Here is a 60948-nt window from a genome sequence, read left to right on the forward strand (position 1 = left end):
GCAAAGGCAGTTCTGAGAGGAAAGTTTATAGCCATGAGTGCATACATTTAAAAGACTGAAAGATTCCAAATCAATGACCTAATGATACATCTCAAACTCCTAGAAAAACAAGACAAGCAAATCCCAAAACAAATAGAAGGAGAGAAATAATAAAAATAAGAGCTGAAATCAATGAAATAGAAACCAAAAAAACCATACAAAGAATTAATGAAACAAAAAGTTGGTTCTTTGAAGAAATAAACAAGATCGATAGACCTCTGGCAAACCTGACTAAAATGAGGAGAGAAAAAACTCAAATTAGTAGAATCAGGAATGCAAAAGGAGAGATAACAACAAACACCATGGAAGTCCAGGAAATCATCAGAGACTACTTTGAGAACCTATATTCAAATAAATTTGAAAATCTTAAAGAAATGGAGAGATTTCTAGATACATATGAGCATCCAAAACTGAACCAAGAGGAAATTAATCACCTGAATAGATCTATAACACAAAATGAAATTGAAGCAGCAATCAAGAGTCTCAGCAAACAGAAAAGTCAAGGACCTGATGGATTCTCTGCTGAATTCTATCATATCTTTAAAGAAGAACTGACACCAACCCTCCTTAAACTGTTCCACGAAATAGAAAGTGAAGAAAAACTGCCTAATACATTTTATGAAGCCAGTATTACACTTATCCCAAAACCAGGCAAAGACACCTCCAAAAAAGAGTACTATAGGCCAATTCCCCTAATGAACATGGACACAAAAATCCTCAACAAAATAATGGCAAACCGAATTCAACAACACATCAAAAAGATCATTCACCACAACCAAGTAGGCTTCATCCCAGGAATGCAGGGGTGGTTCAACATATGAAAATCAATAAACATAATAAACCACATTAACAGAAGCAAAGACAAAAACCATTTGATCATCTCAATAGATGCAGAAAAAGCCTTTGATAAGATCCAACATCATTTCATGATAAAAGCTCTAAGAAAACTAGGAATAGAAGGAAAGTACCTCAACATTACAAAAGCTATATATGACAAACCTCCAGCCAGCATTATACTTAACGGAGAAAAACTGAAAACATTCCCTCTAAAATCAGGAACCAGACAAGGATGCCCACTATCTCCACTCCTATTCAACATAGTGCTGGAATTCCTAGCCAGAGCAATTAGGCAAGAAGAAGGAATAAAAGGAATACAAATAGGTAAAGAAACGGTCAAAATATCCCTATTTGCAGACGACATGATCCTATACCTTAAAGACCCAAAAAACTCTACTCAGAAGCTTCTAGACATCATCAATAGCTATAGCAAGGTAGCAGGATATAAAATCAACATAGAAAAATCATTAGTATTTCTATACACTAATAATGAGCAAACTGAAAAAGAATGTATGAAAACAATTCCATTTACAATAGCCTCAAAAAAAATCAAATACCTAGGTGTAAACCTAACAAAAGATGTGAAAGACCTCTACAAGGAAAACTATAAACTTCTGAAGGACTATAGAAAGTGGAGAGATCTCCCATGCTCATGGATTGGTAGAATCAACATAGTAAAAATGTCGATACTCCCAAAAGTAATCTACATGTTTAATGCAATTCCCATCAAAATTCCAATGACATTCATTGAAGAGACTGAAAAATATACCGTTAAATTTATGTGGAAACACAGGAAGCCACGAATAGCCAAGGCAATACTCAGTGAAAAGAACAATGCAGGAGGTATCACAATACCTGACTTCAAACTGTATTACAAAGCAATAACAATAAAAACAGCATGGTACTGGCACAAAAACAGACATGAAGACCAGTGGAACAGAATAGAGGACCCATATATGAAGCCACAAAAGTATAACCAACTTGTCTTTGACAAAGGAGCTAAAAATATACGATGGAGAAATAGCAGCCTCTTCAACAAAAACTGGTGGGAAAACTGGCTAGCAGTCTGCAAAAAACTGAAACTAGATCCATGTATATCACCCTATACCAAGACTAACTCAAAATGGATCAAGGATCTTAATATCAGACCACAAATTCTAAAGTTGAAACAGGAAAGAGTAGGAAATACTCTGGAGGTAGTAGGAATAGGCAACAACTTTCTCAATGAAACTCCAGCAGCACCTCAACTAAGAGATAGCATAGATAAATGGGACCCCAAAAAACTAAAAAGCTTCTTTTCATCAAAAGAAATGGTCTCTAAACTGAAGAGAACACCCACAGAGTGGGAGAAAATATTTGCCAGCTACACATCAGACAAAGGACTGATAACCAGAATATATAGGGAACTTAACTAAATTCTCCCAAAACTAATGAACCAATAAAGAAATGGGCAAGTGAACTAAACAGAACTTTCTCAAAAGAAGAAATTCAAATGGCCAAAGAGCACATGAAAAAATGCTCACCATCTCTAACAATAAAGGAAATGCAAATTAAAACCACACTAAGATTCCACCTCACCCCTGTTAGAATAGCCATCATTAGCAACACCACCAACAACAGGTGTTGGTGAGGATGTGGGGAAAAAATAACCCTCATACACTGTTGGTGGGAATGTAAACTAGTACAACCACTCTGGAAAAAAATTTGGAGGCTACTTAAAAAGCTAGACATTGATCTACCATTTGATCCAGCAATACCACTCTTGGGGATATACCCAAAAGACTGTGACACAGGTTACTCCAGAGGCACCTGCACACCCATCTTTATTGCAGCACTATTCACAACAGCCAAGTTATGGAAACAGCCAAGATGCCCCACCACTGACGAATGGATCAAGAAAATGTGGTATCTATACACAATGGAATTTTATGCACCCACGAAGAAGAACGAAATGTTATCATTCGCTGGTAAATGGATGGAATTGGAGAACATCATTCTGAGTGAGCTTAGGCTGGCCCAAAAGACCAAAAATCGTATGTTCTCCCTCATATGTGGACATTAGATCAAGGCAAACACAACAAGGGGATTGGACTTTGAGCACATGATAAAAGTGAGAGCACACAAGGGAGGTGTGAGGATAGTTAAGACACCTAAAAAATTAGCTAGCATTTGTTGCCCTTAACGCAGAGAATCTAAAGCAGATACCTTAAAAGCAACTGAGGCCAATAGGAGAAGGGGATCAGGAACTAGAGAAAAGGTGAGATCAAAACGAATTAACCTAGAAGGTAACACACACGCACAGGAAATTAATGTGAGTCAACTCCCTGTATAACTATTCTTATCTCAACCAGCAAAAACCTTTGTTCCTTCCTATTATTCCTTATACTCTCTCTTCAACAAAATTAGAGATAAGGGCAAAATAGTTTCTGCTGGGTATTGAGTGGGTAGGGGGGAGAGGGAGGGGACAGAGTGGGTGGAAAGGGAGGGGGTGGGGGCAGGGGGAGGAATGACCCAAGCCTTGTATGCACATATGAATAAAAAAAAAAGAAAAGAAAAAAATTCCCCCCCAAAAAAAAAAAAATCCTTGATCCATTTTGAGTTAATATTGGTATAGGGTGATATACATGGATCTAATTTCAGTTTTTTGCAGACTGCTAACCAGTTTTCCCAGCAGTTTTTGTTGAAGAGGCTGTCTTTCCTCCATGCTGTATTTTTAGCACCTTTGTCAAAGACAAGTTGGTTATAGTTGTGTGGCTTCATATTTGGGTCCTCTATTCTGTTCCACTGGTCTTCATGTCTGTTTTTGTGCCAGTACCATGCTGTTTTTATTGCTATTGCTTTGTAATATAATTTGAAGTCAGGTATCGTGATACCTCCAGCATTGTACATTTGACTGAGTATTGCCTTGGCTATTCGTGGCCTCTTGTGTTTCCACATAAATTTAACAGAAGATTTTTCAGTCTTTTTAATGAATGTCATTGGAATTTTTATGGGAATTGCATTAAACATGTAGATTGCTTTTGGGAGTATTGACATTTTTACTATGTTGATTCTACCGATCCATAAGCATGGGAGATCTCTCCACTTTCTATAGTCTTCCTCAATCTCTTTCTTCAGAAGTTTATAGTTTTCCTTGTAGAGGTTGTTCACATCTTTTGTTAAGAATACACCTAGGTATTTGATTTTTTTTTGAGGCTATTGTAAATGGAATTGTTTCATATATTCTTTCTGAGTTTGTTCATTATTAGTGTATAGAAATGCTAATGATTTTTCTATGTTGATTTTATATCCTGCTACCTTGCTATAGCTGTTGATGGTGTCTAGGAGCTTTTGAGTAGAGTTTTTTGGGTCTGTAAGGTATAGGATCATGTCGTCTGCAAATAGGGATATTTTGACAGTTTCTTTACCTATTTGTATTCCTTTTATTCCTTCTTCTTGCCTAATTGCTCTGGCTAGGAATTCCAGTACTATGTTGAATAGGAGTGGAGATAGTGGGCATCCTTGTCTAGTTCCTGATTTTAGAGGGTATGGTTTCAGTTTTTCTCTGTTAAGTATAATGCTGACTATAGGTTTGTCATATATAGCTTTTGTAATGTTGAGGTACTTTCCTTCTATTCCTAGTTTTCTTAGAGCTTTTATCATGAAATGATGTTGGATCTTATCAAAGGCTTTTTCTGCATCTATTGAGATGATCAAGTGGTTTTGTCTTTGCTTCTGTTAATTTGGTTTATTACATTTATTGAATTTCGTATGTTGAGCCACCCCTGCATTCCTGGGATGAAGCCTACTTGGTATGGTGAATGATCTTTTTGATGTGTTGTTGAATTCGGTTTGTCATTATTTTGTTGAGGATTTTTGCGTCAATGTTCATTAAGGAGATTGGCCTATAGTTCTCCTTTTTGGAGGTGTCTTTGCCTGGTTTTGGGATAAGTGTAATACTGGCTTCATAAAATGTGTTAGGCAGTTTTCCTTCTCTTTCTATTTCATGGAACAGTTTAAGGATGGTTGGTATCAGTTCTTTAAAGGTCTGATTGAATTCAGCAGAGAATCCATCAGGTCCTGGACTTTTCTGTTTGCTGAGACTCTTGATTGCTGCTTCAATTTCATTTTGTGTTATAGATATTCAGGTGATTAGTTTCCTCTTGGTTCAGTTTTGGATGCTCATATGTATCTAGAAATCTCTCCATTTCTTTAAGATTTTCAAATTTATTTGAATATAGGTTCTCAAAGTAGTCTCTGATGATTTCCTGGACTTCCATGGTGTTTGCTGTTATCTCTCCTTTTGCATTCCTGATTCTACTAATTTGAGTTTTTTCTCTCCTCATTTTAGTCAGGTTTGCCAGGGGTCTATCGATCTTGTTTATTTTTTCAAAGAACCAACTTTTTGTTTCATTAATTCTTTGTATTTTGTTTGTTTGTTTGTTTGTATTTCTTTGATTTCAATAGAAGAAATATTTTTATTATTTCTCTCCTTCTATTTGTCTTGGGATTTGCTTGTTCTTGTTTTTTTAGGAGTCTGAGATGTATCATTATGTCATTTTTTGAGATCTTTCAGTCTTTTTAATATATGCACTCATGGCTATAAACTTTCCTCTCAGGACTGCCTTTGCTGTGTCCCTTAGGTTCCGGTAGGTTGTGTTTTCATTTTCATTGACTTCCAGGAACTTTTTAATTTCTTCTTTTATTTCATCAATGATCCATTGTTCATTACGCAATGAGCTATTCAGTTTCCAGTGGTGTGCATGGTTTTTGTCTTTATTTTTGTTGTTGATTTCTAGTTTTATTGCATTGTGATCAGATAGAATGCATGGTATAATTTCTATTTTCTTATTTTGCTGAGGCTTGCTTTGTGCCCTAGGATATGATCTATTTTGAAGAAGGTTTCATGGGCTGCTGAGAAGAATGTATATTGTGTAGAAGTTGGATGAAATATTCTCTAGATATCACTAGGTCCAATTGCTTTATGGTATATTTTAGATCTAGGATTTCTTTACTGATTTTTTGTTTGGATGACCTATCTATTGATGATAATGAGGTGTTAAAGTCTCCCACAACCGCTGTGTTGGTATTTATATATGCTTTTAGATCTTTCAGGGTATGTTTGATGAAATTGGGTGCATTGACATTGGGTACATATAGGTTGATAATTGTTATTTCCTTTTGGTCTATTTCCCCTTTTATTAGTATGGAATGTCCTTCTTTATCTCGTTTGATCAATGTAGGTTTGAAGTCTACTTTGTCAGAGATAAGTATTGCTACTCCTGCCTGTTTTCGGGGGCCATTGGCTTGGTAAATCTTCTTCCAGCCTTTCATCCTTAGCCTATGCTTATTTCTGTCAGTGAGATGAGTGTCCTGTAAGCAACAAATTGTTGGATCTTCCTTTTTAATCCATTTCGTCAAGCGGTGCCTTTTGATGGGTGAATTAAGTCCATTATCATTAAGTGTTAGTACTGATAGGTATGTGGTGATTCCTGTCATTTATTTGTCTTAGTTGTTTGAAGGTTTGATTGTGTGTACTAAGTTGAGGTTACTCTCTACTTTCTTGCTTTTTCTTTTCCTGTAGTTTGGTGCTGCCTGCCCTTTCATGGTTATGTTGGGTTTCACTTTCTGTGTGCAGAATCCCTTGAAGAATCTTTTGTAGTGGTGGCTTTGTGGTCACATATTGTTTTAGTTTCTGCTTATCATGGAAGACTTTTATTGCTCCATCTATTTTGAATGATAGTTTTGCTGGGTAGAGTATCCTGGGGTTGAAGTTATTTCATTCAGTGTCCAGAAGATCTCACCCCAATTTCTTCTTGCTTTTAATGTTTCTGTTGAGAAGTCTGCTGTGATTTTGATGGGTTTACCTTTGTATGTTATTTGTTTTTTCTCTCTTACAGCCTTTTGTGATTGTGATGGGTTTACCTTTGTATGTTTTTTGTTTTTTCTCTCTTACAGCCTTCAGTATTCTTTCTCGGGTCTCTGTACTTACTGTTTTAATGATAATATGCCGTGGGATAGTTCTATTTTGGTCTGGTCTATTTGGTATCCTGGAGGCCTCTTGCATCTGTATGGGAATAGATTTCTCTAGATTTGGGAAATTTTCTCTTATTATTTTGTTGAATATATTATGCATTCCCTTTGGCAAGTATTTCTTTAAGTCAGCTGGTTTCTCCTGTCTTCTTCCTCCTCCCTACATTCTAGATAAGACAACCAATTACCAGTCACACCAGACCCTTCTATCCAGAGAGGGATCAGATTGTTGTTTTTCTTCAAAAAACCAAGTCCTCAACCTTCAAGTGACCCTCAAATGATTTCTTCAGGGTCTTTGCTTTGGCTCCATCAGAACCCTCACTCCTGAGGTCAGGGCAGTTAAGATTCTTCTCCCTTCAGAGGGGAATTACAAAGAAATTGAAATATTACAAAGAAATTGAAATTACAAAGAGGTTGAAATATTTTTATTCAATCTCTACCTGCCCTTCACTTCTACAGGAAAAACACAAAAAAACCAAAACAAAACAAAACAAAAAAAAACCAAGGAGCCTGGTTTGGAATAAAAACACACAAAACCCAAGATTTTTATGAGGATTAAATAACTTGGGCCAAAGTATTTTGAAAGCCAGCAGCTTCTATAACTGGGATGTACAGAAACATGGACTGAAAGCCAGTCTGGATTGACAAGTGCAAAGCAGGTATAAGAATCAGGCAAAATCAGTTCTCAGATTTATGCCCTAGGCTGAAGAGAGCCTCAAAATGTGAATAGCTAGAACTTTCAGCTTTCTGAAAAGACAAAGTATCTCCAGCAAGCAAGAAAAGGTGGTGTTAAGGTATTATGCCACTGACTTTAAGGCAGGATAGACACATGAGGGGACAAATTATATTATTTTTAATACCTATTAGACATTGGAATGAAGAAGTAAAAACTAAAAAGCATCCTGTCTCAATTTGAGTATCTACTTACTGTTATTTTTTTTTTTTTCCTTTCTGAAGGGACAGATACACAAAAGATAGATCAAGGTCACAATTTAATGGAAATTTCTGAACCAAAACAAAGAAATCCACAGCCAGCTCCAGATGTCTTTCTGACCTGAGGCTGGGCTTCAGATCAACACAGCTGGAAACATCCGTTCCTGATGCACACTTCCCTGGAGAGACTCCACCCTGCCCAGCATCCCTATGGTGTTATCTGTGCTGTCAGTCCAGCATCCCCAATTCTGGTCCTGCTCTGATGCTCACTCCCACCCTTCCTCTTAGAAAGAATCTATTTCTGTTTCTCTGTTTCTTATTCTTCAATCTCATTTCCTCCTGCTCACCCTGAAAAGAGATTTCCCAACATGGGAAAGACTTGAATTGGGTCATTTCTTTCTTAATAGAATTTTTTTTGGAAAATACTAGAAATGAATTCCACATGGTATTTCTTGCACCAGCATGACAGAAATGTGCCTGTTAGGGTTAATGTCGTCAACTGACAGGGACCTGAAATGTGACTTAAACAAGACTGGGCTGTATTTTTCTCTCATATAAAAGTCCTGATGCTACAGAATGTGGGAGTTCCCTCAGATTCTCAGTGTCCATGCAAAGTCACAGGTCCTTGAGATCCACAAACATGAAAAGAATTTCAAGGTGTCTTACAACGAGGAGTCTCACAAGGCAGAAGTTTTAGCAAGGATGTACTTTAGTATGGCAGGATAAAGTAGGGAGAAACGGTGTGTTGGGGGCGGGGGAATAGGAACAAAGACTCCAAACGGTGGTTCTTAGCTGCGGTCTTCATACTTTCTGAGCTGGAGGAATACACGTGGTCATGTCATCTAGCAACCCCTAGTCATTAGGCAATGGTCCTGGGTACCCAAGATATTTTAAGACACGGGGATACCATGTAGGCCAACCCAAAACACAGGGACATAGGTAAGTGTTAGGATTTCCCTTTATCAGATATGCCTTTCATTTTCTTGTCCCTGTACCCATTCAAGGAGTCCTGCAAGCTTGTTAACATCTCAAAGAGAAAGGCAGCTGCAGACAGTCCCTCTAGGTCTCCCTGTTCTTGTAACTCAACATATAAAAGGAGATGAGAGGGGAGCTAGTTGCTCTGGCTTTTCAGTTTTTACTTCACCGGTCCAATGTCTGAGTGGCCCTTTTATTCATAATATTATATTTTAACAATATACTTTCCCTCTCTCCTCACTGTTTATCTTGCCTCACTGACATGAGCAGCTCAGGGTTGAGTAGAGGGCTCCACGGTTGTTGACCCCAGGCTGCTTTGACTTTTTGCTTTGCTACTATATCACAAGTCCACAGAGACCCTTCCGCCACCACCTCTGCCTTCCAAACAGCAGGATAGCCAAGGACAAGAGGACAAGCCAAGCAGCATAGGACACCTGTCATTTTAGGAAGTCACCTGGGAACTGCCACACAGCACTGTGGCTTACATTCTGTTGGTTGGAGCTTAGTCACATGGCTACAAGTCTCCAAGGGGCAACTGGGGAATGACATTGTGTTACTCAATGTTCTCCAGAGAAACAGCTAATGGATTACATGGACACAGAAATTGGCTGGCATGATTACAGAGGCTGGCAAGTTCAAAACTGCAGGGTGGACAGGCAGACTGGAAATACAAGAGAGCCGATGTGCCAGGTCTAGTCCAGGGGCAGGAAGAGTCCATGTTGCAGATAAATTCTCAGTCTCCAGAAGAGTTCTCTCCTGCTCAAGATCAGTCTTTTTGGTCCATTCAAGCTTTTGACTGATTGGACAAGGCCTACCCATGTTACAGAAGGAATTTGCTTTGCCTTAAGTCCACTGATTTAAGTACTAACCTCATTGAAAAATACCCTACTGAGACACCCAGAATAATGTTTGACCAAATATTTTGTCCCACTGTTGGCCAGCCAAGTTGATGCATAAAGTTAATCATGATACCATCTTTATTCAGCCAAGAATCACAAAGTACAGCCCACAGGTCAAATCTGGCTAGTCCCCTATAAATGAAGGTTTTGTGGGGGGGAGGGGGGCACAGCTGCACCATATTCCTATGTGTTGTAGGTGGCTGCTATTGTGCTAACCAGCAGAGCTGAGCAATTGTAATGAGAGCATATGCAAAACCTAGACTATGTCCTGTGTTTGGCCATCACAGGAAAAGCCAGCTGGCCTCTTTTAGGTTTTAGGTGGCCATGTGCCCAGTTAAATACTGGTGGTCTGGAGAGGCGGGCAAAAGGAAATTGTGGTGGGCTGTCTCCTCATACAGCAACATAAAGAACTCGCTGTGAAGGTCTAAGAAATCTCCTGGCATTTCAACAAGCTTGATTTGAGCACTGTCTGAAGCACTGAAGGAAAATAAGGATGTGCAAACCATTTCCTTTGCTCTCAGGAGCTCACTGGAGCTAGTTGGTAGCAAGCAATGGCCTTCAGACTCAGAGAGAGTTGAGTTTAGGCTGAATTATCAACCACGTGACCAAACTTCTCAGATCATTAATGTTCTCATCTCCAAAATGATTACAATCTTGTCACCTCATTGAGTTGTTATATAAATTAAACAAGATTGCTTATATGGTGTCCATCATATGATAACCCCCCCTGCTTGTTTGATAATGAAAAATATTAATTGAACTTTATCTATGTGCCAGACCCTGGGTAAGGGCTCTCTCATGTCCTAATCCACTTAATCCTCACAATAGCCCACAAGTAGGCTATTATCCCCATTTTCAGAAGAGGACATTGAGAGATCTGGTATTTCAGCTAAGAGTGCCTATTAGTGACTATGATTCAAATCCAGCCTGTCTGATTTCTGAACCAGAAGTCTATCCACCAGGCTGTTCCACCACCTCCAGCCATCTTTTTGCTCCTCTGAAGACATTCCCAGTGTAACTGGGAAATTACAGCACACAAACAAAAGATAATTGTAATACAAGGCCATGGGGTAAGTGCCCAGAGAGTGGTATCACTCAGATAAGGACAGGAAGGGGAGATGTCACAGCAAGGTACTGAGAAATGCACAGGAGTTAGAAGCCTGGAGGATGGTGTCCCAGTCATGAGGATGGAGTGGGTAAAATTTGGAGACAGGGTTGCAAATTGTGTATTTAAGAAATAACTGAGGGAGGAGAAAAGGAGGAGTATGGGAATATAATGGAGGGGTGAATTTGTTCAAAGTAAATGGGACTCATCTACAATTATCACCCTTGTGTTATTAAAGTATGATAATTCAAAACTAAACTAATCCTGGCTAAATCACAGGATTCTTATAGGAAAGTCCTGAGAGAACAGTTGGGAAATGAAGACTGGAGTTAAATAAAGAAGGATCTTGAGTTCTGGCCTAAAAAAACTGAACTGTGTTTAGTTCACAGTAGGTAGTCATAGGAGGGCTTTGAACAGTGAAATCATGTGACACAGGTGTTTGCCCCCATCCTCCGGAACGTGTCTGTATCCCCCAAGCATCCCTCTCACTCAGCATTCACTGCAAGTACCTGGCCATCTGTCTGCTTGGAGCTGCCTCCACCGGAGGAGACTCTGTGGTGGGGGGAAAGGCTGGCTTCGGGTCAAAGACAGCAATTGAAATTCTCTCTGCCCGTTGCTAGCACTGTAACCGGGGCACATTTCCTCATGTCTCTGAGATTCGGTCTCTTTAAATAATGACAACACCTGACAGACACATGGCGGCTGCACCCTCAGCTCCAGTTTCGGTGGCAAAGGTCAGCGCCGACGGCAGCCGGCACCTGATGGCATGACCGACCCGAGCCGCGAAAATTTTCAAACACTTTGAATGGTGCTACTTAACACATGGAAACTGCTGATCAAACATTTAAATTCAAACTGTTTTGCCCCGGGCCGCCAGTTGCCCGCGTCCAGACGGCTTGGGAAGACGCAGACAAGGTGAGCTTAGTGGTACGCGGTGCTCCCACAGACAACCCTGGGCCAGATCAGCACAGCCCCCTGGACAGACTGACCCCCACCTAGGGAAAAAAGAGAAACTGAGTAATAAGCAAAAAAAGCAATAAAGACATGTTGCAAAGACGGTGGGGCGCACTGAGTGCCGAAGAGGGGGGGAGGGGCAATTCTTCCCGAAACTGTAAATAAACAAGCCGGGCCTGGCTGGAGAGGCTCCAGCAGGAGCGGGGGCGCGTGCCCAGCAACCAGGAGCAGGAAAGCTTGTAAAAGTGGCCATGGGAGGAAAACTCCACAGGAGAGGGGGGAAGACCCACTTCCCACGTGAGCTGTAAATAAACACGCAGGTCAGAGAAAGCAGGTGCAGTGTCACCTCCCCCAGTGTGCTTGGAAAGGGGAAAACTTGTAGCAGTGGCTCTCGCACAAGAGAACTCTGAGTAAACAAAGCCTGTGGGACCAGGTGAGTGTTAAGCTCACCCATGAGATCTGCATAAATAACACCGCCAGCAACAGCAGGCTGACAGCAGTGGGCAGGCAAGCCACAGCTGCAGATACCATTCTCAGAACTGTCTCCAGACTCTTTTTTTTTTTCTCTCTCCCTACCTCTGATGAGAAAACAACCGAACTACACCTGGATGCTGAAAAACTTACTGAAACTGTATTGCATTTGAACTTGGGGCACTTTGTGGGTTTTTGTGTGTGTGTGTGCAGTTTTGTCCTACTTTATGCGTCCCCTTTGATGAGACAACTACAGAACAACATCTGAGGCATCATCTCCAAGATTGGAGACTGAGAGGGACATCAAAATTATTAAGACTGAAACTTCATTGCATTTGAACTTGGAGGGTTTTTTTTCTATTTTTCATTTTGTTTTATTTTATTTATATATATATTTCTTTTGTTTACTTATTTTTTATTTTTATTCTTATCTTTATTCTTTTTATTGTTTATTTTCAATCCTCTCTCTGTCTCTCTAATGCCTGTTCAGCTTACTGTCAATTAGTACACTAACACTCCCTGTTTATATCTTTGAAACTTTTTTGTTTGATTCTTTGTTTTGTTTTTTCCTACTTGTCTGTTTGTTTTTCCCTTTTTCTTTAACTTCTTTGCTTTCCATCTCCTCTCACCCTTCCATTCTAAATATTACCATTGTTATTGTTACAAGCTAGAAAATGCTTAATTGCACACAGGACAGGGACAGTAACAACACCAAGGGCAATAATGGGAAAACAGAAAACACAGGGAAACAAGTTTCCCCACAGCAAAATATTAGTACAGGAACCAGAGGGAAATGAAGAAAACAGGTACTCACATCCAGACTCCAACAAAATGAAGATAAACTATGCCAAAGAACCCAATGAAGCCCACAAGAATAATTTAAAAGGAGACATACTACAGGTACTCAATGAGAATTTTATAGAGATGATACTGGATAGGGTCAGCCAAAATGTACAGGAGACACTCAAGAAATTCCAAGACAACAAAAATAGAGAATTTGAAAAAGGAAAAGAAGAAATAAAGGAAACCATAGAAGGACTGTATAAACACCAAAGTGAAACAGAGACCACAATGAATAAACAGATAAGTGAACTCAGGACAAAAATGGACAACATTAAAGAGGAAACCACCCAGGATATGGAAAACCTCAGAAAAAAGAATGAAACAGAACTGCAAAAGAAAACGGAAGGCCAATCCAGCAGAATAGAACAAACAGAAGACAGAATCTCAGAACTTGAAGATGAAATGGTAATTAGAGGAAAAACCGAAGAACTATTAATTAAACAACTCAAGACCTGTGAAAAGAAAATGCAAGAACTCACCGACTACATCAAAAGACCAAACTTCAGAATCATGGGCATCAAAGAAGGAGAAGAGGTGCAAGCGAAGGGAATGCGTAATATATTCAACAAAATAATAATGGAAAATTCCCCAAATCTAGAGAAATCTATTCCCATACAGATGCAAGAGGCCTCCAGGACACCAAACAGACCAGATCAAAATAGAACTACCACAGGACATATCATCATTAAAACAACAAGTTCAGAAACTAGGGAAAGAATATTGAAGGCTTTAAGAGAGAAAAAACAAATAACATACAAAGGTAAACCCATCAAAATCACAGCAGACTTCTCAACAGAAACATTAAAAGCAAGAAGAAATTGGGGTGAGATCTTCTGGACACTGAATGAAATAACTTCAACCCCAGAATACTCTACCCAGCAAAACTATCATTCAAAATAGATGGAGCAATAAAAGTCTTCCATGATAAGCAGAAACTAAAATAATATGTGACCACAAAGCCACCACTACACAAGATTCTCCAAGGGATTCTGCACACAGAAAGTGAAACCCAACATAACAATGAAAGGGCAGGCAGCACCAAACTACAGGAAAAGAAAAAGCAAGAAAGTAGAGAGCAACCTCAACTTAGTACACACAATCAAACCTTCAACAACTAAGACAAATAAATGACAGGAATCACCACATACCTATCCATAACACTTAATGCACATATGAATAATGACAACACCTTTTTGGGGGAGCAGTTGGGGAATTATACAACACAGAGCATTTAGTACCATGTCTGGCATACAGTAGATGATCAATAATGGCTATCATACTGTGCTTGCTACATGCACTGCTCTAAATTCTTTGCAAGTAGTGTCAGTCCTTGATCTCCACAGGGGATTGGCTCCAGGACTCTCATAGGTACCAAAATCTTTGGATGCTCAAGTCCCTTATATAAAATGGCACAGCATTCACATATAACCTGGATACATCCTCTTATACACTTTGAAGTCCTCTCTAGATGGCTTATAATACCTAATATAAGTGCTATGTAAATACTTGTTACATTTTTGTTTAGAGAAGAATGACAAGAAAAAAGTCTGTACCTATCCAGTACAGACACAATTTTTAAAATTTTAATATTTTTCACTGGGTACCAGTGGCTCATGCCTGTAATCCTAGCTACTCAGGAGGCAGAGATCAGGAAAATTGTGATTCAAAGCCAGCCTGGCAACCCTATCTCAAAAAACCCTTCACACACACACAGGAAAAGGGCTGGTGTAATGGCTCAAGGTGAAGGCCTTGAGTTCAAGCCCCTGTACCGCAATATATATATATATATGTATATTCAGTCTGTAGTTAGTTGAGTTTGCAGGCGCAGGGTCTATAGGTAAGGAGTGCACTTGAGATTTATTTGTTTGCTTCTCACAGCAATCCCATGAGGTCGATGCCACTGTTACCCCAGTCTTGCAGATGAGGAAATGAGACACATGGCAGGTACAGAACTTGGAGGTCACAGGGACTAGACCAGGCTGAACTAGGGCTGGAACCCAGACACTAAGAGGCTAACAGGAGAGACAGACAGCTAAAAAGTTCTTTCTAAGGAGGATTTAAAAAAAAAAAACTGTGACAACCAAACAGTTGAGTTGTACGCTCCTGGCAGAAGGACTTCAAGTTCAAGACCAGCCTGGGCCACACAGTGGAACCCTGTCTCAAAAAAGAAAAGAAAATCCTCAAAATCCTCAACAATCTGAATGGAGAAAACATATGTCTGTGAGAATGGCTACTGACCACAGCCCAGTTCACCCTTTCAATCCCTTGTTGTTTGGGGAGATCACCTGAGAGCTGGTCCCAGGGGAAGAGAGGAGTTGGCGACTGTGGAGGTCCTCAGGGGCTCGGGAAGGCTGCATACTTAACTTCTAGTGTGTCCCAACTAAGTAATTGACTTGTTGTCACTTACCAGTATTCTCTAATCAACCTATGGACAAAGCAAACTATAATTTTTAAGGCTATTCTTAAGGTTGAATATTATATTGATATTCTATGTATATTCTGTTATAACTACCATGCTTACATTGTTAAAAAGATTTGCGAGAGTTTATGTAGCAAAAAAAACCTTTAAAAATAAAATCTAAGATATGGATAAATAATAAAAGTTGTGTATATAGTGTGAGGGGAAGGTAAATGGAGAGGGTGTAGGAGGGCAAATATGGTTGATGAACTTTGTATACTTTGTAAACTTTGTAAAATAGAACAATGAAACCAGATGAAATTGTTCTAAGAAGGGGAAAAAGGAATGAAGGAGAATGATGGACGGGGTGAATCTAATTAAGATACATTGTAAGCACATACAGAAACGTCCCTCTGCACATCTGTTATGAGCTGAGAAAGAATTATGTATGTAACAGTTGTTCTGTATTGAGTGCTTGTGTCCATGCACACAGGAATGTGCCATGTGAAGATGAAGGAAGAAATTATGTGAAGCATCCACAACCAAGGACCACAGAAGTGGTCCACCAGAAAGCCGGGGAGACATACAGAACACATGCTCCCTCATGACCCTCTGAAAGTACCACCACTCCCAACACCTTGATCCAGACTTCCAGCCTCCAGAACTGTGAAACCATGCACTTCGGTTGCTTAAGCCACCCAGTGTGTGGTACTTGGGTATGGTTGCCCTAGCAAACTAACAAAAAATACCACACTCAGTTGTCCTATGCTAAAGAATAAGCAGTAACATGGAGAAGAAGGGATTGAGACAGTTGACACAACTCTTCAATACTTCTACTCGTTTAGGTATTTATTAGGGTTAACATATTACTTTCATAAAATACAATATTTTCCTAAAAGGTTATGATCATCACTTATTTACTCCTGAGGGTGTGAAGGGAGCAAATGTGAGGGGGAATAAATGGCAGAAATGGCTCTGGGAATGTAAAGAAAACAGATGGTAGAAGTAACTTTGTCTTAGATAAAGAAGAAGGGAAGGCATCCTTTAAAATAAACATCTAAGGAGGCAGGGGAGCAGGCATCTTACCCAGATAATAAAGTACAGTGGTCTTTTCTCCTAGAGAAGGGAGAGAAAGAAGCAATCTTAAAGACAACTATCTAAAGAGATGAAGTATAGACCACTGAAGGAAGACAACACAGAAAACTTTCCCAAGATAGCAAAAAGGGGGTCTCGCCAAAATAATGAGCAGTAGTCACAGAGTGTATATGGCAGTTCTCAAAGACAAAATGGACTAACAAGGCCCTTCTGGAATGACTAGTCTGATTAGGAAGCAAGGGCAACCAGATGTCCAGGGTCAACAAAAAGTTAGACAGCCGAGTATAGATGCAGCTTCAAAGTAGAGTAAGGGTGCCTAAGTCAGGCAGAGCCCTGTATCATCCCCTAGGCTTCAGCCTTTCTTTGGCTTAGCTCTTTCACTAAGTCTCACCTGTTGGGGTGTTTTGCTATACTTTCAATAAACTTTGTGCTTGCTTTACTCTCATCCAGAATTTCCAATCATCCACTACACCAGGATGCAAACATTCCAGTATCAAGGGCAAATGAAAATTTCCAGAGACAGCCACAATAGCCCTCAGCCTAATTGTCCTTCTAGAACCTGGCCATTTCTCTATGGACAGGCAATGTCTGATTCCTCTCTCTGTGAATCTAGGTGGGCTGTGACTTACTTGTAACCTACAAAATGCTGCAGAAGTGATGCTACATGGTTGCTAATGTCGGGTCAGGAAAGTTGCAGCTGCTGCCCTGAGCGTGTACTATTTTCCTGGAGCTTTTAATTGCCTTGAGGTCACCGTACAATGAGGAAGCTCAACTAGCTCAAGTGGAAAAGCCACATGGGAAGACCTGAGGCTATGTGAAGAGAGAGATGCCCAGTAAGGTTGCTGCTGCTCCAGCTCTCTGCTATGTGGCTCCAGCCACTGTCTTCTGACAACCATGTGAGGGACCCCATTCCAAAGTCATCCCACTGAGCCCTCTCTGAGTGCCTTAAGCTGCAGAGACCAGGGGAGGTTAACAAAATGACTGTTGTTTATTTAAGTCACAAAGTTTTGGGGAGATTTATTGAGCACCAATGAATAATAGACATACCTAAATGTATTACTCTGATAATAGAATTTCTTAACTTTTAAATGAATCATTTCAGAATTTAATTTTCTTTACGAGAGGGTGGGAAAAGGTACAGGAGATAAGGGGATTTGATAATCTAGAAACATCAACTCTGTAGATTTCTCCAGAGTCTGGTAGGCAATTTTGGGAGTTCCTAAAGCAGTCAGTGTTGCACCCCCTTGGCGTTTTGCCCATCGTTCATTCAGAGTGTAAATGTCAAGGGTACTCAGGAGTAAAACACCTAATCACATTACTATTTATGTAAATCAGCAAATTTGCATAGACTGGCAAGTCTCTTTTTTTCTCCCTATGTCCAAAGGTGTTCTAATTGTGCACAGTTGTGTCATCAACTGCTGTGGACACAAACAGGTTCATTATCACTGGTGCCAGAGTCCTGCATGCTGAATTTTCCAACTTTCCAAGGCTTCTGTTTTTAATGAGATTCTGGCATTGATTCTAACGATTCTTCTTCATTTGTGATGGGGTGGGAGGGTCAGGATGGTTAAGGTGTTTGCACTTTGAATAATCCCATCTCTTGGCCTATAGCTGTGACCTGGCTCTTCTCAATTATGAAAGATCAGGACGCCAGTATTTCCTTCCGTGCAGAAAAAAGGCTGGATCCCTTTGACACACTCGTGTTCCAAATACTCCCTGTTTGCCTGCAGCTTGTTTTCTATGGTGTCTTTGATTAGGCCTCCTTCTATCAGGGCATTTGAATAAACTAATCCCCTCGCCTCTCTTTTGTGACTGGAGTTCTTGCCTGCTGCTTCTGGTCTCCAAGACAGCCCTCAGCATTTACTGCCAGGAATTAAGACGCCTGTGAAATCCGCCCTTGCCTACAAATGCCTTGCAAGGGAGTCCTTAGAAAACATTGACTTCTTTTCCTTTTTCAGCCATGAAACAGCAGTTCCTGGCAAACAGTAATTTAGAGGACAGCTATTAGTTAAGAATCTGTGCAGACAATAGCTGAGGGGCAACAAGAAGCTGAAAGGCAGAGCCTTGTACTCCCTGACTTTGTGACTCCCAAGTGGTAGAGGCTAAAAGTGACTTCTGCAAGCAGGCTGTTGCTTCTGCCATTTACACAAAATCAGATAATCATTGGACTGAGAGAGCCTTTAATCCAAACTTCTGCATTCGCCAGGGCCTGCTAGGCTTTCTGAAGAGTGTTCCAGAATCCTCAAGTGCTGTCCTCACACCTACACTTGGAAAAGTCACAACACACTGGGAAGAGGAGACATCTACTCCTTTGAAGAGACACAAAGACCTGACTTTTGTGATCCAATCCTCTATTTTTTTCCTGAACAATCTTTGGAGGCCTGTCCACCCTAGTCTTCACACACTAAGGTTGTTGTCAGTTTCCTCATTTCACATTTGATCAAACTATGGTTCAAGAAGATTAAGTTACTGACTGGGGAGGGAAAGAGCTAGAAGAGAGTGACAAACCATCCTGGTTAGAACACAACTTAGGGGTTTTCTAGGATGTAGGGATGTGAAGCCAGGAAAGTGGTCGCCCTAGGGTTGAACCAAGTTCAGACTGTCTCCAAAGCTTTTCTTAACCCTGACACCATCCTAAATTGTTCTCAACCTGAGATTTGGCTCAGGGACATATGAGACATCTACTGGCAGTGCTGTGAAGAATGCAGAGTCCATTCCATCTGAGTCAGAGTTCAAAACCAGGCATGTCAGCTTTGCAAAACAAACCCAGGACACTAAGTCCTCCTGCAGGTTAGCTGGAGCTCACTGGAAAGACTAGTCTGGGAGCTGACTCTCCAGAGAGGTGACAGCTCACTTTATGTAATATGCTACATCAGAAGATATTCTAGAAAACACCATAAATCTTCACCCAATACATTGCCAGTGCCTGAGAGATGGCATGAAGGAGGCTGTTTTTACTGCAATGCACAAAGCAGAATGGCACTGAATTGGTTAAGTAAATCCAACTAACAGCACATGTTTGCCAAAACCAAAAATCAGAACCTTTGGACGTTTTCCAAGGATAATCCTTTCCTTCCATCCTTCTTCCCTCCCTCCCTCCATGCCTCTTTCCCCTTCCCTCTCTTCTTCCTCTCTCCCTCCCTCCCTTCCTTCCTCTTGCCAGTCCCCAGGGTTTTCTTTTTCAGGAAGTGTCTCCCTGGACACAGTGGAAAGCCAGGCAAGGACCAAACCCAGGGTTGATGGATGTAGCTGAAACTGTCCTTGTTGGCCACTACTGGAGTCTCTCTCTCTCTCTCTCTCTCTCTTTCTCTTTCTCTCTTCCTCCGTCTCTCCTTCTTTCCCACTCTCTCTGTGACAGTCCCACTATTGCTGGATCCTGGGAGGCATGGGGAGTCCCAAGAGAGGGTCAGGTTGTTGGAGAGAATGCTGGGAGGCTGGGAAGTGGCTCCTTCCCAGTGGTCTGGAAGGGGAGGTGGACCGCACCTGTGTGTTGAGGCTTCTCTCCCTCTACCATTTCCTGCTATGGCAGCACTGGGGCCTCCTCCCCATTTACCTGCCCTGACACTCTCTCCATGGAGGAGGAGATTCAAACAAAGGACCTCAGAGATCATCTGATTTGACTTCCTCCTTACACAGAGCAGGGGCCAAGGGATGAAGAGCAGATGAGAGCTTCTTAAAATCACACCATGTGTCCATGATGGTATGTCTAGGATAGAGAAGGGATGAAGACAAGGGTCTATGGTTTCTAATCAGAACTCCCCTCCCTCTCCCTTTAGCTGTTCCACAATTTTAAGTCACATAATTTTCAACCCTTTTATTCTTTTTAGCTCAAACTCTGTCACCAAGTAAAATCATTCACTGACCTCAAGTGTCTTAGACAGAGAGAACCTGGGGTGGGGTGAGGTGATTCTGCTCTTCTTCTCCCACTACTGTGCTACTGGGGAAACTGCGAGAAGTGAATTCACAGGTTCCCCATAGCAGTGGTTTGGAGCATGGACTGTGGAAGCAGGGTGTCCAGGCCAGCCACCAAGTCAAGCAAGCTTTTCTTCAAAGGATTTTGGTTTTCTTCTCCCCAGCTCTCTACTGGTGACTTTTCGAACGATCAGGGCCCATCCCTGAAATTTCAGTGGTGGGTGTGAAGACTTTCTCTCCACCAGTGTGTTAGGGGATTACAGGCTTAATGGCCCCAAATGCAGCACCCGCCTGTCATCGTTCACAGAGGAGGTGGCTTCCCTGGTGAGCAATCGCCACCCTCACCCTTCTTGAGACTCTTACCATGCTGCTTCTCAGGCAGATCCTGCCAGCATCTGCCAGGCCCTGGCACTGAGGAGAGAGTAAGGCCTTCCTGGGTGAAGAAAGAGTCCTGTTCCCTCTTCCCTCCTTCTCACATGGGGTGATGGCTGAATCCCCTGCCACTAAACATTCTTCTTCTCCAACCAATCACATGAATGGGGTGATGAAGGAAGAAAGGCTTGAGTCTCACTCATTAGACTCCGGATGAGGAATTTTTAAGAGTGAACACACCATGGACCACCCCAGGTAGAACAGCCTCGAACTGGCTTACCCAGGCACTTACTGTAACGGGTACCACATCTAACTCCCAGGCACTCACTGACTTAGGACACCACAGAACAAGAGGGCTACAAGTGGGAACGAGATGATGGAATCTGTGCTTGGAAGGAGGCATATACAACCCACCAGAAGGATAGTGTGTATAATCATTAGTCTTTACAACAAACCTATGAGATAAATATTACTCCCATTTCATCCTGAAGGCAAACAAAAGTGGTAGGACTTGAACCCCAAACTCCATGATTCAAAAGCCAATACTCCACACTCCTTTCTTTCCACCACTCCTGCACCCACCAAATGTATATCGAGTCTACATTTCCTAGGCACCCCACCCCTCCCTCATGCAGCCTAACATCTAGCTCACCCCACTCTCCCTCCTTTTTCTCTTCATCTGTTTTATTGTTGTTGTTTTTATTTTTTAAAAGGATCTTGCTATGGAGTCCAGGCTGGCCTCAAATTCTTGATCCTCCTGCCTCAGCCTCCTTGAAAGCTGGGATTATAGGTATGTACTGTAGCAAGAAAGGGGAGGCCAGAAAAGAAACAGACAGGCTGGTGTTCTGATGATGAGATGGGGAGGGGATGGCAAAGCAGAAAGATAAAACTTAAAGAATTGAAACATGAAGGTCACATAGCACTGGGGGAATGAAATAACCAATAAAGTCACATGCAGTCATGTGTGGGTTGAGTTTTGCTTTTTGCTTCTGTAACCTGCTTGTAAGGGTATATAAGGTGAGACTCCTTTTCTCAGGGCTCAGCCTTTGGACATGAGTCTGCTGGGTCTGTGCTGAGACAATAAACGTTGCTTCCTGCTAATCTGCCTCAGAAACTCCTATCTCAGCTAGCAACCTCCCACAACAGTACCACTAACCCAGCTTTTCTTAATCTGCAATCACAGGAAAAAGAGTTCCCAATGCTCACAGCAAGAGCAAAGTCTAGAACAGCAAACAGAAGGAAAATAATTACCTGTTTGCTGGTATTCATTTGAAGTTTGTTAGCCTCGGTGGGGGGCGGGGTGAGGATATGTATCTAGCATGCATAACCTAGGCAGTGGCTGGAACTCTCAGGCATGAAGATCATGAAATTCCACTGAAATATAATAGATGAGGATAGGAAAATGACTTTTAAACCATGACAATGGTTTTCTTTTTATAAGGTCAATCAAGAAATCAACAGCAGGGTGCTAGTGGCTCATGTCTGTAATCCTAGCTACTTGAGAGGCTGAGATCAAGAGATGGTGGTTCAAGGCTATCCCTGGCAAATCATTTGAGAAATTCTGCCTCCAAAATAACTGGAGCAAAATGGACTGGAGGTGTGGCTCAAGTGGTAGAGTGCCTACTTTGCAAGTGTGAGGCCGAGTTCAAACCCCAGTCCCACTAAAAAAGAAAGGAAAAAGGAAAGAAATCGACAGTAGTATCAATCCCAATCCCATCTGATACAGGAGAAAAAAGACTAATATATTGAATGCTGGTCCCTGGAAATCAGTGGTATGACCTAGGATCTAAGCCTATAGGCAAAAAACATAAAACAAAAAACACCACTCCAGTCAGCTACTTTCCTTATTTGCGAGTTGTTGCACTAGTTTTAATTTTGCCTAGAGGCAAAGCAAGAATTTCTCATTAAAAAGAAAGAGGGAGGAAGGAAGGAAGGAAGGGAGGGAGGAGGAAGGACCTAGTGAGAACTGGTATGGTTAAACCCAAATCAACTGGTACCCTAGTGCCAAAGTAATCAAGGTTATCATTTCAACAATTTCCTGGATTAACAGGACTGGTAGCACTTTTCTCCATCTTCCTTATTAATTAAATCCTTATTCTGTTCAGAGATCAGAGCATTTTGTCCAGGGAAGTTGGATTCATTCTTCCCTTGGGCCCAGGAGATGAACCATGATAAGCCCGATTCTTTTCCTTTTTTGCAAGTGGTGGACTGAGTCAATGTGATAGCCATTTGACCCAGAGGAAGGCTGGGAGACATAAGTGGAAGACTACACATGACTTCCAGAAAGATTTTCTACTCTAACAAACAAAGAGAGACACTTGGGAGAAAGCCCATTCCCCTTTCCTACCTGTCTTCGGATATTTTCGTTTAAGGACATGAGCCCTGAAGAAAAATCCAGTGTTCTTGATGACATCATTGTATGCACAACCTGAAACTACATACCAGCAGAGTTCTTAAGTGACGTAAAAAAAAAAAAATGCTGCATGCCTTCAGCCACTTTTAGTTTCATCTCCATGATGTACTAGATAAAGGTAAATAGCTTGAAGCCAATACATTCTGCAAGAACAAAAGAAATGTGCCTGAACCAATATGAGACTCAGTTGTTGCCAAACCTTCTGTCTGTTGAGTTGTGTGGCCACCAAAGGAGTTTAGTAACCAAACAAATAGCACATCTTTATTGAGCACTTACTATGTGCCAAGCACTGGGCTGGGTGCTGGGGCTATAAGAGGAGATGAAGGAGACAAGGTCATTATAATCATAAAAATTATATTCTGGAAGACAGATGACAAACAGGTAAACAAATAAGAATAAGTGAAAACATTCTTAGGCAACTTTCTAAATAATGGTTTAGCTCAGTCCTAAGGGTTAATCCACACTCTGAAATCAGATGGATCTGGATTCTAATTCTACCTCTACCACTTACTGTAACCTTGGGAATGTTATTTAATCTCTCCAGTTATCAGTATAAAAGACTTTAAAAGAGTATAATTAACAGCATTGTTGTGAGAATTGAACAAGAAAGTAGAGTGCTCTGTGCAGAGCCTGGCACCGTCTCTCTAGATCCTGGATCATCATCACCATCATCATATAACTCTTGCCAGGCACTGTGGGTGTCAGAAGATGAATACAGCATAGACCCTGCATTCAAGAATCTAGATCTGGCCATATATCAGTTGGAAGCTGGGCAGGAAACAAAAGAATTCTTCTGGTAACCAGGTTGGGACAGCCTACACCCCCCTGTCTCTACTGTCTCCTATATGTGTTTTATAGCCATTACCCCTTTTCCCTGTTCCTCTGAACAGTTACTGCTCTTCTTTCACACACAACTCCTGTTCCCAAGAGAATCAAGTGGGCCTTCTCTTTCTCAAGTGAGGCGAAAAACACAGGGCGTGTTGGGGTGGTACTTACCACTGTGTGCCACACACCAGCAAATGTACACAGATACTCCCATAAATGATCTCACCAGGCCCTGCCTGCCCCCCTTCATCCCCTTCAAATGTGACCATTTTCTGTGCTCACTGGGCTGTGGTTCACTATTCACTGCCTTACCTAGCTAATAAACAAAGATAAACACCGACCAGCTGGGTCCTCACACTCACCCCGTCTTTAGACCCATTTCCACAGGGGTCACACCAGCCCCTTGAACACTCTCTCACCTGGCTACAGCTTCCCACAGCTTTACTGATGTTTTATTTGAGTTCCTGGGGGGAATCTTTCAACTCTTAGATAGAAATTTCATTAACAAAGGAAGGGAGGGGAGAGTAGAGATGGGGGGATAGGAGGGGGGGGTAAGAATTGAAAATAGTGTTTGAAGAGGACCTAAAATTGTCTCATCCTGGTCTGGTCCTCTGCTTCAATTGTACCTTATTTGTGCATTCTACGTCCAAAAGAATTGTCATCCTTGGGCAATGGTCTAGCTGTGAAATCCACTGTGCAAAAACCTAAGCTTTGCAATTCAGCAGCATCTCACTGAAGCCAGTACCAAATGAGGGAGCTGTGTCCTGTCCCTGTCCCCCTTCTTCTCTCAGCAGCATCTTCCATCCGGCCTTGCTGAAAAGTCTTACTTGGTTAAGCAAGAAAGAGGACAGGAATGAGAAGGTAGTGACAAGAAAGTTCCCTGAGCCTCTCTCAGAAGTCACCGCCTGAATATCAAACCTGAATAACCGGGAGGGAGGGGAGGGAGGGAGGTTCGCAGACTTTCAGTCTTGCTCCTCCTGCCCACGCTGCAGGTTTTTCAGGTCCTTGCTTGAGCGTGCTCGGTTCCCAAGCGTAAACAGCGCGCTCCCAGGGCCCGCCGCGTCAGCCAGCGCAGCTATTTAAGCAGCCTGGCATCAGCAACCGTGCTTCCAAACCCAGGGCTCACCTGCCACTTCCACGTAAGTAACCTCCCAAGGTTTGCCTTGAATGCGACCGTGAACTTGTGTAGAAACTTGCCCAGAATGCGGTAGTGCCTGATTTGCTCTTCTGTGGGCAAACAGTGGAGGGTGAGAGAGAGAATAAAAATGTAAGGCTCACCCCAAGAAGGGAGCTGGCTGTAAGACACCAGACCCCCTGCAAAAAGCCTGTATGGGGTCAAGGTGATTTGGATCACAAGCAGTCCATGCTGGCCTTTTGGTTAGGAAGTGAGGTTTTTGTTACTGTTTGCTGGTTGGGTGTTTTTTTTTTTTTGGTTGTTTTTTGCTCTCTCCTTATTTCTGAAAGACACTTTAAAACCAGCACTTGTGTAATTGTGTCATTTATCATTTTGTCATTTAAAAGCCAATAATGCCTATTTTACATCTCGGCTTTTTAATCTAAAATCAGATGTAATATTGTTTAAAATATTTTTGTGTCTAACGGAAGTATCTATGGATTGAGTACAGGTGGCAGGATTTCGAATTTTCAGGGTTACTTCTTGTTCTCATAAAATGTATTTATAACAATGAAACATTGATTGTGTTAAAGATGAAAAGAAATCCTGGGCTCTGGGGTTTTGAGAGAGGGGAGGTTTGTGATTTCTGAGCTCAATGGAATCCAGGAATTCAGGGTAAACTGTTAAGTGGAAGAAGAGTTGCTGAGTAAAAAGGAATAGCATGCCACATAGCTAGACCAGAGGTCTTGAAGAGGAATGCCAAGCGCTGGATGGAGTTAGGATAATCAGGGCAGGGAAGGAACAACAGAGGTCCTGGGCAGGAGGGAGGGATGGAGGAGTGGACTGCAAAGGATTTGTAAGGAGACAGCATATTCATAAAATACATGCAGGACATTAAGAGGGAATGGTATTAACTCATCCTTTTGGGTCAAGGATCTAGTGACTACGAATCTGGTGAAAGCCCAGGACCTCTCCCAGGTATCTGCCCCAGCTCTTCCCTCTTGTCCCCAACACACACCTTGAAACTTATTTTCTAGACCTCTGGAAGTTCACAGATACTAAATTAAGACCTCCCTCGTTTAATCATGCCTTATATTTTATTTAATTTTTTTAACTAAGCTGAAGCATACAGAGAAGACCCCTTGCTTATAGAGAAGTAGCTCGAATTAAAACCTATAACATGAGCCAGGTGTGGTTGTTCACATCTATAATACCAGTCATGTAGGAGGTGGAAGAGGAGTCCTGATCACAAGTTCAAGGCAGAATGGGCAAAGGTAACAAGACTCTCCTATCTCAAAGATAACAGAAAAACAAAAAGGCTGGAAGGCGTAGCTCTAGTGGCAGAGAACTTGTCTAGCAAGTGCAAGGTTTAGATTCAACCCCCAGTAATGTAAAAACAACAAACCCTTCAATGCACCAGGCACTTCTGGCTCACCAAACTGAAGCTCAGTTATAACTCTGTAAAGGTCTTATTTCAACCAAGCAAATACTGACTAAGGGTTTCTGTGAGCAAAGATCAGCTGAGAGCTGTGAAGAAGAGAAAAGAAATAAAAGTTGGGATCTGGTCTCAAAGAGCTTGAAATCTAAAGTCCAGGAATAGAATAAGGAGCCAGGCAAGAAACAGTAACTATTTCGTGATTCCATCTGTGAAGATCAAACCGTCTGCAGTAGAAAGCGGAGTCGTGGCCGCCTGGAGAGGGCGTGGGGAAAAAGAGATTTGGGAGGGACTTACTGGGGGGTGCGTACCAAAGGGCAGAGGAAATTTTTTTAGGGGGTGATGGATATGTTCATTCTTGTGGTGACCACATGTGTGAAAACTTCCCAAATTGTACACTTTGAACACGTGCAGTAATGTGTATCAATTACACTCCAACAAACAATAATCCAGTTCTTATAATTAAATCAGCGTATACAACATGAAAATAACAGATGAGTAATTTAAAAAATAAATTTATGCATAAAGTGAAGGGACAGTTGGGGTCAGACTTTTTTAGGACTGGGAGATCATCTAACCTAGGGGTTGTTAGACCTTCAGAACTTTTAAAAAAACTCTCAGTGGTGGGTTCCACCGCTGACTGATCACATCAGAATCCCTAGGTGGCCATGGCCTTGGTTTTAAAGCTCTTCCAATGATTCTAACATGCAAAGAGGGACAAGAACAGTGAAACCCAGAAGGTGGGGACAGTACCTGCAGTACCTGGCTACACAGCCACCAGGTCCCAGGGCAGGGTGTGGCTGGGAAGCTGGGAGTACAGAAGCCAGAGCTCAGAGGAAGGGGAAAAGGCAACCCTGGCTCCTCCAAATCACATTCCAGCTCCAGCGTGGAGAGGGCACCACTGCCTTCCAAGAGAACTCTTGGAACCTAGAAGTGCTTCCGGGCAGCCCTAGAAGTGCTGCCAGGATTACTCAGAGCCTCAAAGCTGCACTATTTAAGGATTGTGCGGACACGTGAAAACAGGGTGTGAGGGATGTTTCTAAACTGAAGCTTCCTTTTGTTCCCTACATAATGCCTGGTGTAAGCAAGAGGATTCTGATTATTGAAAAGATCTCAGGAGCACCAGGAGCTGGACATGTTCAGGAATGGCTTCAGTTCTCAGCACTGAGTCTATTTGGCACAACAGGACCCTTAGTTAGGATCTCGAGGACAGCCCCAGGGCAAAGCATGAGTGGGTGACATTTGTCTTTGTGACTTCTGCCCTTTCTGCCTGTCCCTCACCTCCTCCTCAATGCCCTGTGTGTGGAGACGGGTGGGGGTTGATGGTGGACCACAGCACATCGCCCACTCTGGGCGAGGTGGCTTCCATCTGTCTTTCCATCCAAACGTGCCACTTCTGGCTGGCTTTGAGCTTGGCTTACCCATCTTTGGAAAACTAATTAAAGTGATGGTGTTAATAGACAATAATTATTTAATGAGCTGTATCCCTCCCTGGGGTATCAAATAGGTTCCAGCAAGATAAAATAGGAGTTCTTTGAACAGTTATGTAACTATAAGTACTGTTTGAATTTTAAGACATTTGAATTTTAAAATCAGGAGAATCAGTTGTAGGTAAAATATGTAATCCCTACTGGTCAGAATGCCACACCTTGCTGTGAGAAAGCATACTCAAATCGGATTTTCAGTAGAGTCCTTCAAACCACATCCTTGTAGGCCACCATCTGTGCACTGAGCCCACTAACTTCCTTTTCTGAATTAGACCATTCTTTGTGAAATGCGCTCATCGGAGAAGGCACCTTCCTTTCATTTATCTTTCTAAAAAGCAGAGAGCCCTTAAGGTCTCTGCAGTGAAGAGTCAAGAAATTCTGCTCACAGGGCTTTTCATATAACCAGGTCCTTCTCCAAAGCAGAGGGCAGGACTGGCGGAGCCCCTGGCCCAATCTCAATGACAAGAAGCCTCCTTCCTTGGGACCCAATCTTATAGCCCCAGCAACCCTCTTCTACCCCTGTCCCTGTCCCCTTGACTCAGCGCCCAGGGCACTTTCATCCCCTTGGAGAGGCAGCGGAGGGCATGGCAGAGCAGCAGTGGGGAGGAGGGCCTTCCTGAGCGCTGGAACTAGAGGTCTCACCTGGAAAAGAACTGGGCTGTGGGCACAGGGCAGTGGCCAGCAGGGTGACTGCCGCTGTCCCCAAGCCAAAAGTTGCTGCCTGCCGCTCAAGGGTTCACTAGTAATAATAAAAATTACCATTATTAAACAAGTGCTACATTTAGAGAGCTGATAAAATAGGTTTGTAGAAGTGACAGAATTTCTTTCTTGGATGGCTTTTTCTTCAGCATTTCCCTTCACCTTTCCTTCCTTCCTTCCTTCCTTCCTTCCTTCCTTCCTTCCTTCCTTCCTTCCTTCCTTTTCTCTTTTTCTTCCTCCCTTCCCCCTTTCTCCCTCCTTTCTCTCTCTCTCTCTCTCTCTCTCTCTCTCTCTCTCTCTCTGTCTCTCTGTAGCCAGGCTGGCCTGAACTCACAACCCTCCTTTCTCAGTCTCCCAAGAGCTGGCATTAAGCTCAGCTTCACCTTTATTTCTAAATTTTCTCAATGTGTAATAGCTTAGTTCAAAGGGTCACTAGGACATTTTTTTTTAAGGCGTGAATTAGGTTTTAAATGTTGCAAGTGAATAGACACAGTGAACAGTGGCCTGGAGAGATGTACAGAGTATCAACCTGCCTAGTTAAAAAATGGGGGTGAATGTGATCAAAGTACATTCTACGCATGTGTGGAAATGTCATGATGAAACTCCTTACTATGTACAATTTAATATGCACCAATTTAAAAACAGTTAAAAACTAAAACAATAACAAAACACCACACCTGAGGATCCCAGGACAGCCCCTGGTCCTGCCTGCTCCCCCTGGGGCATGCAGGATGAGCCAGCCCTGTAAAAGGAAGGTTTCCTGTGCTGTCACAGGGCATGCAGGCACCTGCTGCCTTCCTGGTCTTCTCATCAGCCTGCACTTGGCTTTCAGTGGCCCCAATATGGGTTTGTCATTCCAGTGGTGTTGATTCTCAACCCACATGGCATTTGGGATGCGTGGTTGTGTGACCAAGCAGGTGGAGGTTAGCTGTCCCTTCTAGTTGCTGGGAAGATGCCTGCACCTCTCCTTCAGCATTCCCCAGGATTCCAGCATTGGCCAGCCTGGCAGAAGATGGCCCAGCTGGGGAACCAAGCACCTGCCTGCCGGTCAGGAGTCTGGCACTGTTTTTCTCAGCTGTAATGAAGTTCAAAACAGTTGTTGTCCCAGTGAGATCACTGTTGTTGTTTTGTTGTTGTTGTTGTTGTTATTATTGTTAGGAATTTTGAAACAAGTTCTCACTATGCAGCCTAGGCTGACCTTGAACTTGAGATCTTCCTGCCTCAGCCTCCCAAGTGCTGGGATTACAAGTGTGCACCACCAGTGGGGTTACTAATAGCACCCCCTTTTGCCCTAAAAAATACCTGGCCTCACCTTGAATATAATCCCTGATGGTACAAGAGAACAAAATGACTTGCCTGGAATTTTAAGATTCAACTGAGCAGGCTGTGGGACCCAGCCCTCCCACACCTCAGTTTGGCCTCTGCAGCTTAGGTTCTCTGTAGAAAGCCTTGTACCCATGCTGCTCAGACTGAAAACTGGTTATTTATGTGGGTTCACCATAAAGAAGTGCAGAGTGAATGAAGGGGGTCAAGGAATTATTCATCACCAACTCAAGTTACTCTGATATTTCCATCAGGCTCTGATTAGCTCCTGGCCATGTCTGGGTAGCAAGAGAACAGGGAGTTATCCCCATGTAATTTCTTATAATTTGCTCCTGGAAGTTTTGATAAAACTTGACCAAAAATGAAAACCCAGCAAATTGCTTACAAATGAACTACTCTGCCCTTGTATGTTAACAACAAGTAAAAACCCAAGGTAGACATTGGCCAGTTCTAATCTTAGTGTATATGAACAGGAAGCTAGTGACAATCTTCTAGCCACTGGATCTCAGCAGATCAAGACGGAAATTTCCTGGAATTCTTAAGGTGGTGACAGACCTGCTTACACAGTGAGGTCTTTGTTGATATGTTTCTACTTCCTTCCTGTGTGGCTTCTCCCTAAGGAAATTTACATGAACAGTCTTCCTTAGTCCTCAGCCCTGTCCAAACATCTAGTCTACTGGTGCCCAGGAGTAAATGCTTCATACCAAATTTAATTCAACAAAGAATGCTGGAAGTATTGGTCCCTATCACTTTGTCCTGTGGAAGCGGGTAGAACTGGGATTTATGAAGCGGAGAGAAGATGGCAGGAGACCATCCACCACTTTCATTAGCTTGCTGAACCTAGTTGAGGGTCCATAATTGAGAAGAGAGGAGAGTCCTTGAAACTAGCTCAGAAGAACTCCTACATGATTAAAACACCATGAAGTCAGATCTATGAGGAGCAGCAAAAGGACCTGGTGCGACTGAACTTGGACAAGAGAAGGTTACAATGGTGAAGCTGAAATACATGGAGGCCACAGGCTAGTTGTTCACCTTACCCAGGGATGGAGTGGGCTGCAGCTCGATGGACATTAAGTGAATCATGCAATACTCTCTTGATAGGCAAAAGCTACACTGCAAAGAATTACACAGGCAACTCGGAAAGCCAGGCTGCCTGCAGTCTTGTAACTGCTAAGTGTTTGTTTTGGTCTCTAGGCTTGCGCTAATTCGTGTACCCCAGACCCAACCTTAGGCTGCATACCTCATTCTATTTTCTCCTGATCTCTCCCACTTTCTCCCTCTTTTTTAACTCAAAACTGTATTTTTGAAATCTATGTGTGTGGCTGATATTTCTAGTATTATTTCTAAGTGCTTATTAATAATCTTTATTTGCATGTGGTTTTAACTTATTGAATTGCCTTTCCTCACAAATGATGCAGTAATGAATCTTCAGGCATACACTTGACCACCCTTTCAATTTGGTTGTTGGGAGACTGGGAAGGGGAAGGTCTGGGCTCCACGGCCCATGTTTCCCTGAGGCAATATGGAATCTGGAACTCACCAAGAGACTTGGAAACAACTTCTGCCCTTTGGATCTGCCTGGGTTCCCTCCTACTTTAAGAAGTCCTTTCATAAGGACTGGAATAATCTTCTGGGACTTGAAGTCTGTGATCTTCAGTAATGTCCCCTTCTCAATGTCATGTTTTAAAACTCGGGCTAAATCAGCTCTCAAAGCATTTCTTGTCTCCGTATTGGTCATTAATTATCTGGACAAGCCAGTGAAATAGTCTAAGAAATCACTACTCTTGAGGTTGAGTGAAGTTTTAAAAATGTTTTCCCATTCAGTGATTGCAAAACTGGAGGTCACTCACTTGCTCACACTGTATCTTGAGTCACTGGGAAAGCTGAATTAGTACTTTGTATTTATACAGAGTTTATAATTTGTAGAAGTATTCATGGACATAATCCATCTCATTGAATTCTACAACACTGTGAGAAGGGTGGGTAGGAGGATGGCAATGTAGATGAAGAAATGGAGCTTCAAGCAGCTGTGAGCTGGAAGGAGCGCTCAGGTTTTCTGAAGCTCCCCCCAGTCTCTTTCTGCAATATGGTGGAGCTTAGAGAAGTGATGTACTGTGGTCCTGTGTATCTGTCCTCTTCAGGTTCTGTGATATTTATGACTAGGCTAAAGCTTCACACCCAGTGTTTGTCTCACTAGCCTAACACCTGTTCATAAGGACAGTTGAGGAAAAAATAAACCCATATAACTGAGTATCATAGCAACGAGCAATATGGCAATTGAACTTTGGCATAATTTGGAGGTCTGCAAAGTACCAGCTATGTGTTACTTTATCTATTACTTAGCTGCAGTCATAAAATAAGAGTGGTAGTTGGATCAATAGGCCATGGTGAGGTATATCTGTAATTCCAGCACTCAGGAATTTGAAGCAGGAGAATCGTGAGTTCCAGGCCAGCCTGGACTACATAGGAAGATCCTGTCTCAAAAAATAATAACAATAATAATGGTAGTTGGATCGTAAAAAGTAATAAATGAGTGAAGTATATTTGTGCCAAGTGATAATTCTATTCTGTCACAGAGACTTTTCTGGACTTTTCACTCTGCACAAACTACAGGAGACACTCTGCCTGCTTGCTTGAGGCAAGGATGCCATGGCCTAGTGAAGCACATAGCTGGACAACCTAACTACCTAACGATCATGCATGTACAGTGTCACACAGGTCCTTAACTTACTGTTTCTTACCATGAAATTTAGGGATGGACAAAAATGCTGTAGAACCCAGCATCCGTTCTCAAAAAAATAAACCATGGTATCACATCCCAGAATCACAAATGCACAGCCATTTACAGGACCAGGGAGTGGTAATGAGAAGATTTTCAAAAAGAAGCTTTAAGTTTTTAACATTTGAAAATGTCTGGGTAGCCGGACATGATGGGTACACGTCTGTAATCCCAGTTATGAGGAGGGATTCATAGGAGGATTTCACTCAGAGGCCAGCTCGGGTGTGTGTATGTGGGGGGGGGGGTGGGGGGCAGGGTTTGAGACCCTATCTGAAAAATAAAGCAAAAAAGGGCTGGGGAGTGGTTCAAGAGGTAGAGTATCTGCCTGGCAGATGTGAGGTACTGAGTTCAAACCCTAGTACTAACAAAAAAAAGAAAGGAAGAGAGAGACCAGGTTACAGTCAAGTTTATCTACTTGATTCTTGATCATCTGTGTGATTGTGTGTGAACTCAGGGCTTCATGCAAGCGCTGTGCCACTTCAGCCACGCCCCCCCCAAGCCCTTCTGTTTATGTTTATTTTTCAGATAGGGTCTTGAGTTTTTGCTGGGCTGGCCTCAGAATTTGATCCTCCTGCCTCTACCTCCTGGGCAGCTGGTATTACTTGCATGTACCACCATGCGTATCCCCAGAAAGCTGATCTTTTTCTTATTTGTTTCCAAGCTTCGTCATGTAAATTTCTCTTTAGCATTAATGATTCTTTTCAGGAAATGTTGACAACTCTCCCCATGGCAGATACCTGTTTAGTTTCTTGATGTGTTAGGTCATCAGACATTTTCTAAGATGAGATTTGATCATTCAATTTACTTCACAACTCCCACCCCTCCTGTATTATCTGAGCACCTGGCTGGACCCAGTAGAAATCTCTAGAACAAGCTGTTTTTGTTCCTCTGTGTTTGCAGTTGATCATAAGACCGACTCTGTTTGAGATGTAATGACCGTTCACACTTACTAAGCATTAGCAAAACCCCACTAATGATCTCACAGCAGGCAGAGGCCCGAGCACCGTTTATCCTACCACACAAATTTCTACCTTACGTCTTCAAACTGCAGTAAAAATGAAAAGTCAGGAAATTTGGAGCTATGGTGCATCCTGTTACCCTTAACCACAGAGCTGCACAGTCGTGCCTCTCCTCTTCATTACCGTGGCTAAGTATAGGTTGTTCTGCCCTCCAGGAGCTTAGCAGGCCTGCATTTTGCTAATCAAACAGCAGCAGGAACGTGTGAGTTCAACAGGAGCGGTTTCATTATCGCATAACTAAGGGAGGAATTTGGCATTTTACATAAAACCCAGCAACCAGATGTCCAGGTTTGCCTGGGGGCTCCTGATGTGTGCCTGTTGTAGTGGTGTTCTTGTTAAGAACAGCCCTTTTACTCTTATGTATTCTAGATAAATGACAAATTATATGACTGCCTTAATTTAACGGATAGACTGAATATTAAAAAGTATCTTTATTTGAAATATCCCACAGACTCCTCAGTTGCTCTTTGAAGTAGGAACTAGGCACACAGTGTGTGAAGGACAGAGCTCAGAATCAGCCTCTGTCCTCCCCTTTCTTAGGTCAATGACATTAGTAACTGTTGATGGGGAAAGACATGATGATTTAAAGCCCAGGCCACTCTGATGGTTGGAATTTTAGAAGAGACATCATCTCAGGGTCACTTGGCCCAAACCTTCACTTTTCTGGATTAAGAAATAAAAGGGACTAGCAGAGTGGCTCAAGCATTAGAGCACCTGCCTAGCAAGTGTGAGGCCCTGAGTTCAAATCTCAGTGCCAAATGGGGGAAGTGTGTGTGTCATTTTACACTACCTCACCAGATCACAACTGGAGTGAACAGGCAGGAGGGAAGTTTTTTAGCTACACTTTACTGAGAAGAGAGCTAAGTTTCAGATAAGTTCAATGACACACCCAAGGTCGTGGGATAACTGGGAGAGTCAAAATGGAAACCCAGCTCTGACTCCCTACCCAGAGTTCTTCCTGTTACTCCAGTCAGTTTAATACTTCCACTCATCAATGATGAGTTAAAATGTGTCCCTTCCAGATAAGTGACCCATACAGATGTATGAGTACTCCCACGGGCACCAGTGCAGTGTACTCGAAGGCCCCTCATTTCTTCTTTGGTCACTTCCCAGATGTCAGGAGCACTGGGCAGCACCTAACCTGCTCTTCTCTGACAGTGGCCACTGGTGGTTTGCTCAGAGGACATGACACACAGATCTTTCCTAGTCCCTTCTTTGGGGTACCTGGAGTAGAAAATGAGGAGAGGAAAATGGAAAGTAGCTGGCTTTTTCTTTACTGTCCACACTTAATAATCACATCTTAGACAACCTGTGTCTCACCTCAACACTCAGCATTCCTCCTTTTTCGATTTCCCTCCTTTTTTTTTTTTTTTTTGCAGTAGTGGGTGTTGAACTCGGGGCTTTGTGTTTGTGAGGCAGGTGCTCTACTGCTTGCACCACTTCCCTAACCCTTTTTGCTTCAGTTATTTTGGAGTTAAGCTCTCACTTTATGCCTGGGCTGGCCTAGGCTGATCCTCCTATTTACTCTTCCGGCTGCAGCTGGAATGACAGATGTTTGCCACTGTGCCTATCTATTAGGTGAGATGGGGGTTTGATGAACTTTTTGCTAGTGCTGACCTCAAACTTGAATCCTTGCAAGTAGCCAGGGTTACAGGTGTGAGCTACCGGTGCCTAGTCCTGTTTCTCCCTCTTTATTCCATCTATAACACAAGTACAACTCTAATTACTATCCTTTTATATCAAGATGAGGGAAAGTCATACTTCTTGAAGTTAAGAAAAGTCCAATCAACATGCATTCAGTAAGTGTTAACTAAGTGCCTAGCAGTGTTTCAGGGACTATTCTAGAGTTGTGCTATAAAGATCTAAAATCCTCAAAAGTTCCCTGAAATTGCTTTCAACATATGCACCATCAATTCATTTCCCTAAGCCAGGTATTTTTTGTTTGGTTTGGTTTATTTGAGACAGAGTCTCACTACGTACATAGCTCTGGCTGGTTTGGAGCTTGGAATTCTCCTGCCTCAGCCTCCCAAGTGCTGACATTACAGGCATTTGCTACCATGGCCAGCTCCTAAACCATGTTTTAATTAAAATGGCTTTTTCTTAGGCACTTGCTTTTCAAATAAACAAATGACTTCTTACTAAATTTCATTAAGATATTTCAACAGGATTATTTTCTTTTACACTTACAAATATATAGCATTTTAGTTATACCCCTTTTATGGATTAGCCTGGGCTTCTATGTACAACTTACAGTATTCTTTCTAGGGAAACCATTTTCTGATTTCCTGACACTTATCATACAAATGGAATCTTGGAAAGCCATCCTGATTACAAAAGAGAAAGGTCCTATAAGGAGATTATGGAAGTGAGATTCCCCTCTTTGATTTGCCTTTTTATTTCTAAGAAGATAGATAAATACTCCACTTATTCACAGCATGCACAAAGAAGCAGTCTTTGGCTTTATTATTGCCTTTCACTATTTCCCCATGCTTCCACATACAAAATTGAAACAGGAATTATCAATGAAAAATCTCAGTGTGTCTGCAAAGAGCTTTAGAGTTTACCAATGATTAACTCACTGATGAAAGTCATTCGCAGACAGCCTCCTCTCCAATAGGCTTTCAAGAATCTCACTATTTTCTAAAGGGGATCTACAAGTCAACAGCATGAGACACTTGTTCCCACCACTGTGTCAGGAAGTTCACGAATCACTTCAATAAAACTGCCCGTCCAGGGCTTATTAATGGTAGCAGCTGGTCTGGTGGAAGCTGACCTTTCTATTCCACCTGTTGGGTGCTGAGACTGTTCTCATTTTCATTCTATATGATTTACTGAGGTCATCTTTCAGTTACATCTGCACCAATGAAGGAAGAGCACGTGAGGAAGGAGTTCCAGCCTGGTGAATGGTGCTGGTGGTATGAACTAAGATTACTGGGTAACCCATTGAGAGCCCTGTGTGGTCACCAAAGTTGGTAGCATTGCTCCCAGACCATCAGACAGAAGGCACTGCCTCACTCCTGACCCTTGCAATACTATCCAGTTCTATTGTTCCTTTTACCACCATCACCCAACAAGGGACTTCTGTCTCCATAACTCAGTATAAAGAGGAAATATGTTACAGTGGTTAAGAAGTCAGACTTTCTGAGTTTGGATCTCCACTCTGTCACTTAGTAGGTTTGTGATGTGGGGAAAGTTAGACACACCTCCTTGGGAAAGGTATGTAAGTTTTCATCTATGTCAGTTTTCACGTGTGTGAAAAGAAGATAAGAGGGTCTTTCATGTTGCTGGTGATTTAGTGGGTTAATGCATGCCAAGTCACTTAGGACAGAGTAATTACTTAATAAATATCTTATCCTAATGTTATAAAATAAGGGTAAAATTTCTGTATGTGATTCAATAATAAGAATCAGTGCTCTGTTGTTTAGGTCACTGAGGATGTCAACAGCTGGAAAGTTATTCTTTCCAATTTTATGCTTTGGCAGGCCTCATTGTTGGAAAAACAGCTGTCTTTTTATAGGTTATATATTAAATGGAGTCATATCAAATGCTATTGATCTGTGCAACAGACACCTAATGAGCACCTATTGTTAAGTGTCAGGTACTCTTAATGACTGCTGGGGAGACAGAAATGTATAGGCAGTGACACATCCCCCACAGAAGAGCAGGAATTTAGTAAAGAAGACAGGCCCATCAACAAATTATTTTAAAATAATTTCAATTTAGTCATTATTCCCTAAGGCTAAGATAACCTTGAAAAAATCTACTCACCCATTCGTAGAATAGTTGTTCCTACTACCTTCTTCACCATTCCTCTTCTGTTCTGTTAAGACTTCCTCAATAACAGAAGAAAGGAGAAATTGGAGTAATAAGTGGAATGAGCAGGAAAAAAATATTATTTTAGTGAAAATACCAACAACGAAGCACAAACCAGGGCACGATGTAGAGAAAACATGCTGAAGATGTGATGTCCCCACCCATCCCCCACTGTTAGTCTAGAGAAGTTCCATTGAGGCACACATCTTATAAGGAAGCAACATATACAGCATTTGATTAAAAAAAAAAAAGGCTCTAATTTCTACCATTCTGCTTTACCATTCCAGAAAGATAAAAAAAAAAGTGAAACTTGTAAACCGTTCTCTCCAGGGTGCCAACCAGGAGATGCCTTTCTGAGAACTTAGCTCACAGCCATTTAAAGAATAATAATATATTCTTGCAGTACTGGGATTTGAACTCATGGCTTACATCTTAAGCCACTCCACCAGCCCTTTTTTGTGATGGGTTTTTTCAAGTATTTGCCTGGGCTGGCTTCGCACTGCGATCCTCCTGCTCTCTGCCTCTTGAGTAGCTAGGATTACAGGCGTCAGCCACCAGATGCCCAGCAAGAATGTTCATATATTCCATAAGCAAGCACCTCACAGTTTACCTATGAACCCGTCACTGGAGCTTTACCACGGCACTGTGAGCTGGGCACAGGGATGTGTGACTGTACCCCTTTCTTTACATAAGAGAGTACAGCCAAGTGACGTCTCAGATGTAAGTACTCAGAGCTTCTAATTAGTTGGCCTTTTTACCATATTAACTCAAATTTCAGTTTGTTCTTAATTCTGCTATGTTTGTTAGATCAGAGGACTTTCTAAGGCAAGGAAAAAACCAACGTAAATCCTGGAAAATAGAAGACTGACTTAGCAATCATGTCAGGCACACAGAAAAGCACCAGAAATGCAGAATTTAAATAATTAAATGTTTAAAATTTTTAAATTTTTTTTTTTTAAAAAGCAGCCCTCCATTTTGTTAAGACACAGATTAACTACTCAGAGGTATGCACTTGTAGCAAGGCTAAAATATCAGAAACAAAACCTGAGAGCACTTCTCTGACTTACACAATTTGCAAGAATAAGGTACTTGTGATAATGTGGTCACTGTCAACCGGATGGAATGGCATGAATTCAAGGATGGTAGGCATTTCGGTCTTCCAGTCTCACCAAGGCAAGTCCAACATGTTCTAGAACAGCACAGTTGCTTGTCATTGTGAGCTCGCAAGTGGCTCTGCCTGTGCGTGCAGTTGTCTCACTGGGCAGAGGTTAGGAGCTCAGATGTTACAGGACAAACTTGAACCATCTCCCCAGGAGCTCTTCAGTTAATGTCGTCATCTGTAAAACACGATCAGAACAAAATTTTGAAGGGGAGATTTCATGACCTTTGTTGTTTAGTGTCAAGCAAACCCAGGGGCTTTTAAACAAGATGCATCACGTTTGCAAGAGTGCCTCCCAGAAGCTAAGGGATGAGACTGGAGAGACCACGGCAGGTCAGGAGTGGCCCAGCCCACACTGACAAAGACCTGCTGTCTCCCCATCCCCGACCCCCACTTCTTCACTGAAGTGACAGGTGACAATTAAGTTAGAGCTCAAAGATCCAAATGTGTGATTCAGCAAAAGCTTAGAATCTGTGACATCAATAAAGCAGAAAGAGAGTGTATTTGAAGGCATAAATCAATCTCCATGCTCATGAATTTGTGAGTTGCCTTCACTGCTGTAGCCAGAACAAAAGGCAGAACTTTCAGTCCTCCCCTGACTAGACAAGTTAGTTAATCCTTCCTGACTGCAAAACAGGATTAGTTCCTTTGAGTTCTAAGAGAGGGCTGTGACAGCAACTGAAATGACCAATATTTGTCTATTTCTGAACCAGAGCTCAGCACATCACAGTTCTGCATCCAGACCTTTCAGTGTGTAATTTGTGTCTATGTGAATGTCCTGTGTAAGCCCACAGCCTCATAATGTCGCCTTTACACTTCCCGTCCATCTCTACATCCTTTCTTCGGCTTTACTCAGTCATTTTAAGTCTCTGAGGTTTTCATTTGGAGACTTCGATGCTTACTTTCATGAGGAGGACTCACAGGCTAACACATGAAGTGTGAAATCAAGTCCTGACTCCCAAGAGCTGTGTAGAAGCAAAAAATGCTAATACTGTTAGCATGATACAAAAAGAAGGTCCTAGCAGTTAGTTTTCCATATATTTTTTGAGCTGCTTATTGAAAACATACCTCAAGTCCTCGTCTAGACTGGAACAGGAAGTACTTGTACACAGTAAATAGTAAACAATGGAACCTTAAGAGGTCATGCAAGCTAGAAACATAAATAACATGGAGGAGGTTTAGATATTATTCATGGGTGAAAAGAATGCAAGACAACTTTGGCAAAAGCTAAGAAAACTGACAGTGCAAGTGCTGGTGAGAATCTGGAGACACAAAGAGTTGTTCACTGTCGGTTAGGGTACTTTTGTTCAACCACGTTGGAAGGTGTTGAAAAGCTAAACAGTCAGAAGTTTCAACACAAACAAGTATTGTGTTGAAAAGCTAAACAGTCAGAAGTTTCAGTGCTAGTCAGAGAACTCCTCTAGAGGGGCTTCAGAAGGTATGGCCAAAGACTGGGGGCATGGCTTAAGTGGTAGAGTGCCTGCCTAGCAATCACAAGGGCATGAGTTCAAACCCCAGTACTGCATTAAGAAACAAAACAAAACATACGGACAAGAATGTTCAAGGAGGCCATGTCGATAAGAGCAAAACCCTGGAAACAACTCAAGTAGACATTTTTTAAGATCTCCTTCTAAAAAGAACATCTGAAGAGCGTTCTTGACATTTTCTGGTAAAGTGGTTCAAGTGGTAGCATGCCTGCCTAACAAGAGCAAGGCCCTGAGTTCAACTCCCAGCCCCACCAAAAAAAAAAAAATGCCATCAGTTTTGACATATTCATAAATGGAATCAGTAGTGAATATGAGTGAACATCTCTACATGTGGAAATATGAGTGGATCTTAGAAAAAAGTACTGAGGGAAAAAGGCAGTTCTGCCTGGTTTTTTTTTAGGGATCCATACATATGAAATAGAACTAATTTCAAAAGCAAAAGAGTGATTAATAAAAAATTCAGAACTATGGTTTCCTCTGGGGGCAGGTTAGCAAGGGAATAGGATTGGGGGAAAAAATACAAGTAGCTTCCAGAGTCTTGGCAAAGCTTTAATGTTTGAATTGGGTGGTGATTGTGAGACTGTTGTTTAATTTGTGCTTTTTAACTTACCTGTGTCTCCTTTGCATAGCAATGATATTTCGGTGAAACATGGAAATGTCCACATTTCTAACTTCTAAGACGATGGGAAATAGCTCCTGTACTTTTCCCAGAAATCTTATTTGGAACCAATAATAAACAAAATTCAGGGCAAAGTGAACCACTGGTCTAATCGAGAATGTGTTTTTATAACAAAAAATTTTTTTTCGAATGTTAAAAAATACATGCCTATGATAATAATGAAATATCTTCAAAGCAAAAATATACAGAAGAAATCGTCTTAGGTCATTCATAACCATACATTTTCAATATCCATCCATCGTTAATATTTTGTCATATTTCCTCCAGGTTTTTATTTATAAAGTTGATATCTTGCATATTTTTCTTTTTTGTTTTTTTTTTAATTTTCATTATAGCATTTTAAAATATATTTTCCTATTCCGTTGTAGAACTTGACTCCCTGAAGACAGGGATGTTAATGTGGCAATGATGAGTTTGGGGTGTAATGTGCAGCTGTGAGTTCTATTAAATGCATTATCTATATAAGTGATGAACTGTAGCGTTTCCCTCAGTGGAAAACTTAAAGTGTGAAAGGCGTGTGCTCACACTCAAGGTTGTCAAATCTTTTCTAAGTTGATTGCTAGAAATGTGTGTGAGGAGGTGGAGTTTTTCTTTTGATGATGTGATTTTTAAAAACTCTAATCTCAATGTAAGAAAGAATACATTTTTCTAAAAGATTTTTTAAAATTTCTTTTTATTTCTGATTTTTTTTTTTTTTTTGGCAGTACTACTGGGGTTTGAACTTAGGACTTCATGCTTGCTAGGCAGTATTTCTGAATTTTTGAAAGCTTAACATTTCTCTTGCTAACATAATTTTAAAAACATTTTCTCCATTCCTGGCCATATATACAAAAGATTAATAGCATAATGTTTAAACTGTCCATTCCAATTTTTAGTTTTAAAGACTCATTCTTTTAAAACTACCTGAATCTACCACTTACTAAAAGGTTAGGATGATACACAGCCTCAGAGCAGGTATAAGTCATGAGGATATCTAATTATTTATACTTGATGTTAGTGATTAAATTGCAGGACCTTTTAAAAGTTGAAATACTTTGTCTCCTAACAGGTGGTTGTGATTCAGGAGGTCTGTGGAGCGCTCAGCCATATCCACAGGTGATTCTGAGGCTCATTGAGATCGGCAATCCTTGCTCTTAGCCTGAGGACACGAACCACCAGGTTATATCTGAATGAGCAACTCTGCCCACCAGCACCAGCCTTCGTGCTGGCCTGGAGAGGCAGACTAAAAATCTTCCATCCCTTTTTGTTAATTCTTTTCTTCAGGGTGGGGGATGGAATCCAAGGCCTCACACATGCCAGGCAAGAGCACTGTCACATAGCTGCACCCCAGCCCTCCTTTTTGTCAGTTTCTGAGAGACTGTGACAGCTCGCATGATCCCCTTCTTCCTCTTCAGAGTAAGTGATGAGTGGGAAGACCCCTCCCACCCCTCCAAAGTCCCACCACTTGTATTGGAGAAGTGGCCACTCATCATTTTTCTCATTTAGGAAAATACAAAGTATTTCAAGAGCCAGTTGCTTGCTGAGAGTTCACAGTGAATATAAAAGAAATACAGGCTAAAGAAAATTGGGAGAAGATCCCAAAGAACCATCCATCTGCGTTTCCCCTATTGGCCAACTCACCACAGGTCTCCTCTTATGGGCAGTTGCCTTTTTCTCTTGGTTTGATAGCAAACAAGTAACCAAGATTCACCAGTTCATAGTTTATATAGGTAGATACTTTCAACATAAATGAATGCAAACTTAAAGGGACAAAAATAAAGCTGTTGGATGAATTGACACAAGGGTCAACCCAGGCTTTGGAATTAGTTTAGAAAAAAAAAGTCAGCAGTTTTCAATGAACCTCTTACAAACACTTATGCAACAACTTCCCCTAACCACAAAAGAAAAACACAATGACAGGACAAATTACTCTTTGACTGTTTCATAAGATATGAAAACCACAATAAAACTTGTGTTGAGATTAAAGTTTTAGTAGCCTCAAAATATTATCTAAAGATCAAAATATTTTTGAGTTCTTTTATCTGAAATTGTTTAGACTACCTTCAGAGAGACTTCTTGACTGTTTCCTTATTTTCCTTATGGGAAACGGTTGAAGCATTCTAAGGCCAAGGTTACCAAGGAAGTTTGATTTATACAGTAAAAGAGCAAGAGGGAGAAGGAGAAAAGAACAAAGCGATGGCAAACATTTATCAACCACAGGGGCTGAAATAACAGCAACCAGCAACTGCATCTGATGGTGGAGATCTTTCACCTCATTTCTAGAAACCACAAAAGCTTGTTTGGTGAGAAACAGGTGTTGTCAAATGTTCCTCTCAGGTCTCCCTAACAGTCAATGGCACTGTGCCAAGTAACCCAAGTTTAGGTCCTCTAAAGTCAACCAGGACCTCCCCACAAAGCCTCATACAAAGTCTTATAACAGGAAGCCACAGAAATCTAGCAAAATAAAATGTACTGGAGTCCATGTAAGATCACCAGAGCCCTTGAGTTACATGACCACAGTGACAGAGAGAGAGAGTCTGTGCGTAGGCAGCAAAATTCTCATGTAAGAGTCAGCATGGCCACATTAGTGGAATTCCATACAACCATTCTAGGGCAAGAAATAAAATCAGAGGCACCAGTGTCCCCCCTCTTGTGTTCTTTCATGCAAAATGAACAGAGGTGGTATTTTATGCTGAAAAGAACAACTTGGGCTGGTGGAGTGGCCCAAGTGGTATAGAAACTGCCTAGCAAGCATGAAGCCCTGAGTTCAAACCCCAGTACTGCCAAAATAAATAAATAAATAAATAGAACAACCCCTCTGCCTGCTATCTCCAGCCTTCAGCCAGGACTGGTGCCCAACTAAGCCAGTCCTTGCCCATTCAAAATGGCAACAAGCACCTGTCTGCAGTTAGACTGTTGCTTTCCTCAGTTTTTCTACCAAACTAAACATAAGCTGGCCTGCTGAGAAGAGACTACCAGAACACAGGACTGAAACCAAAGCCGAAGCTTTCCGTTTTAGAGTGCTGGTCACCAACTGGGTAGCCTTGGAAAGTCAGCGTCTCCTGCCACGTTCTCCTGGGCTGTGACAGAAGAGGATTGGAGGAGGCCATTTCCAAGGCTTTCCAGCTGAGTTATATGTGTCAAAGAAGGTGTGTGGGGTGAGGAGGTGGGGATGGATGCCAATGGAAGGGAGGTGTTTCTGACCTGGCTTGGTCCCCTCTTGTCTCAATACTGTGACAGAAATTGCTGCTACAGAATTATAGGGAGGGGGAGAACAAAATTTCCTAAAACACACGATTTCATGGTGACTTGGTTAGTAACTTGAGCCTGACTTGCACACAGTCATAGAACAGCTTCTTGTCTTGCCTGAGTCCCTTCAAGAGGCCTAGAGGAGGGATAAGGACATTCTTTTAGGGTGTGGGAGAAGCAGGTCACTAAATAGGAAAGGTTGAAACAGTATTGGGTACTTCATCCAAGCAGCTGGCAAAGCATGGCTCATCCTTGGCCTAAACCACATCAAACCCTGCTCAAGACTGGGCTGGATGATTTTGCAATTGTTTATTAAAACAACAAACCAAGGCAATTCCCACACTTCTGCTGGTCTTTTATTGTCAGCAGCAGTCAAGTCCTAACAGGTCTGTACCAAATCCACAGCCAGGAGGATCTTGAAGACCAACCTTCCATAGTCTGGTCTCTTAAAGCTGAGATGGGGGAGAAGGGCACACATCTGCCAGATTCCTTTGCCTCAGCTGTGAAGCTGCGAGGGTAGAGACACAAGGCAGCAGGAAGCAGTTGTCCCAACCTGCTGGCAATGCCTGACTCCAACGTGAGGACCCACGGGAGACCTTGAAGGTGGACCTATTTTCTTGACTTTATAGTACCCACCCCCACACACCCGGAAGCTTGTGGTTTTCAACGACAGATGTCTTTGATCCTTCTTGATTGAGTAGGTGATCCTAGTCCTTCTCAAAAGTCTTCAGCCACGCCTCAGGGGACACATAGTGAAGTGAACCCTTCATGGGTTTCTGTGAGATACTGGCCTGGTGACAGCAGGTGACTCATTGCTTTCATTAGAAAACTAGTGTTGGGGGGCGGTGAAGGGCGGTTTGAAGGAAGTGGTTGCTGAGTGGCGCACACGAGCCCTGCAGGTGGCCTTTTCTCCTGTGACACAGCCCCCACCCCTGCGTTTAAATCACATCTCTTCTGCGGACCTGCGCCCATCTCTAGAACAGAAAAATCTCCATTTCCCCCACTTGGAGAGACAATTTCTGTCGCGTGGGTAGAGTCTTTGGAGGAAGCGTGGGGGCGCAGCGGTCCCTGGCGAGGATCCCCAGTGCTGACCGAGCGCACAGGCAGCGGGCGGGGAGGCGAACCCACTCGCGCCTGTCTGTCCCCAGGGGAGCCCCTCCCCCCGGGAGGCCGCGCTTCCTCCGCTCCGGTGGGCGGGAGGTCGCGGAGTCACCTTCCTCCTGCCATCGGAGACTTGGGCTGCGGGGACGTGACGGGGAGCGTCCTGGAGGCGGGAAGACGCGCGGGTCACTGGGCTCCGCTGTAGGATACTGGGCGGCCTGGGAACGGGAGGGCGGGCGCGAGCTCGGCTGCTGCCTGCGGCCGGGGGACTGCGGGAGGGGACAGCGGGAGAGACAGTCGGGACAGAGGCGCCCCCGGCCGCGGCCTCCCTCACCGCCTCGCTTTTCTGTCCAGCAACCGCGCCAGGACCATGTCAGCCGAGACCGCGAGCGGCCCCACGGAGGACCAGGTGGAGATCCTGGAGTACAACTTCAACAAGGTCAACAAGCACCCGGACCCCACCACGCTGTGCCTCATTGCGGCCGAGGCCGGCCTGTCGGAGGAGGAGACCCAGGTGAGTCCCCGCGCGCCCTGCCACGATCGATCGCCATTCGCGGCGCCCAGACCCTGCAGGGCCCCGCGGCTCCCACGCCCACGGGCGCCGAATCTGCGCTCCGTCCGCATCCACGATGGCCTCTCCAGGAGCTGTGCGGTCACCCACTCTCCCACCACCCGGGGACGAACGCGTTCTCCTCCCTCCGGGTTGGGAGCAGCTCTCGCGCCTGCTCTTGTTTCGCTTTCCTGGTCTCAGTGTCCCTCTGTGCAGTTTATTCCCATCAGGAATGTCACAGTTGGAAAGGACCTTAGCGATCAGCTATAAATTCAGCCCTCGGGTTTGGCAAAGGAGGAAACTGAGGCTCAGAGGGAGGCGCTGCCAGGGTGCCCTGGGCATCAAGCAGGCTCTGCCCATCCCGCCGCAACAGTTCCAAGCTGCAGAACTCAAATTGCATGCAGCCAGGGAGATAGGTCCAGATTTTTCAAACTCCCTGGCTGTAAGGTATAGAGAGAGTCCTTTTCTGAAGTTTTCCAAGAAGATAGACATCTGACATTACAGCACAAGGGAGTGGCAGGAGATGTCCCCTTCGGGGCATTGATTTGTCTTTTAAAAGCTCCTATATTGCCCTGAAAATTTTAGGGCAGAGAATGCCCATGTGCAGTGTTGGAGCCTTCAGTGATTTTTTTTTTTAAAAACTCTGTGTAATTGACTTCTATTTTCCCTTTGATCACAGAAGGACAATTTATTATGCATGCTAAACTACTTGGAAGCATAGCAGTTCACCTGAGGGAACCCGAAGTGCTTCACACCTTTAATCTCAATTCCGATTCTTCCCATTTTATAGACTAGAGCATGGAGACTCTGTGCGCTCCTCACCCTGCTCAGGTGAGGCTTAAAACCTTGTAATGGGTGCTCCTTGGATTTAAGGACCAAGACCCTGGGCCAAGATGGTTTTACTAATTAAGCTAGAGTCGTTTAGAACACTTGCCCAGAGATAATTCTGTCATTGACAGATCAAATAGAAAGCCACACATATCTGTTTCTGGCAAATGGAGCAGCTGTCTGACTAACCAGAACCAGAACCTAATGGAAGGAGGTTTCCTGTAACCCAAGTCTACCAGCTTATGTTTCCTGGCACCCCCAGCGGAGGCAGGCTGCTGGAGTTTTGTCATCTAAAATCCCATGCTATCTTTAGAAGAGGACTGATCACAGAGAGAGCCTATCTTTTAAAAAGAAGGCTATGGGATGTGGGCACAGCAGCCTGAATCTTCCTCTTAGGCTCTGGTTCTCCCATAGTAAATCACCAGCCACCCTTTACAGCAGAGCAGAAGAATAATTATGTTGATTTCCTCATTCACTTGTGTCTGGCGAGGGCAGGGGGAGGGGGGGAGTGCTAGGGATCCAACCCAGGGTCTCAAGCACGTTGAGCATCAACTCTACCCCTGAGCTACCCTCTAGCCCTGTGTTGACAACCTTTGGAACGGCTGACACTTGCTGTGTACTATCCTAGACTCCTTCTAAGTGTTCAGTCATTTATTTGCCACAGTAATGCTCTAAGGGCAGGTACTCATAGCCCTAGGCATGGAAAGGTTAAGAAACTTGCCCATGACCACAGTGAGGGAGCACCGGACTTGAACTCTAGCAGTCTGGCTCCACAACCCAGACTCTTTATCATGCTGTGCTGTCTCCACAGAAGAGGGTTGGAAACCACTGGATGGGGTGCAAGAGGACAGGAAAGTCAATTTAGGCTACAATTAGTCCTGAAAAAAAAAATCCATGCATTATAAAGATTAACTGCTGCAGACTACAGTCAGTCTCCCTTGAGCTCTGCCCAGTATTAGAGAGTTCAGATTGAATCTGGGTAGGAGCAGCCAGTGCAGACCTCTGCAGGGCAGCTCCCTCTGCCCCTCTCAGGTGGCCCTTCTTTCATTACCGGACTTCTGCCATCCTCAAACAAACAAATGGTAGACCCAGCCCCACGTGAATGGGTGTGAGTCAGCCTCATGGGCTGGCTTCCTCTTCCTGCCATAGGGCCAACACCTTCTTCCTCCCTAGCTGCGGCTTAGCTTGCCCTTCTGTCATCCTGCCTGGGCCTGCAGGGAAGCATCTGGAACCCAGAGCTCCTACAGAAGCCCTGTTTTGTTTTGTTTTGTTTTATTGCAGGCTGTCTGTCCTCTGTCACTTCTTGCTGGCTGGAGTATCATCCTCCATCTTTCTCATCCCCTTCCCACCACCTTCATATGCACTGGTGGTGAGAATTACTCTTTAAACTTCTCTAACACCATTTGCTGGGTTTTTTTTGTTTTGTTTGTTTTGTTTTTAACTCTTTGAGACAAGGTCTTGATGTATAGCCCAGGCTGGCCTGGAACTCTTGATCCTCCCATCTCGGCCTCCCAAGTGCTGGGATTACAGGCATCATACTCTTAGTTTTCCTAGAACTAGTAATACTTGTGTGAAAGAAAAACAAGCATGAGATACTCTTGTGAGGGAGCTAATGCAACTGATTCACACTGCTGATCCTTGGGCAGGGCAAGAGGAATTAAAAGGTAGCAACAGTCCCTAGCTAGGAAGCTTGTGGACCACTTCCTTTTTATCCCCTCCCCCTACCAATGTCCTAAAAAAGGCTTGAGGGAGGCACACTCACTCAATGGTGTAAAAGTCCAACATCACTTTATGAACCATGAACGGATTGTAGACCTCTTTCTAACCACCCGACTGTACAACCAAACTCTCTGCTATGGGAGGCCACCTCTAGGAGCTCAAAGCGAGGAGAAGGGGCTCTATTGAAATAACCTTTAGCATCGTGCTCACTGTGACCTTATGCTTAAGAGAGACAAAATCTAACAGAATCCTGTGAATTTTATTGCCTTGAAGTCAGTGTTAGAAGAGGCTGGGAAAACTCTTTCATTAGTCCCCTGGGATGGGGGGGGGGGCGGCTAACGGTGTTCTCTGTTAAGACACTCACACACACACACACACACACACACACACACACAAGCACACACACTCCAAGTGCAGTGTTGTTGGCGCCAATTCTTGGGGAGGTTTCCAGCACTTTTATCTGTTCTTGATGTTCTGGGCTTGTTCCCAGAACCCAGTGGTTTTAGTTGTTGGATGTTTTATCAGGGGGATAAAGACCTCTAAAGGGCTCCCCTTGAAAAGAATGACATGTTAGTTGCTACAGAAAAGGACAAGGACAATGTTATTCTGCCCCAACTCCTCCCTCTCCCACTGTCTCATTAGCCTGTCAGTTCACTCCCAGTAAATAAATCTCCATCCCTGGGCAAGAGTAATGAGGACATTCATTTGTAAGCAAGCAAGGGAGGAATGTCTTTCCCAGGGGACTGCTGAAACAAAGGCGAGAAGGATAAAGCCAGGTGGAAAATTAGCGTTGATGGGAGTGAGATGCTCTAGAAGGGAAAGAAGCTAGCTAGTGAGGTATTTAATGTTGCTTTGTTTGTTGGTTTTTGTCAGCCAGTAACTGGCTTATTAAATTATTATGTGTATACTTCATTTAACTTCAGAAAATGGTTGCGATTTCCCTGAACCTCCTCCCATCCCCCAACACTAGGGCTCAATTTGTTAAACATTTCGATGCCAACTTGCAAAGCCACAAATATGGTCTGGGCTGAAGCTATTTTTCGGGAATGGCCCATCAATATTCTGCATGTTAGGATGTGGGAGCTCTTTTGAATAGGCCCAGCTCAACCATTTTGTCTTAAATGAGTCCTGATAGAAAGTGAGCTTTTCCTCCTCTAGGTTTTAATTAGTTTTTTAAATGCCACCATTTATTCAGTCCTAGTCACTGGAAATCCTGTGTAATCAGGGCTTGCAACCTTGAAACTCCCCACAGAGCTCCCTCATTAATGAAGTCAGGGGCTGTGCTGTGACAAAACAAGCCCAGGGTGAGCTGAACCCACACGCGGGGACAGAAGGAAATGTGCCCACTTTTCACAACAGAACTTGGGTGGAAGCCACAAAGGTTACGTGAGCTCTCTCTTCTTGAGATTAGCCGTCCCCAGGAGTGACATGTGGCATCCACAGCTCAGCCCCCTAAAAAAAGGCTCCCTCACGCTGGTCTGCTGCCCTGGCTTTAGATTGCTTTTCTCTGCTGCCACCACAGTAGAAAGGTGGATGGACAATGCCCTTGACACCTGCGTAAGGCGGTACAGGGTGTCAGCTCTGCTGGACAGTGGGGTGAGCTGTTCAGTGAGCTCAGTGTGCGGAGCCCTGCGTGGGCCTGGGCCTCAACACCCTTTCAACCCTGCAGCCCATCCTCAGGGCCTTGCTTCTGAGAGACTCTGCTGCCGTGTTCTCATCCTTCCTTCTGACTTCAGGCTTATGCTCAACTGCCTTTCAGCTTCCTCGATCTCTGCAGAGATAAGGTCTTGTCCAGTACGGGCCGAGAGCCCAGACGGTTTGTTCTGAGGTTGACAGTGAGCTCCTCCATCCACACACCCTGGGTCTGGCATCCCACAGTCCTGCTCTTTCTGCTCCTTTTCTGTCTCTCCATCTCCTTACCCCTAGTACAGGTGGATTTTAGAAAATCCCAAAGAGACCACAGAGACCACCCCCCCAAAAGTCTACTTCCTTTTTTTACAGCTCAGCTGAGTAAGATGTATTTTTAAGGACACAAAATAGAATTTCCTATTGTCAGGGCCAGGACTGCACATCCCTCAGGGGGCTCCACCCTGGCAGCTTACCCATTCCCCCCAGTGTGTTGTGCAAGGCAGAGAACAACTGATCTTGGGGGTCCTGACTTCCCTATGCCCTCCACGCAATCCTCTCCGGTATGGACCACGCTGGCTGCTTCTCCTCACTGGGTCTCCTCAGAGCAGCTCTGTTCCAATCCCAGGCTCCTGGTCAGTCTGCTGCAGACCCCAGCTCCATTCCCAGCATGGCTGTGTCCTCCTTGATAAGGAGTCCCTTATCCCTTGAAGGCTGCTTGTCAGGAGTGAGCCACACCACCTTATAGCAAGTGAAAAGCCAGGCCTCCCGTGGTACCAGGTCCAGAAGCTTCCACCTAGGTCTTCCCTAGGTCCATGTCACATATGGGAGGTATGGATATTGGGGTCAAATGGAGGTGGAAGGGTTTAAGTCAACTGCCAAGCCCATCCCACTTTCCCTCAGTGCTCCTCAGCCCACTCCATGTGTCTCCAAGAAGTGCTCCAAGGTTGCCTCATGCTCAGTGTCCATTCATTTTATTCAACAAATTCTTACTGTTACTACTGATGGGCAAAGCCTGTGGGGAGTTAAGCACATGTGATGAGACACAGCAGCCATAAAGAGCTACCTGGGGCATCAATTTCTTTCATTCATTCAACAAACATTAATTAATCACTATGTAGTTCAGGCAGGCGTCAAATTCACAATCCTTCTGCCTCAGCCTCCAGAGCGCTGGGATTACAGGTGTGTAGCCTATTCTCTTAACTCTTCAGACTTTGTTTGAGAGGCTAAAATGCAATGGTGATAAGATGAAAATAGTCTCTTTTTATAGATCTTACATTCTAGGAGGACTTAAGAGATTAAAAATAAGTGAATACACAGCAAATAAAGTAATGGCAGCTGTTAAAAAGTTTCTAAGAGAATAACAAAGTACTAACATAAATAGGAATCTGCTTTCAGTGGAGTGGTCAGGGAAGACTTCACTGATGAGGTTCTATTTAAGCTAAAATCCACAAATGAGAGAGAGGACCATCAGATAAAGAATACAGACCATTTTCTGCATAGAAAATAGCATGGGCAAAGGTCCTGTGGCACCCCATGGATAGTCATGAGAGCCATCCCACAGACAGACACATCCCTCTTTTTCCGCCTTCCCAATTGAGCCACAAAAGCTACCTTTTAGAAATTGACCAGGCATTTCAGTTTTTTAGCATGTGACAGATAATTTTGCACGCTTCTCTCTTTCAGAAATGGTTTAAGCAGCGCCTGGCCCAGTGGCGGCGGTCGGAAGGCCTGCCCTCAGAGTGCAGATCTGTCACAGACTAGGGAGATGGCAGACAGACGTGGGCAGCTTCGCTCCATGAAGACCACTTGCTGTTTCTCTCCTCAGCTTAAACGGGCCATTTTGATTTTTCAGTGCAGTGTTGTATGTGCTGAGGTTTGCTGTCCTCTGTTTAACACAGTGTTGTATTTTTTAAATGTATGTAACTAGCAAAGAGACTAACAACAGGAAGCTAGACATAGCTTCTGCCTAAAGCAGTGGCTTGGCTGGGAGGGGTGCAAGGTACATTTACTTCCCTTTGGGTCTCGATGACAGATGTGTGACTACATCTGTCTGCTTCTGGCCCTCCATTTCTGAGTGAGTGGGGCTCCATGGAAATGAGAAGTATACTTGAGTTGTTCAAATTTTATAAAACGGTTCCTTGGCTATGTTAATTTGGAAAGACCCCAGTTATGGCAGAAAAGCAAGAAACCAAGACAAAAATCTACAGAAAGCCTTGAATTCACCTTATTTAAATGTATTTGTTAAATTTATTTTGCAAAATAAAATGAACTGCTCTTTGTCTCCAGAATGATATTTGAAGCAAACCTTTACTTTTTGCTGAAAAGCACTGAGTTTCTGAGGATTTTTGTCTGTCAGAGAGAAACAGAATAGCTTCTCCTAGGAGCAGCTAAAAACAGAGCTGTCATTTTTCAAATCCTGCTGCTCAAAGTGTGGTCCTGGACCAGTGCCACCCACAGCCTTAGCGGCGAGCTTGTGAGACGTGCAGTGTCACACCCTATCTAGACCCACAGAATCAGAACCCGTATTTTTACTGAGGTCCCCAAATGGTTCATCTGCTTAGGAAGCGAGCAGGCAATCTGCACCCATTTACTGACAACACAGCTTTTTTGGGGGGAGGGGGGCGGTAACTGAGGTTTGAACTCAGGGCCTCACGTTTGCTAGGCAAGCGTTCTACAACTTCAGCCATACCGCCAGCCCTTTTCACTTTAGTTATTTTTCAGATAGGGTCTCATACTTCGTGCCTGGGTTAGCCTCAGACTGGCTCCTACCTATGCCTCTCACCTAGCTGGAATCACACGGAGACCACTATGCCCACCCAACTTGTTGAGATGGGGTCTTGCTAATATTTTCCCCTGGCTGACCTCAAACCACAATTTTCCTGACCTCTGCATCCCAAGTAGCTGGGATTTATAGGTGTGAGCCACCAGTGCCTGACCACCTTAAAAGCCTTATAGTCTTTGTCAATTGAGATTGTGTCTGATTGCATGGAATAGTAACTTGGTTACAATGAACTAATCACATAGACTGTCTCCCCGTCTTGAGTGCTGGGATTACAGGTGTGTACCACCACACCTGCCTTTCTACTTTGCTATCTTTAGCACACGTCTGTTGTGTTCGTGGACAGAAGATGGATACTGAGATGTTGAGTCTGCATGGTGGGGGTGGGGAGCAAGCTACAGTGAATGCACAAGTGAAGGGCAAATGCCACTAATTGTCCCCTGCCCCCAAAACATGTTTCCTGGAAGCCCCCATCTATCAACTTCCACCCACACCTCGTTGGCAGCCAAATATCTGCCCCTAAGTGCCTGGGTGTCTGGAAGGGGAGTGTTTGTAATTGGTGTATTGCTGCCTTGAGCAAAAGCAGGGTTTTATAGGTGAGAAGGAAGGAAAGGATGGCTATTGGGAAGGTCCCTGTCACTGGGGTCTGCTTCAGAACCCTTATTTCACAGTTCTTTGAAATAAAAAGCCAGAAGGACACCTGTGTGCCAGATCATGTGGACAGCCCTGGCAAGCTTCCCATCCCTCCACCTTCAGACAGCTCTCATATAAACAAACTCGGAAAACAGGCTGGGTGCTGACCTCTGTCTGGGAAAAAGAAGGGGGAAGGTGAGGATGAGGCAGGAAGGTGAGGAGGAAGGTGAATGTCTGCACAGTTAATAACTGCAGAGAGCAATGTCACTTTTCACAGCATTCACGAAGGTCGGCTAACAGGCAGGGAGGGGAAGTGTGGCTAAGATGACCGTGGGCAAAGCAGACTGGGAGTCAGTGCAGATTTCCCTAAGTGACTGTGAGAGGGAAGCTAAACCAGGTCTAAGACCTGGGTCAAAAGTCCTTTGCGCACACCTGAGCCAGGAGTGAAGAACAGTTCAGGACAAGAAGCGTTAGCCAGTTGGCACAGCGTGCCTCACACAAAGGTCACTCCCTGTGCACAACTCTAGAGAAGCCTCGAACGGCAGGTGCTGGGGGAAGAGGGGAATGAGGACTTGGTGTCCTTTTAGATGTGAGTTTGTTACCAGGACTAATGTCCAGTTTACTTTTTTAACCATAGAACAAGGATTGAAATACCGTATGAAAAAAGAAGCATTTGGTAAATAAACAGTAATCACGATTGCTTCAGAGTGCTAAAGAAGTCGGGAAAGGCTCATTTTGATGCCTAAGTCTCAATGAGAACCAGAGCCCCAAGTTTTATATGGAGTCTTCTGGACGCCCAGGGTCCACAGCAAAGTGATAACAGCCTCCCAAGGGTGAGAAACTGTACCACTACCCCCTGCCTTTTCTGCCTAGTGTCCTAGTTCTGGTGCTGCAGACACTGTGGATACAACTGGACTCAAAACCATCCCCACAGCCCACCTTCCTCCACACAGGCATCCTCCCATCCGTCCTTGAAGTAGCAGTGGACACAGGACAGTGTCTAGCCAACAAGGCTTACGTTGGAGACTGGGGTCTCCCAAGGCTTGAGGGAACATTTTTAGTTTTGCATTTCTTTTCTTTTTTTCCTGGTTAAGCTCAAGGCCTTGTGCTTGCTAGGCAAGGCGCTCTACCACTTAAGCCACTCTGCCAGCCCTATTTTTGCATTTCTTGATAAAAGGTACACATGCAGCAGGTGCTGTTCTGTCCTCCTTTTTTGTCTTGAACCCATTTCATTTGTTAACTGTAGAAACAGAGGTGCACAAGGAGAAAGAAAAAAAAGAAACAAACAAAATACAATATAATTACAAAAGCCCTAATAATTACCCAGGATTCCACCACCCAGAGGTAACAGCTTCTTCACCTTGGTGTTATTGCACACCTTATAGGGTGGGAAGAACTTACCCTTTTAGAAGCTAGTTGTAGTTTGAACTGTTGCCTTGAGAAAATGAAAGAATTCCTTCCTAGGAAAAAAAGTTGGTTCATTTGTTTAGGAAAATATGATGTATTTTGGGGACTGTGAAATACAGGTCTAGAAGGAGAAGGAAAAAAAGAAGGCAGTGGCTATGCACAATAAGATACATGAGTTTAGTGCTTTGTCCCATGGAAACTCAGGTAGGAGGATATTTGGGACCCTTGGGCACTTGAACGTAGGGAAAGATGGAGAATAATCTGGAAGGGAGGCCAGGTTCCAACACTCTGTCACTGGCCAGAAGAGAACCAGAGAGAGACTGGTGGGCTCGGCCTGGAACCTCACACTGTTACCCTTGGTCCCCTTTGGTATCAGCACCCTTACATTTCAGGGCTCCTTCCACTTTCCATGTTTCTGACAGGACAGTCAACCCAAGGGCCTCAGAGCCCCACTCTAGGACAGACACAAGACTGGGCTGGCCAATCACAGTGCCAGGGACTAAACCAATGAACAGGTAGGTGCCTGACCTAAGCTGGGCCAATTGAAGGCCCTTTCTCAATTGACCTGGAGAGAAAGGTCTTTATTATCCTCTTGCATGGAAATGGTGAGGATGGAGGTTTGGAGTTGTAAGTGACAATCTTCCAGTCACTCTGTAATGGGAGAGAATGAAGCCAGGCAGAGATGGGAGAGGGAGAGAGTGAGTCTTGTGGTCCTGGTTCTCGCTGTACCCCAGCCTAATGGCTCACCATGAATTCCCTTCATGGTGAGTACCTGTCATTCATAGGAAAGGAGTCCTGATCAGTGGCGGGAAGGAAGAGAGAAATTCATGGAAGGAGGAGGATAAGCCACCAGGGAAATCAAGAATCCAGGAGAAGTAGCCAACAAGCCTTAAAAATAACTGGCAAAGCACCACAATTGTCTTAGTCAATGTGGACTTGAGGAAAAAAAAATGTTTTTACAAAATTAAGGAAGAGAAGGTCACCGGAGCATAGACAATTTATGGACATTAACATAACATACTTTTTTTTGAAGTAAATGCAAATGCGTGATAGATAAGATTTTGTTACCATTTGGGGACATTTTGCTACTCTCTCAGCCTGTGCTGTCTCCCAGTAGGCATCTCGTTCCACATATTTCATTGCCCAAAAGAGGGAATTTTAAAAACCTCATTTCAACTGTTTCAACTGTGTCCCTGCCTGAGCTCAATGTCAAAGTGATTAGTAGTAATGATAGCAATAAAAATAATTTAAAAGTTATGTCCTCTTCCCAGTTGTGTCCTTGAGTGGGACTGGGGTTTGAACTCAGGGCTTTGTGCTTGCAAAGCAGGTACTCTAACCCTTGAGCCACACCTCCAGTCCATTTTGCTCTGGTTATTTTAGAGATGGGTCTCAGTATTTTCCCAGGTTGGCCTTGAACCTTGATCCTCCCAACCTCAGCCTCCTAAGTAGTGAGGATTACAGAAGTGAGGCATTGGTGCCTGAATTTTTGTGTTCTTTATAAACAATTATAGGTATGAAGAAGCCAAGGTTCCTAGAGGCCCTTTTCCCTCGCCTTCACCATCCCAGTTGTGCAGGTACAAACACTTGAGTACTGCTGACAAGGAAGGAATACACTGGAAACATGCACTTCAATGTGGTGTCTTCTAGGCCTTTGTCACCTAAGCTCAGAAAAGCATTGGAAACATTGGTTGGACTCTCATTTCTGTAACTCATACAGCTACTCCAGTGTGCCAGTGGCCTGACTCACAGTCAGGTGAGTCATCCTTAGAGTTCCAGATAAGCAATGCAAAGAATGTTCTTTCTTCTTCTTCTGGGTAGAAGCTCCCTCTTCCCACTCCTATGTGAGAAGCTTTCCGGGTGGGAATCAGCATTGTCTAGGAGCAATGAAGGCAAGGTTTCTGGGAGAAGTAACTCTGAGACTAGACTCCTCAGGGGTGTAGGAACTATGGCCAGAATCAGGGAGTGTGTTCAGGATACAGAACGTGTTCTGTGTGTATATTTATGTGGCCAGAGGACAGAGTGGCAGTACAGGATTCTGTTTTCCCCTTGGCCCTTCTCCACTTCTTCCTGAGGTTTTTGTTTGTTTGTTTGGTGAATCTGGGGTTTGAACTCAGGGTTTACATTTGCAAAGCAGACACTCTACAGCTTGAGCCACACCTCCAGTCCATTTTGCTTTGCTTATTTTGGAGATGAGGGTATCATGAATTACTTGCTTGGCCTGGTCTCAAACTGTGATCCTCCTGATCTCAGCCTCCAAAGTCACTAGGATTATAGGTGTGAGCCACTGCACCTAGCTTATTCCTGAGTTTTATCTGGGAGATGGCTGCCCAGCTGAAGACTGAGTTTTCTTATTCTTCTTGCAGTTGGATATTTTTAGCCAGCCTCCAGGATGCCTCCACAAACTCTACCTCCTGATGTTCAGACTTTTTCACAGTCCCTCCCACAATGTGCTCGGCTTGCTCTGTGTCCTGATCCATTTCTGTTGCTAATACAGAGTGCCTGAAAGTGAACAACTTACAGAAGAAAGAAGTTTATTTAGGCTTCTGGTTCTGGAAGCTGGAAAGTCCAAGATCTGGCAGCCACATCTGGTGAGGGCCTTGTGCTGCTTCAAAACATGGCAGAAGTTGGAAAGGGCCAGGTGGCACCTGCCAAACAAGCAAAACATGAGGAGTGCCTTGCTTCCTAACAGCCCACTTCACAGTAACTACTCCATTCCCACCAGAATTAACCCAGCCCATGAGAAAGGCACTTGAGGACCTAACCACCTCTTAAAGACCCCAGCTCCCAACACCACCACAACAGGAATCAAATTTAGCCTGAGTTTCAGAGAAGACAGACCACACTCAAACCATAGCCATCTGTGCGACTAATGAAAACACCAGGAATTGTGGAGAGGGTCTCTTCGGAAAGACACTATAGCTTCTTTCTCTTCTCCTTCCCTCTGGTATTGCTTATTTTGGGGGATACCAGCCGCCATGTTGGGCAGCTCTGTGGAGATGCCCACATGGCAAGGAACTGAGGCCTCCTGAATCAGCTGGTGGGAACTGAGGTTTGCCAAAAGCTGGGCAAATGAGCACAGAGGTACAGCTCCTGCCCCAGCCGGACAGCTGCAGCCCTCTAGCCACAGCACTCACCTAGGCTGCTCCCAGAGGTGCTTGATACAATAAATCTTTGCTGTTTTTATCTGCTGGGCTTTGGAGCAAAGTGTCTTGCAGCAATGGATAGCTAAAACACAGGATGTGGACAAGGCAGTGATGTGTGCCACTTTGGGACCATGCCTGTAAGACGGGTAAGAATGCTCTCTTGTTTTTCATGCTCCAGCTAGAACGCAACCATCCTAGGTGGTAATGAGCCATTTTAGATCATGTGGGCCACAGCAACACCTTGGGACCAGAGGATAACCATACCAAAAGAGCCCAGTTTTCTGTACGTGTCAGGAAATACTAAGGCTAGTTACATATAACCTCCATTCTCAGTAGCTTAAAAGCAATGGTGACTGAGGAGCATAGTGGTGCATGCCTGTAATCACAGCACTATATGAGATGGAGGCAGGAGAGTCAAGAGTTTGACATCAGCCTGGGCTATTAGGGAGTTCAAGGTCACCTTGGGCTAACAGAGTGAGACTCTATCTCAAAAAAACAAAAACTAAAACAACAACAAAAAGAGAATCTGCTACAGATCTGGACAATTTGGGTGTATCTGTCCTGTGTATCAGTAGCACTTACACAAATTTCAGTGGAAGTTCAAAGAGTGAGAGCCTTGCTCTGGCAACTAGTATCCACGTTCCTTTGGGCAAAGAAAGTTGCATGACCAAATCTAACCCCAAAGGGACAGAGGACAATCTTCCCATATTTCCAAAGAAAGCACTGGAAATACTTTTTCAGCAGAACAGGTATTGACCAAGGCACTCAAACCATCAGCCCTGTAGTTTTTTGCAGGAAGGTACCTGGATAAAGAAATAAATGTCTAGGTTTATTTGGGGACCTTGGATTATAGACTCCAGCCCGAATCCTATGCAAGAAAGATGTATAGGTATCAAAGAATGGATCTAGACCCTGCCTACCTCCTAACTGGTTCTGACGTTATTGACAAGGAAGACCAAAGGCACACGAATGGATAGTATCCCTTTGCCCTTCTAGATTCACTCTGCATCCTTTTCTAACCTACTCTGTGGCCAAGGAGGTGACATTCACCAATACCTCACCTAGGATCCCTTGCTCTCTAACTTCTGGTTGGGTTTGGCCACTGAGAGTCAGTAGCAGGAGGTCATAGGATAAACAGAGATTCCAGGGCACCCCCCCCCCCCGCCCGCCCATTCCCCAGCTATGTGCATCCAGAGTTAGGTCTGACAGTGTCTATCTTCTGCCCAAGGCCATAGCTGCAGTCAGGAAGTCCTCTCCCAGCTTCTAGTAATATCTCCCTCCTTGACCCAGTCTAAGTCTAGAAGTGATAACTGTAGTTAACCCCGAAACTGTCCTTGCTGGTTTCCCTTAATATCCTCCATACCTTTGTAGAGTCCCTGCATTAAATCGTCTTCAGCTACCTCTGCTGTAGATTTCCTGTTGGTACTCAGACCAATACAATACTTCTCCTCAGATTATAGCTATTAATCAAAAAAACCCAAAGACACGAGAAATGGGCAAACATGAACGCCTTTGGAGCAACTGTGTAGTGATCATCACAAACACGCATTAGTGCCCAAATCTCACAAAGCATGGCAAGGATAATCCCTTTATTGTCACCATCAAGATAGGAGAAGCCAACTGACATCTGACACGTGGCTCCAAGCTAAATCATTCCCGTGAAAAGCTAGTTGACCTACTTATCCCAAAATTAAAGCTTATTGCCAAATAGTGTATTCATTTCAAATATCTTTGGCTTACCAACTTGACTGCCTAGCTGGGTTCCACTGAGTGCAGCCAGGAAGCTCTAAACTAAAACATGGAGTCTGCCAGGTTTCTCTTTGAACAAGGTTCAGGGAGGCCTCCCAAAACCTCACAGGCCACAAAGAGGACAGCCCAGGAACCATGGTTTTTGTCCACAAAGATATCTGGAACAGAAATCCTTCTATGATCAAATAGCAGAGCTAGGAAGAAAATGAAAAATGTCAGCTTCTTTCTTCATTTATTAAAATATTTACTTGATCTTATTCAAAATAAATAATGAAAACAAAATCATGTTTATGTATTAGGATGCTTTTGACTTACTGAGTTTCTATTTTCCTTCAAAACAAAGGCAGGTGAATCCAGGCTTGGTTAGTTAATGAGGCCAAGACTCTCAGTCATTCCTTCTGGGACTGTTGTCTGTCTCCTCACGCTCACAAGGTAACTGCTCTAGCTCCAGCCATCACACTTCACATGACATAGTCCAAACACAGAAGGAAAAGCCCCAACTTTCTCTTTAGATATCTCTTCTTTTTATTTTCTCAGGAGAAAAACATTTTACCCAGAAACTCCTCATCAGTGCTCCCTTCCTTCTCCTTGTCTGGAGTTAGGCCACAGGCATACTGCATGCCTGTAATTGGCAAAGGTTGTCAGCACATAGAACAGACTGGCATGAAGCAGGAGCTTCTTTACTGTTTGTTGAATGAATGAAAGGTGAGTTGGATTACCACGGTTGGGTTAGGCCAATTACAGCCCATTCTTAGAGCCTGGTTTTTCCTCGAACGCATTGTCGCCTGATGGCTGAAGACAGCTGGCATTTTCTTATCAAGAAAGAGGAAAGGAATGACGGTGGGCAGTTGGCCAACGGTGTGTCCATGTTACACTGTTGCTTCTTAGAGGAGAAGAAAGAATGGCCCAGTAAAAGAGCTATTGTCCCCTAATGGTTACTGTGTTTAAAAAAAAATAGTTTTTTAAAAAAATTTTTCATGCAAGAGAGTGTCTCATTAACTGACAAATTACCATATTCTAAAGAGGAATGGGGGAAATCTTTTTTTTTTTTGCCCTGCTTAGAAGATTCTCCCTGCCCCAACCCAGGCAGGGAGACATGTCTCCT

The 60948-nt window shown here is 43.4% G+C and overlaps 1 protein-coding gene across 15 annotated transcripts; it reads left to right on the plus strand.

Annotated features, from left to right (window-relative positions):
- The first annotated feature begins 25051 nt into the window (after positions 1–25051).
- Hopx (HOP homeobox) lies at positions 25052–58134 on the plus strand. Of its 15 annotated transcripts, none has more exons than XM_074042171.1 (6): positions 25052–25222; positions 42126–42235; positions 42341–42472; positions 44076–44205; positions 45761–45920; positions 57315–58134. In XM_074042171.1, the coding sequence occupies exons 4-6, from the start codon at positions 44192–44194 to the stop codon at positions 57438–57440; spliced, it is 300 nt and encodes a 99-aa protein (XP_073898272.1). In that variant the 5' UTR covers positions 25052–25222; positions 42126–42235; positions 42341–42472; positions 44076–44191; the 3' UTR covers positions 57441–58134. The 15 variants fall into 15 exon arrangements, with proteins under 15 accessions (XP_073898272.1, XP_073898276.1, XP_073898274.1 ...); XM_074042175.1 differs by having other exon boundaries at positions 42126–42172; XM_074042173.1 differs by lacking the exon at positions 42341–42472 and having other exon boundaries at positions 42126–42172; positions 43986–44205.
- The last annotated feature ends 2814 nt before the right edge of the window (positions 58135–60948 follow it).

This window comes from Castor canadensis, chromosome 9 (genome assembly GCF_047511655.1).
Source record: "Castor canadensis chromosome 9, mCasCan1.hap1v2, whole genome shotgun sequence".
NCBI lineage: Eukaryota > Metazoa > Chordata > Mammalia > Rodentia > Castoridae > Castor > Castor canadensis.

Coding starts and splice junctions, on each gene's coding strand:
- Hopx (XM_074042171.1), top strand. Junction 45,921..57,314: donor TGTCGGAGGAGGAGACCCAG/GTGAGTCCCCGC, acceptor TTCTTCTTGCAG/TTGGATATTTTTAGCCAGCC.